Source organism: Tachyglossus aculeatus, chromosome 7 (genome assembly GCF_015852505.1).
Source record: "Tachyglossus aculeatus isolate mTacAcu1 chromosome 7, mTacAcu1.pri, whole genome shotgun sequence".
Classification (NCBI taxonomy): Eukaryota; Metazoa; Chordata; class Mammalia; order Monotremata; family Tachyglossidae; genus Tachyglossus; species Tachyglossus aculeatus.
In genome coordinates, this window is record NC_052072.1 from 12,110,397 (window position 1) to 12,180,483 (window position 70,087).

At 45.9% G+C, this 70,087-nt stretch overlaps 1 protein-coding gene and 1 non-coding gene across 2 annotated transcripts; both read left to right on the plus strand.

The window, feature by feature from the left end:
• The first annotated feature begins 15,024 nt into the window (after positions 1-15,024).
• FASTKD2 (FAST kinase domains 2) lies at positions 15,025-42,821 on the plus strand. Its single transcript, XM_038749093.1, has 11 exons — positions 15,025-15,818; positions 20,421-20,524; positions 24,605-24,713; positions 25,828-25,951; positions 27,490-27,629; positions 28,461-28,633; positions 29,585-29,748; positions 33,153-33,371; positions 36,800-36,887; positions 39,419-39,533; positions 42,427-42,821. Exons 1-11 carry the CDS (start codon positions 15,114-15,116, stop codon positions 42,532-42,534), a joined length of 2,049 nt encoding a protein of 682 aa, XP_038605021.1. The 5' UTR covers positions 15,025-15,113; the 3' UTR covers positions 42,535-42,821.
• A 3,563-nt stretch (positions 42,822-46,384) lies between these two features.
• Positions 46,385-46,522, plus strand: LOC119931130. Its single transcript, XR_005451989.1, has one exon. It is a non-coding gene; the product is annotated as a small nucleolar RNA SNORA7 (small nucleolar RNA).
• Positions 46,523-70,087: the final 23,565 nt, after the last annotated feature.

Below are 70,087 nucleotides of genomic sequence, written 5' to 3' on the forward strand. Positions count from 1 at the left end.
GTAAAATAAATAGAGTAATAAATATGTACAAACATATGTATATATAAATACAGGTGCTGTGGGGAAGGGAAGGAGGTAAGATGGTAAATTTGTACATATTTATTACTCTATTTATTTTACTTGTACATCTCTATTCTATTTATTTTATTTTGTTAGTATGTTTGGTTTTGTTCTCTGTCTCCCCCTATTAGACTGTGAGCCCACTGTTGGGTAGGGACTGTCTTTATATGTTGCCAACTTGTACTTCCCAAGTGCTTAGTCCAGTGCTCTGCACACAGTAAGCGCTCAATAAATATGATTGATTGATTGATTGATTGATGGGGGGGATGGAGAGGGGGGCGAGGGGGAGAGGAAGGGGCCTCAGCCAGGGAGCGCCAACTCCGCCTGGAAAGGCCAGGCGCCCCCTCGCTCACTCAATCCACCGGATTTACTGAGCGCTTACTGTGTGCAGAGCACTGGAGTAAGCCCTTCAAAGCCCTACTGAGAGCTCACCTCCTCCAGGAGGCCTTCCCAGACTGAGCCCCCTCCTTCCCCTCTCCATCCCCCCCCGCCTTACCTCCTTCCCTTCCCCACAGCACCTGTACATACGTATATATGTTTGTACGTATTTATTACTCTATTTTACTTGTACATATTTATTCTATTTATTTTATTTCGTTAATATGTTTTGTTTTCTCGTCTGTCTCCCCCTTCTAGACTGTGAGCCCGCTGTTGGGTAGGGATCGTCTCTATATGTTGCCAACTTGGACTTCCCAAACGCTTAGTACAGTGCTCTGCACACAGTAAGCGCTCAATAAATACGATTGAATGAATGAATGAATGGAGTAAGCGCTTGGGAGAGTACCGCACAGAAGCAGCATGGCCTAGTGGAAAGATCCCAGATTTGGGAGTCAGAGGTCATGGATTCTAATCCCGCCTCCTCCACTTGTCCGCTCCGTGACCTTGGGCAAGTCACTTGAGAAGCAGCGTGACTTAGTGGAAAGAGCCCGGGTTTGGGAGTCACAGGTGGTGGGTTCTAATACCGACTCCGCCACTTGGCAGCTGGGTGGGCGTCACTTAGCTTTTCTGTGCCTCTGTTACCTCATCTGTAAAATGGGGATTAAGATTGTGAGCCTCACGTGGGATAACCTGATGACTATGTATCTCCCCCAGCGCCTAGAACAGTGTTTGGAACATACTATTGCTCTATTTATTCATTTATTCATTTTACTTGTACATATGTATTCTATTTATTTTATTTTGTTAATATGTTTGGTTCTGTTCTCTGTCTCACCCTTCTAGACTGTGAGCCCACTGTTGGGTAGGGACTGTCTTTGTATGTTGCCAACTTGTACTTCCCAAGAGCTTAGTACAGTGCTCTGCACACAGTAAGTGCTCAATAAATATGATTGATTGATTGACTGATGAACAAATACCATCATCATCATTATTGTTATTACTTGGGTTCTCTGGGCCTCAGTGACCTCATCTGGAAAATGGGACCTCAGTGACCTCGTCTGTAAAATGGGGATAGAGACTGTGAGCCCCACGTGGGACAACCTGATGAGCTTGTATCTACCCCCAGCGCTTAGAGCAGTGCTTGGCACATTCATTCATTCATTCAGTCGTATTTATTGGGCGCTTACTGTGTGCAGACCTCTGTACTAAGCGCTTGGAAAGTACAATTCAGCAACGGATAGAGTCAATCCCTACCCAACAACGGGCTCACTGTCTAGAATGTGCATATTGAATGTCCTCCTCCCCTCCTCATCGCCCCCCCCCCGCCCTACCCCCTTCCCCTTCCAAACAGCAGTTTTATATATATATATATTTGCACATATTTATTACTCTATTTCATTTGTACATATTTATTACTCTATTTCGTTAATGATGTGTATATAGCTATAATTCTATTTATTATGATGGTATTGACGCCGGTTTTATTCTGTTGTCTGTCTCCCCATTCTAGACTGTGACCCCGTTGTTGGGTAGGGACTGTCTCTATATGTTGACGATTCATACTTCCCAAGCGCTTAGTACAGTGCTCTGCATACAGTGAGCTCTCAATAAATACGATTGAATGAATGAATGAATGAAAGTAGACAGGTGTCAATACCAGTATAGAAGTATCATCATCATCATCAATCGTATTTATTGAGCGCTTACTATGTGCAGAGCACTGTACTAAGCGCTTGGGAAGTACAAATTAGCAACCTATAGAGACAGTCCCTACCCAACAGTGGGCTCACAGTCTAAAAGGGGGAGACAGAGAACAAAACCAAACATACTAACAAAATAAAATAAATAGAATAGATATAGATAGAATAGATAGAAGTATAAATATATATCTGCATCATTAATAAAATAGAGTAGTAAATATGTATGAATATACACAAGTGCTGTGGGGGGAAGGGGATAGAGCAGAGGGAGGGAGTAGGGGTGATGGGGAGGGGAGGAGGAGCAGAGGAAAAGGGGGGGCTCAGTCTGGGAAAGCCTCCTGGAAGTGGTGAGCTCTCGGCAGGGCTTTGAATCAATGAATCAATCAATCGTTTGATTGATCAGTAAATCAATCGTTTGATTGATCAGTAAATCAATCTCCCACTTCGAAAAGGGGGAGAGAGCCAGTTTGGGGGATGTGAGGAAGTTAATCAGCACACTTGTCTGCTGTGTGACCTAGGGCAAGACACTTAGGTTCCCTGGGCCTCAGTGACCTCATCTGTAAAATGGGGATTAAGACTGTGAGCCCCATGTGGGGCTCTCTCGTTCACCCCTCACATCCAAGCCGTCACCAAAACCTGCCGGTCTCAGCTCTGCAACATTGCCAAGATCCGCCCTTTCCTCTCCATCCAAGCGTCTACCCTGCTCGTTCAAGCTCTCATCCTATCCCATCTGGACTACTGCATCAGCCTCCTCTCTGATCTCCCATCCTCGTGTCTCTCCCCACTTCAATCCATACTTTATGCTGCTGCCCGGATTGTTTTTGTCCAGAAACGCTCTGGGCCTGTTACTCCCCTCCTCAAAAATCTCCAGTGGCTACCAATCAATCTGCTCATCAGGCAAAAACTCCTCACCCTGGGCTTCAAGGCTGCCCATCCCCTCGCCCCCTCCTACCTCACCTCCCTTCTCTCCTTCTACAGCCCAGCCCATACCCTCCGCTCCTCTGCCTCTCAAGTAAAATAAGTAAATAAATAGAGTAATAAATACGTACAAACATATATACATATATACAGGCACTGTGGGGAAGGGAAGGAGGTAAGGCGGGGGAGACGGAGAGGGGGACGAGGGGGAGAGGAAGGAGGGGACCAACTTGTTGCCAACTTGTTCTTCCCAAGCGCTTAGTCCAGTGCTCTGCACACAGTAAGCGCTCAATAGTAAGCGCTTAACAATATATATGTGTATACCTGTGTATATGTTTGTAAGTATTTATTACTCTATTGTACTTGTACATATTTATTCTATTTACTTTATTTTGTTAATATGTTTTGTTTTGTTGTCTGTCTCCCCCTTCTAGACTGTGAGTCCACTGTTGGGTAAGGACCGTCTCTAGAGAAGCAGCGTGGCTCAGTGGAAAGAGCGGGGGCTTTGGAGTCAGAGGTCATGGGCACGAATCCAGACTCTGCCACATGTCTGCTGTGTGACCTGGGGCAAGTCACTTAACTTCTCTGAGCCCCAGTTACCTCATCTGTAAAATGGTAAAATGGGCATTAAGATTGTGAACCCCACGTGGGGCAACTTGATGACCTTGTATTCCCCCCCCCCCCAAGCACTTAGAACAGTGCTCTGCACATAGTAAGCGCTTAACAAATGATGATGATGGTATTTGTTAAGCGCTTACTATGTACAAAGCACTGTTCTAAGCACTGGGAACGTTACAAGGTGATCCGGTTGTCCCATGGGGGGCTCACAGTCTTAATCCCCATTTTACAGATGAGGTCACTGAGGCCCAGAGAATCAATCAATCATATTTAGACTGTGAGCCCACTGGTGGGTAGGGGCTGTCTCTATATGTTGCCAACTTGTACTTCCCAAGCGCTTAGTACAGTGCTCTGCACACAGAAAGCGCTCAATAAATACGATTGATTGATTGATTGATTGATTGATTAATTGATTGCCATGATGATGATGATGATGATGATTATATGGTGCCAACTTGGACTTCCCAAGCGCTTAGTCCAGTGCTCTGCACACAGTAAGCACTCAATAAATATGATTGATTGATTGATTGATTGCCATCATGATGATGATGATTATATGGTGCCAACTTGGACTTCCCAAACGCTTAGTCCAGTGCTCTGCACACAGTAAGTGCTCAATAAATACGATTGATTGATTGATTTATTGCCATCATGATGATAATTATATGGTGCCAACTTGTACTTCCCAAGCGCTTAGTCCAGTGCTCTGCACACAGTAAGCGCTCAATAAATATGATTGATTGATTGATTGATTGATTGCCATGATGATGATGATGATTATATGGTGCCAACTTGGACTTCCCAAGGGCTTGGTCCAGTGCTCTGCACACAGTAAGCGCTCAATAAATACGATTGATTGATTGATTGATTTATTGCCATCATGCTGCTGCTGATGATGATTATATGGTGCCAACTTGGACTTCCCAAGCGCTTAGTCCAGTGCTCTGCACACAGTAAGCGCTCAATAAATACGATTGATTGATTGATTGATTGCCATCATGCTGATGATGATGATGATTATATGGTGCCAACTTGGACTTCCCAAGCACTTAGTCCAGTGCTCTGCACACGGTAAGTGCTCAATAAATACGATTGATTGATTGCCATCATGATGGCCTCCTCCAGGAGGCCTTCCCAGACTGATCCCCTTCCTTCCTCTCCCCCTCGTCCCCCTCTCCATCCCCCCATCTTACCTCCTTCTCCTCCCCACAGCACCTGTATATATGCATATATGTTTGTACATATTTATTACTCTATTTATTTATTTATTTTACTTGTACATTTCTATTCTATTGATTTTATTTTGTTAGTATGTTTGGCTTTGTTCTCTGTCTCCCCCTTTTAGACTGTGAGCCCACTGTTGGGTAGGGACTGTCTCTATATGTTGCCAATTTGTACTTCCCAAGTGCTTAGTACAGTGCTCTGCACATAGCGCTCAATAAATATGATTGATTGATTGATTGATCATGATGATGATGATTATATGTTGCCAACTTGGACTTCCCAAGCACTTAGTCCAGTGCTCTGCACACAGTAAGCGCTCAATAAATACGATTGATTGATTGCCATCATGCTGCTGCTGCTGATGATTATATGTTGCCAACTTGGACTTCCCAAGCGCTTAGTCCAGTGCTCTGCACACAGTAAGCGCTCAATAAATACGATTGATTGATTGATTGCCATCATGATGATGATGATTATATGGTGCCAACTTGGACTTCCCAAGCGCTTAGTCCAGTGCTCTGCACACAGTAAGCGCTCAATAAATACGATTGATTGATTGATTGATTGCCATCATGCTGATGATGATTATATGGTGCCAACTTGGACTTCCCAAGCGCTTAGTCCAGTGCTCTGCACACAATAAGCGCTCAATAAATACGATTGATTGATTGATTGATTGATTGATTGCCATGATGATGATGATGATTATATGGTGCCAACTTGGACTTCCCAAGTGCTTAGTCCAGTGCTCTGCGCACAGTAAGTGCTCAATAAATACGATTGATTTGATTCATTTATTGCCATCATGACGATGATGATTATATGGTGCCAACTTGGACTTCCCAAGCGCTTAGTCCAGTGCTCTGCACACAGTAAGTGCTCAATAAATACGATTGATTGATTGATTGCCATGATGATGATGATGATTATATGGTGCCAACTTGGACTTCCCAAGTGCTTAGTCCAGTGCTCTGCGCACAGTAAGTGCTCAATAAATACGATTGATCGATTGATTGATTGATTGCCATCATGATGATGATGATTATACGGTGCCACCTTGGACTTCCCAAGCGCTTAGTCCAGTGCTCTGCACACAGTAAGCGCTCAATAAATACGACTGAATGAATGAATGAATGAATACGATTGAATGAATGAAATCCCCCCCGTTGTTACGATGATTACGGTAATAATGGGAAAAGGCCGCTGGACGGCGCGGCGCTCGGGCCGTCGATCGGGCGACTTTTGGGCCGCGCCGGCCGCCGTAGGGCGGGGGTCACGTGGTGGGGAGGGGGTCACGCGGTTGGAGGGGGCGGGTCACGTGGTCGTGGGGGGTGTCATGGCGGCCCCCGCCTGACTAGGCCGCGGAGCTGAGGTGAGAGGAGGCTGAGGGGACGGGACGGGACCGGGCACCCATCCATACAATTATCCATAGATGTTGCCAACTTGTACTTCCCAAGCGCTTAGTCCAGTGCTCTGCACGCAGTAAGCGCTCAATAAATACGATTGAATGAATGAATGAGTGAATGAATGAATGAGTGAATGAATGAATGAACCCCGTCGGTCGCCGCGTGGCTCAGTGGAAATGATCATCGTATCGGCATTTCTTAATAATAATAATAATGACGGCATTTATTAAGCGCTTACTATGTGCAAAGCACTGTTCTGAGCGCTGGGGAGGTTACAAGGTGATCAGGTGGTCCCACAGGGGGCTCCCAGTCTTCATCCCCATTTTCCAGACGAGGGGACTGAGGCCCAGAGAAGTGAAGTGACTTGACCAAAGTCACACAGCTGACCAGGCGGGATTTGAACTCAGCACCTCGGACTCCAAAGCCCGTTATCTTTCCACTGGGCCAGGCTGCTTCTCCATAGTAGGTGCAGTGCCATCAAACCAGAGTCAGGCCCTGTCCCAAACAGGGCTCACGATGGAAGGTGGAGAGAGGATTCAGTCATCATCATCATCATCATCAATCGTATTTATTGAGCGCTTACTGTGTGCGGAGCACTGGACTAAGCGCTTGGGAAGTACAAATTATGTGTTGTGTTGATTGTGTTGTGTTATGTGTTGTGTTGTGTGTGTATGATATGTGTATGATACCATAATACGGTATTAGGTGTTATTGTGTGTGTTGTGTTATTATGTGTTGTGTTGTGTGTGTATGATATGTGTTGCCAATTTGTACTTCCCAAGCGCTTAGTACAGTGCTCTGCACATAGGAAGCGCTCAATAAATACGACTGATTGATTGATTACAAATTGGCAACGTATAGAGACAGTCCCTACCCAACAGTGGGCTCACAGTCTAAAAGGGGGAGACAGAGAACGAAACCAAACATACTAACAAAATAAAAGAAATAGAATAGATGTGTACAAGTAGAAGAAATAGAGCAATAAATATGTACAAACATATAGCTGTCTTCCTCCCTTCAAGGCCCTGCTGAGAGCTCACCTCCTCCAGGAGGCCTTCCCACACTGAGCCCCTTCCTTCCTCTCCCCCTCGTCCCCCTCTCCATCCCCCCCATCTTACCTCCTTCCCTTCCCCACAGCACCTGTATATATGGTTGTACATATTTATTACTCTATTTATTTATTTTACTTGTACATATCTATCCTATTTATTTTATTTTGTTGGTATGTTTGGTTTTGTTCTCTGTCTCCCCCCTTTTAGACTGTGAGCCCACTGTTGGGTAGGGACCGTCTCTATATGTTGCCAATTTGTACTTCCCAAGCGCTTAGTACAGTGCTCTGCACATAGTAAGCGCTCAGTAAATACGATTGATGATGATGATGATGTACAGGTGCTGTGGGGAAGGGAAGGAGGTAAGATGGGGGGGATGGAGAGGGGGACGAGGGGGAGAGGAAGGAAGGGGCTCAGTCTGGGAAGGCCCAGTCCCCATTTTACAGAGAAGTGAAGAGGTTTGCCCAAGGTCAAATAGCAGGTAACTGGTGGAACTGACTCCCGGCTTCGGACTTTTTCAACAAAGTCATGCTGCTTCTCCAGTGACTTGCCCATAGTCCTCTGTAAGCTCGAAGGCACTGTGAAGGACTGCCAAGCGCTTACTATGTGCAAAGCACTGTTCTAAGCGCTGGGGAGCGTGCGATAATAATAATAATAATGGCATTTATTAAGCGCTTACTATGTGCAAAGCACTGTTCGAAGCGCTGGGGAGCATACGATAATAATAATAATGATAATGGCATTTATTAAGCGTTTACTATGTGCAAAGCACTGTTATGAGCGCTGAGGAGCATATAATAATAATAATGGCATTTCTTAAGCGCTTACTATGTGCAAAGCACTGTTCTAAGCGCTGGGGAGCGTACGGTAATAATAATAATGGCATTTCTTAAGCGCCTACTATGTGCAAAGCACCGTTCTAAGCGCTGGGGAGCGTACGATAATAATAATGGTATTTATTAAGCGCTTACTATGTGCAAAGCACTGTTGTAAGCGCTGGGGAGCATACGATAATAATGATAATGGCATTTATTAAGCGTTTACTATGTGCAAAGCACTGTTCTAAGCGCTGGGGAGCGTACGGTAATAATAATAATAATAATGATAATGGCATTTACTAAGCGCTTACTATGTGCAAAGCACTGTTCTAAGTGCTGGGGAGTGTACGATAATAATGGCATTTCTTAAGCGCTTACTACGTGCAAAGCACTGTTCTAAGCGCTGGGGAGCGTACGATGATAATAATAATAATGGCATTTCTTAAGCGCCTACTATGTGCAAAGCACCGTTCTAAGCGCTGGGGAGCGTACAATAATAATAATAATAATAATGGCATTTATTAAGCGCTTACTATGTGCAAAGCACTGTTCTAAGCGCTGGGGAGCGTGCGATAATAATAATAATGGCATTTATTAAGCGCTTACTATGTGCAGAGCACTGTTCTAAGCACTGGGGAGCGTACGATAATAATAATAATAATGGCATTTATTAAGCGCTTACTATGTGCAAAGCACTATTCTAAGCGCAGGGGAGTGTACGGTAATAATAATAATGGCATTTATTAAGCACTTACTATGTGCAAAGCACTGTTGTAAGCGCTGGGGAGCGTACGATAATAAGAATAATAATGGCATTTCTTAAGCGCTTACTATGTGCAAAGCACTGTTCTAAGCGCTGGGGAGCGTACGGTAATAATAATAATGGCATTTAGTAAGCACTTACTATGTGCAAAGCACTGTTGTAAGCGCTGGGGAGCGTACGATAATAAGAATAATAATGGCATTTCTTAAGCGCTTACTATGTGCAAAGCACTGTTCTAAGCGCTGGGGAGCGTACAATAATAATAATGGCATTTCTTAAGCGCTTACTATGTGCAAAGCACTGTTCTAAGCGCTGGGGAGGGTACGATAATAATAATAATAATGGCATTTATTAAGCGCTTACTATGTGCAGAGCACCGTTCTAAACGCTGGGGAATTTACAAGGTGATGAGGTTGTCCCTCGTGGGGCTCACAGTCTTCATCCCCATTTTACAGACGAGGTAACTGAGGCCCAGAGAAGTGAAGTGACTTGCCCAAAGTCACACAGCTGACGAGTGGTGGAGCCGGGATTTGAACCCATGACCTCTGATTCCAAAGCCCGGGCTCTTTCCACTGAGCCACGCTGCTTCATCCGTGGGGCTCCCAGTCTTCATCCCCATTTTACAGATGAGGGAACTGAGGCCCAGAGAAGTGAGCCCGCTGTTGGGTCGGGCCCGTCTCTAGATGTTGCCAACTTGGACTTCCCAAGCGCTTAGTACAGTGCTCTGCACACAATAAGCGCTCAATAAATACGACTGAATGAATCCCGTCGGTCGCCACATGGCTCAGTGGAAATAATAATAGTAACGGCATTTCTTAAGCCGTTACTATGTGCAAAGCACTGTTCTAAGCGCTGGGGAGCGTACAAGGTGATCAGAAGCAGCGTGGCTCAGTGGAAAGAGCCCGGACTTTGGAGTCAGAGGTCATGGGTTCAAATCCCGGCTCCGCCATTTGTCAGCTGTTGACTTTGGGCATGTCACTTCACTTCTCTGGGCCTCAGTTCCCTCATCTGGAAAATGGGGATGAAGACTGGGAGCCCCACGTGGGACAACCTGATTACCTTGTAAATTCCCCAGCGCTTAGAACAGTGCTCTGCACATAGTAAGCACTTAATAAATGTCATTATTATTATTATTATTATTGTATGCTCCCCAGCGCTTAGAACAGTGCTTTGCACATAGTAAGCGCTTAACAAATACCAACATTATTATTATTATTATTTTTATTATCAGGTTGTCCCACTGGGGGCTCACAGTCTTCATCCCCATTTTACAGGTGAGGTCACTGAGGCTCAGAGAAGTGAGCCCACTGTTCTCCCCCTTCTAGACTGTGAGCCCACTGTTGGGTAGGGACTGTCTCTATGTTGCCAACTTGGACTTCGCAAGCGCTTAGTACAGTGCTCTGCACACAGTAAGCGCTCAATAAATACGATTGATTGATTGACCCAGTCCCTGTCCCACGTGGGGCTCAGTCTCAGTCCCCGTTTTACAGATGAGGGAACTGAGGCACAGTGAAGTGACTTTCCCAAGGTCACACAGCAGACAAGTGGCAGAGCCGGGGTTATTAATAATAGTAATAATAATGATGATGATGATGGTAGCGCTTAGTCCAGTGCTCTGCACATAGTAAGCGCTCAATAAATACGATTGATGATGATGATGATGGTATTTGTTAAGGGTCTACTACGTGCCAAGCTCTGTTCTAAGCGCTGGGGGAGATACAGAAGCAGCGTGGCTTGGTGGAAAGAGCCTGGGCTTGGGAGTCAGGGGTCGTGAGTTCCAATCCCGGCTCTGCCACTGCTCAGCTGTGTGACTTTGGGCAAGTCACTTCACTTCTTTGTGCTTCAGTCACCTCATCTGTGAAATGGGGATTAAGACTGCGAGCCCCACATGGGACAACCTGATCACCTTGTATCTACCCCAGCGCTTAGAACGGTGCTTGGCACATGGTAAGCGCTTAACAAATACCATCATCACCATTATTATTTAAAAGAGTAATCAGGTAGTCCCACATGGGGCTCACACTTTAATCCCCATTTTACAGATGAGGTAACTGAGGCATAGAGAAGTGAAGTGACTTGCCCAAGGTCACACAGTAGACAAGTGGCGGAGCCAGGATTAGAGCCCATGACCTTCTGACTCGCAGACCCGTGCTCTGTCCACTGTCTGCTAGAGAAGCAGCGTGGCTCAGTGGAAAGAGCACGGGCTTTGGAGTCAGAGGTCATGGGTTCGAATCCCGACTCCACCACATGTCTGCTGTGTGATCTTGGGCAAGTCACTTAACTTCTCTGGGCCTCAGTTACCACAGGGACTGTTTCTATATGTTGCCAATTTGCACTTCCCAAGCGCTTAGTACAGTGCTCTGCACATAGTAAGTGCTCAATGAATACGATTGATGATGATGATTAAGACTGTGAGCCCCACATGGAACAACCTGATCACCCTGTATCCTCCCCAGCACTTAGAACAGTGCTTTGCACATAGCGCTTAACAAATGCCAATTATTATTACTATTATTATTATTATCTGCTGTGTGACCTTGGGCAAGCCACTTAACGTCTCTGTGCCTCAGTGACCTCATCTGTAAAATGGGGATTAAGACTGTGAGCCCCACGTGGGACAACCTGATTACCTTGTATTTACCCTAGTGCTTACAACAGTGCTTGGCACATAATAAGCACTTAACAAATACCATCATTGTTGTTATTCCCTTGCTTCCCATGGAAGGGGAGGATTATTTCTGGGGGGCTAGTGACAGTACCCAATGGGGCGCCCCGAGAATAATAATAATAATGATAATTACTATTATGGTATTTATTAAGCACTTACTATGTGCCAGGCACTGTACTAAGCAGCAGCAGGGCTTACTGGGAGGCAGGAGGACCTGGGTTCTAATTCCCATCCCGCCACATATAATAATAGCTATGGTATGTGCTAAGCACTTACTATGTGCCAAACACTGTTGTAAGCGCTTGGGTAGATAGAAGGTAATCAGGTTGTTCCACGCGGGGCTCACAGTCTTAGTCCCCATTTTCCAGATGAGGCAGCTGAGGCACAGAGAAGTGAAGTGACTTGCCCAAGGTCACACAGCAGACTCCCAGTCCTGTGCTCTATCCACTACGCCATGCTGCTGCTTTTCACCCTTGTCTCTACTCTTTCAATGGTCTGTCTGCCCCTTCCTTTTGGGTTACCTTCTCCTTTATTATTATTATTCTTGCTGTCCACTGCCTTTCCCCATTTTATATACTAGCTTTCTTCACTCACTGATCTTCAGCCGACCTTCTTGATCCTCCGAAACTTCTCTGTATATATGTATACCGTATATATGTATATATACATATATATATATGTATATACGTCATCCCCCGGGCCTGGAATGCCCTCCCTCTGCCCCTCCGCCAAGCTAGCTCTCTTCCTCCCTTCAAGGCCCTGCTGAGAGCTCACCTCCTCCAGGAGGCCTTCCCAGACTGAGCCCCTTCCTTCCTCTCCCCCTCGTCCCCCTCTCCATCCCCCCATCTTACCTCCTTCCCTTCCCCACAGCACCTGTATATATGTATATATGGTTGTACATATTTATTACTCTATTTATTTATTTATTTATTTATTTTACTTGTACATTTCTATCCTATTTATTTTATTTTGTTGGTATGTTTGGTTCTGTTCTCTGTCTCCCCCTTTTAGACTGTAAGCCCACTGTTGGGTAGGGACTGTCTCTATGTGTTGCCAATTTGTACTTCCCAAGCACTTAGTACAGTGCTCTGCACATAGTATGTGCTCAATAAATACGATTGATTGATTGATTGATATGTTTGTATGTATTTATTACTCTATTTTACTTGTACATATCTATTCTATTTATTTTATTTTGTTAGTATGTTTGGTTTTGTTCTCTGTCTCCCCCTTCTAGACTGTGAGCCCACTGTTGGGTAGGGACTGTCTCTAGATGTTGCCAACTTGTACTTCCCAAGCGCTTAGTACAGTGCTCTGCACACAGTAAGTGCTCAGTAAATACGATTGATTGATTCTCTTCCAGCTGTACCTCATTCTCAGCTCTCCCAACTTTAACCCTCTTAAATCGAACTTCCGCTAGTTTAGAATTCCATCGATCAATTGAATATTCCCCCGGGCCTGGAATGCCTTCTCTCTGCCCATCCGCCAAACTAGCTCTCTTCCTCCCTTCAAGGCCCTGCTGAGAGCTCACCTCCTCCAAGAGGCCTTCCCAGACTGAGCCCCTTCCTTCCTCTCCCCCTCGTCCCCCTCTCCATCCCCCCCTTCTTACCTCCTTCCCTTCCCCACAGCACCTGTATATATGTCTATATGTTTGTACATATTTATTACTCTATTTATTTATTTTATTTGTACATATCTATTCTATTTATCTTATTTTGTTAGTATGTTTGGTTTTGTTTTCTGTCTCCCCCTTTTAGACTGTGAGCCCACTGTTGGGTAGGGACTGTCTCTATATGTTGCCAATTTGTGCTTCCCAAGCGCTTAGTACAGTGCTCTGCACATAGTAAGCGCTCAATAAATACGATTGATTGATTGATATATAGCGAGCATCTGCCGTTATCAGAGCACAGTACTAAGTACTTAGGGGAGAACGATCGAGGGAGAAGATAAAATCCCCATCCACAACATCGTCTTCCCGCTCCTCGCTCCAAATCTGCCAGGACTTGGGCTTCTCAGGGTGGCTTAGTGGAAAGAGCCCGGGCTTGGGAGCCAAAGGACATGGGTTCTAATCCCGGCTCTGCCACTTGTCTGCCGGGTGACTTTGGACAAGCCCCTTAACTTCTCTGGGCCTCAGTGACCTCATCCGTAAAATGGGGATTAAGACTGTGAACCCCATGTGGGACAACCTGATTACCTTGTATCTACCCCAGTGCTTACAACAGTGCTTGGCACATAGTAAGCGCTTAACAAATACCATAATTATCAGCGCTCAGAACAGTGCCCGGCACATAGTAAGCGCTTAACAAATACCATCATTGTTATTATTTTCTCCAGTCACTCAGAGCCCTTGGAAAATCCTACCTCTAGGAAGACTTTTCCCGATTCATTCCCAACACCAAAGTCCCATCAGTGCAACAGCTACCCTTAGTATATTCCACCATTTCTGCTTGTTTCCTCCAGGAAAAGTCACACTTATGGTTTATCCATGTCTCTCCTCCTGCTCCCAGGATTTATAAATCACTTTTGTCTGTCTCCCCCATTAAATTGTGAACTCCTTATTCATTCAATCAAATTTATTGAGTGCTTACCCACAATTAAGCCCTTTGGCAACCCCTTTTATGTAGGGAACCTGAGTTTTGCTTCCCTGGTACTCTCCCAAGCACCAAGTAGAGCGCTCTGTATTCACTGGGTGCTCAGGAAATGCCCCTGATTGATTGATTCATTGATGGGATGTTTACGTTTCTTTGCTGCTTATTCTCCTGGTTAGGGAAGTAGGTCCGCATCCCTCTTGATCCACGGGCCTGGAAATTTAGCAATAGAGTCATTAAAAAAAAATGATTCCAGTAAATGCAAATCTTCCCCCAAATTATGCCGTAACCTAGCTGTGGCAGAAATTAAGTTCATTCAAAGCACTGTACTAAGCACTTGGGAGAGTACAGTGTAACGTTGAACAATCACATCCCTGCCCACGACAAGCTCACAGTTTAGAGGTCTGAAATTCTTTTGTCCCTGATCAAGAGTGTTGCGTGTCTCCCTGGCCCTAGGTATGCTTTTATTGCCCCTTCTGCGTGCGTGTTTTGTGTAGGTGTGTGTGTGGTGTCGTGTCTGTATTTCCACTTGGCAGTACCTGTCTTCCCTCACCGCCCCAGCAAGTAGTGTCTTTTTCCTCCTCATCGTGTGTTGTCACTTGTTTCCTTGGGAGTCCCTGCCCCAAGTTAGCCCCCAGGTTCAAAATGGAGACGGAGAGAGAAAGAAAATGAAAATGCGTGTCGTCACTCCTACCCACTCCCTAACCCCAAGCAGGTGGGACAGTTCCGTTAGGGTCCAATGAAAGTCTGAAAATAACCCAGGGTATTAATGACGATTCAGTAAAAGTTTTGGTAGCTTCACTCCTTTTTTTCTTCTACCTTTTCCAGGCAAATCCTCGAATCCTCCCATCCTCCCTGGCAGAGGCGTTGTCCGTCGCCACCGGTCGCTGGTCACTTGAAAGTTCCTGAGTCGCGACGGCAAAATGCACCACTCGACAGGATGTCTCTTGGGGATAATCAGAAGAGTGCACGCGGGGCTCTGCCCCTTGGCCTTCTCCACCCACAGACCCGCCTGCCGGCACTTGATCCACGGGGGACTGCTGCGGAACGAGCCCGGGAGGGCACCGACTTGGTTTCTCGGGCATCCGGGCCGGGCACCGTCCGTTTGGCCGAGAGGAGCCGAGACGCTGCAAAAACGGGGCCTGAGGATGGGATCGACCCGAACAAAGGACCAACTGGTGAGCCCGGGCTCTGCGTGCCCTCTTGAGTCAGATGAATCTGACGACGACGAGCCGCCTGAGAAAACAGATTCCCGAGGCCCGTCCTCTCCAGTCGGGGTTTCTCCCGGGAAGGAGAGGAAATTATCCCCGCCCGAGCCGAGCGTCTCTTTAATGGAATGCAGTTCCCTGGGTGCCGTGTTGGATAACTTTTCCGCGTGCCCTACGTATCCCAGTACCAAGTATCTCAGAGCCTTGTGGAGGCTTGCCAAGGTGATGCCGAAGGAGCAGAGCACCTCAGAGAGGCAGCAGATGTACCAAAATCCCGCTTTTAGCCAGCTGTGTCAGCACGTGATGAGAGAAGCCAGGAATTTGCGCTGCGATAACGTGATGTACAGTCTCCATGCCCTGGTGAAGCTCAAAATCCCCCAGGGTACTCGGCTGATTCAGACCTTGCTGAGAGCTGCTCAGGTAATAATAGTAATAACAATAATAATAATAATAATGCGTTTGTTAAGTGCTTACTATGTGCAAAGCACTGTTCGAAGCGCTGGGGAGGATACAAGGTGATCAGGTTGTCCCACTTGGGGCTCACAGTCTTAATCCCCATTTTACAGATGCGGTAACAGGCCCGGAGAAGTTAAGTGACTTGCCCAAAGTCACACAGCTGACAATTGGCGGAGCCGGGATTTGAACCCGTGACCTCTGACTCCAAAGCCTGTGCTCTTTCCAATGAGCCACACTGCTTCTCAGACCAAAGAACCAGATTCTTTCCGTTCTTTCTCCACACTGATTTCCTTCGTAGCCATGTGGCTTAGTGGAAAGAGCACAGTGGTTTTGATCCCATTTTGTCCACTGCGCAAAGACGCTTGGCTTCTCGGGCCTCAGTTCCCCCACCTGTAAGATGGGGATAAAAATCCCTGTTCTCCCTTCTACCTAGACTGGGGGCCCCATGTGGGACAGGGCCTGAGTCCCACCTCTCTCTCTCTCTCACTCAATCGTATTTATTGAGCACTTACTGTGTGCAGAGCACTGTACTAAGCTCTTGGGAAGTACAAGTTGGCAACATATAGAGACGGTCCCTACCCAACAGTGGGCTCACAGTCTAGAAGGGGGAGACAGACAACAAAACAAAACAAGCAGACAGGTGTCTGATGGTAATACCATCAGAAAAAAATAGAATTATAGCAATATACACATCATCTTGTATCTATCCCAGTGCTTTACTAGTGTTAGGCACAATCAATCAATCGTATTTATTGAGCGCTTACTGTGTGCAGAGCACTGTACTGAGCGCTTGGGAAGTACAAGTTGGCAACATATAGAGACAGCCCCTACCCAACAGTGGGCTCACAGTCTAGAAGGGGGAGACAGAGAACAAAACCAAGCATATTAACAAAATAAAATAAATAGAATAGATAGGTACAAGTAAAATAAATAAATAAATAGAGTAATAAATATGTACAAACATATATACATATATACACGTGCTGTGGGGAAGGGAAGGAGGTAAGGCGGGGGAGATGGAGAGGGGGGCGAGGGGGAGAGGAAGGAGGGGGCTCAGTCTGGGAAGGCCTCCTGGAGGAGGTGAGCTCTCAGTAGGGCCTTGAAGGGAGGAAGAGAGCTAGCTTGGCTGATGTGCAGAGGGAGGGCATTCCAGGCCAGGGGGAGGACGTAGGCCAGGGGGAGGACGTGGGCCGGGGGTCGACGGCGGGACAGGCGAGAACGAGGCACAGTGAGGAAATTAGTGGTAGAGGGTGCGGGCTGGGCTGGAGGAGGAAAGAAGGGAGGTGAGGTAGGAGGGGGTGAGGTGATGGACAGCCTTGAAGCCCAGGGTGAGGAGCTTTTGCCTGATGTGTAGGTTGATTGGTAGCCCCTGGAGATTTTTGAGGAGGGAGTGGAGGAGCTGGGAAGCAGCATGGTGGAGTGGAGAGAGTCAGAAGGTCCTGGGTTCTTATCCTGGTTCTGCCACTTGCCTGCTGTATGACCTTGGGCAAATCACTTCACTTCTCTCGGCCTCATTTACCTCATCAGTAAAATGGGGATTGAGACTGTGAGCCCTGTGTGGGACAGGGACTGTGACCAACCCCATTTGCTTGTATCCACCCCAGTGCTTAGTACATTGCCTGGCACACAGTAAGTGCTTAACAAATACCAGAATTATTATTAATATTAGAATGCTCCCTAGGCATCTTCTAGCCAAGACACACACTGAAGACAGATGGAACAGAGATGGATGATTCATTCATTCATTCAATCGTATCTATTGAGGGCTTACTGTGTGCAGAGCACTGTACTAAGCACTTAGGAAGTACAAGTTGGCAACGTATAGAGACGGTCCCTACCCAACAGCGGGCTCACAGTCTAGAAGGGGGAGACAGACAACAAAACAAAACATATTAACAAAATAAAATAAATGGAATAAATATGTACAAACATATATACATATATATAGGTGCTGTGGGGAGGGGAAGGAGGTAGGGCGGGGGGGATGGGGAGGGGAAGGAGGGAGAGAGGACGGAGGGGGCTCAGTGTGGGAAGGCCTCCTGGAGGAGGTGAGCTCCCAGTAGGGCCTTGAAGGGAGGAACAGAGCTAGCTTGGTGGATATGCGGAGGGAGGGCATTCCAGGTCAGGGGGAGGACATGGGCCGGGGGTCGATGGTGGGACAGGCGAGAACAAGGCACAGTGAGGAGGTTAGCGGCAGAGGAGCGGAGGGTGCGGGCTGGGCTGTAGAAGGAAAGAAGGGAGGTGAGGTAGGAAGGGTCGAGGTGATGGACAGCTGGACAGCCTTGAAGCCGAGAGTGAGGAGTTTCTGCCTGATGCGTAGGTTGATTGGTAGCCACTGGAGATTTTTGAGGAGGGGAGGAACATGTCCAGAGCATTTCTGCACAAAGATGATCCAGGCAGCAGCCTGAAGTATAGATTGAAGTAGGGGGAGACAGGAGGATGGGAGATCAGAGAGGAGGCTGATGCAGTAATCCAGTCGGGATAGGATGAGAGATTGAACCAGCAAGGTAACAGGTTGGATGGAGAGGAAAGGGCGGATCTTGGCAATGTTGTGGAGGTGAGACCGGCAGGTTTTGGTGACGGATTGGATGTGAGGGGTGAACAAGAGAGCGGAGTCAAGGATGACACCAAGGTTGAGGGCTTGTGAGATGGGAAGGATGGTAGTGCCATCAGCAGTGATGGGAAAGTCAGGGAGAGGGCAGGGTTTGGGAGGGAAGATAAGGAGTTCAGTCTTGGACATACTGAGTTTTAGAGGCAGGAGGAGACACGAGCTTGAAGGGAGGGAGAGAAAGCAGGGGCAGAGATGTAAATTTGGGTGTCACCAGTGTAGAGATGATAGTTGAAGCCGTGGGAGCGAATGGGTTCACCAAGGGAGTGAGTGTAGATCGAGAACAGAAGGGGACCAAGAACTGACCCTTGAGGAACCCCCACAGTAAGGGGATGGGAGGGGGAGGAGGAGCCCACAAAAGAGACTGAGAATGAACGGCCGGAGACCTTTGTGAGGGCAGTTTCCGTGGAATGTAGGGGACGGAAGCCAGATTGGAGGGGGTCGAGGAGAGAGCTGGCACTGAGGAATTTGATTAAAAATAATAGTAATAATAATTCATGTAAAATACCATTTAGAGAACATTTGGGTTGTAAAGGACAGGGTGAAAAGGCTTGCCAAGGCTTAGAATTTCGCTCCCACAGAGACTTTGCCAGCTGCCCGACCACACTGACTACCCAGCTCCATCTTCCCCGGCCCCTCGGTCAGGTGAGTGGACGTGAACAGCAGCAGCTGAGGCGAATGCAAGGGGCTGTGTGACGCAGGTTGCGCTGCCACACGCAGCCAACCGAGAGCAACCTGGGCCACCGGTCGAGCACAAATCTAAACTTGGAGATGCAACGTCTACCCCGTGGCTGAGCTACAGGACGACATCAATTACCGAACACGAACGGCAGGACTGATGTCGGTCACTCAGAAATGTCTGATTTGGGAGCAGGGATTTCAGATAGCCATTATTAATAATAATAATGATGATGGTATTTGTTAAGCGCGATGTGCGAAGCACTGTTCTAAGCGCTGGGGGGATGCAAGGTGATCGTCCCACATGGGGCTCACATTCTGAATCCCCATTTTACAGATAATAATAATAATAATAATGTTGGCATTTGTTAAGAGCTTACTATGTGCAAAGCACTGTTCTAAGCGCTTGGGGGGATACACAGTGATCAGGTTGTCCCACGTGGGGCTCACAGTCTTAATCCCCATTTTACAGATGAAGTAACTGAGGCTCAGAGAAGTTAAGTGACTTGCCCAAGGTCACACAGCAGACATGTGGCGGAGCCGGGATTCGAACCCATGACCTCTGACTCCAAAGCCCGTGCTCTTTCCACTGAGCCACGCTGTTTCTCAATAATAATGGCATTTATTAAGCGCTTACTATGTGCAAAGCACTGTTCTAAGCGCTGGGGAGGTTACAAGGTGATCAGGTTTTCCCACGTGGGGCTCACAGTCTCAATCCCCATTTTCCAGATGAGGGAACTGAGGCTCAGAGAAGTGAAGTGCCTTGCCCAAGGTCGCACAGCGGACATGTGGCGGAGCCGGGATTCGAACCCATGACCTCTGACTCCAAAGCCCGGGCTCTCTCCACTGAACCACGCTGCATTGAGCGCTTACTGTGTGCAGAGCACTGTACTAAGCACTTGGAAAGTCCAATTTAGGAACAAATAGAGACAATCCCTGCCCGTAACGGGCTGATAGTCTCCGCTTGAATGAATCCCTTCACTTGTTTGCACCTCAGTTCCTTCGTCTGTGAAGCGGGGATAAGATACCCATTCTCCCTGTGCCTTGGGCTGTGAGCTCTGTATGTCCCAGGGACTGTCTCTGTGCTGATTTAATTGTATCAGCCGCAGCACTTAGAACAGTAAGGGCTGAAACGGATGCACCGATCATTATTATTTTCGTTATTAGTATCGTTTGCAACGCAAGCCAGTTCAGGCTTCACGTGATGCTGTATCAACTGCTTATGCTCTTGTTTGTTGACAGAATACTGACTGTGAGCCATCATTTGGTGTCTTGAATAGGAACGCATCAATGAGTGTGATGAGAGGTCTCTCGCGGTCTTAGCGGCTACTCTAGAGGTCATGGAACCGAGCAAGAATGTGGATGCCCTTCGTTCAGGATTGCGGTGAGAGAACATCTTTCACGATTTCCTCAAGAATTCCTCTGTAGTAGCCTAGTAGCGCGGGCCTGGATTCTAATTCTGACTTCACCACGTGCCTGCCGTCTGACCTGGGGCAAGGCCCTGCACTTCTCTGGGCCTCAGTTTCCCCACCTGTAAAATTGGGGGTGAAATACCGGTTCTCCTTCCTTCTTAGATTGTGAGCCCCATGCGGGACACGGACTGGCTCCAACCTATAATAATAAATAATGATGGCATTTATTAAGCGCTTACTATGTGCAAAGCACTGTTCTAAGCGCTGGGGAGGTTACAAGGGGATCAGGTTGTCCCACGGGGGGCTCACGGTTTTTTAATCCCCATTTGACAGATGAGGTAACTGAGGCCCAGAGAAGTGAAGTGATTTGCCCAAAGTCACACAGCTGACGAGTGGCGGAGCAGGGATTTGAACCCATGACATCTGACTCCAAAGCCTGTGCTCTTTCCACTGAGCCACGCTGCTTCTCATCAGCAGCCTGATGCATCAGCCTCTAACCTGATTATCTTACATCTATCCCAGGGCTTAGTACAGTGCTTGGCACATAGTAAGCGCTGAACGACTACCACAATTATTATCATTATTGTTTTTATCGTTATTTTTACTCTCCTGTTAGATTATCGGCCCTATCTCATACTCTCCCAGGCAACTAGAATAGTGCTCTGCAAATAGTAAGTGTTCGATCCATACCATTAATAGATTGATATGGGGCAGGGAGTGTGTCCAAACTGATTACTTTGTACTTAAAAGAAGCAGCGTGGCTCAGTGGAAAGAGCCCGGGCTTTGGAGTCAGAGGTCATGGGTTCAAATCCCGGCTCCTCCAATTGCCAGCTGTGTGACTTTGGGCAAGTCGCTTAACTTTTCTGGGCCTCAGTTACCTCATCTGTAAAATGGGGATTAAGACTGTGAGCCCCCCGTGGGACAACCTGATCACCTTGTAACCTCCCCAGCACTTAGAACAGTGCTTTGCACATAGTAAGCGCTTAATAAATGCCATCATCATTATTATTATTATTACCCCCAGTGCTTAGCACAGGGCTTGGCACATAGTAAGTAAATAACAAATGCCACAGTTATTATCTTTAATTATTATTTTGTGGTGGAGATGGTAGAGCACAGCGAGGAACTCAGGATGTTCATTGTGCAGCGTGCATTAAGTACTGTTCATTCTTTTATTGCGTCGTATTTATTGAGTGCTTACTGTGCAGAGCACTGTAGTAAGCACTTGGAAGAATACAACAATAAACAGACACATTCCCTGCCCAGAATGAGCTTACAGTCTAGAGCAGAGGGGGGGAGGCAGACAACTATACAAATAAATAAATAAATTACAGATATGTACATAAATGCTGTGGGGCTGGGAGAGGGGAAGAACCAAGGGAGCAAGTCAGGGTGACGCAAAAAGGAGTAGGAGAAGAGGAAAGGAGGGGCTTAGTTTGGGAAGACTTCCTGGAGGAGATGTCAATAAGGCTTTGAAAGTGGGGAGAGTAATTGTCTGCTGGATTTATTACTCTATTTATTTATTTATTTATTTATTTATTTTACTTGTACATTTCTATCCTATTTATTTTATTTTGTTGGTATGTTTGGTTCTGTTCTCTGTCTCCCCCTTTTAGACTGTGAGCCCACTGTTGGGTAGGGACTGTCTCTATGTGTTGCCAATTTGTACTTCCCAAGCGCTTAGTACAGTGCTCTGCACATAGTAAGCGCTCAATAAATACGATTGATTGATTGAGGGAATTCTAGGCCAGAGACGGGTCGTGGGCTTGGGGTCGGCGCTGAGACAGGCGAGGTGGAGGCACAGTGAGAAGCGAAGTGTGCGGGCTGGGCTGTAGAAGAGAAGTGAGGTGTGTGAGAGGCCCCTTGGAAGCCAAACTAGATAGGAGTTGCTGTTGAGAAACAAAGGTGGGACTCTAGCAGTCGAATCATTAATAGAAGAGTGATTCTGAAGCTGAAATGGTAAAGGCGACTCTCCCCCAAACTATCCATAGCACAGCTATGGCATAAAGCGAATTTTCACATTTGGCTATGGGTCTGATCAAGGAAGGGTGATGCGCCTTCGTAAACCAAGTTGGGTTGGCGACTTTTCAAATAAATTTAAAACTCAGATGTGTTAAAAATGTGTAACCTGGAGTAGGAGAAAGATTTAATCTATTTGCTCCATCAATCAATTAGTTGTATTTATTGAGCTCTTACTCTTACTTAGTACACTGTACTAAGCACTTTGGACAGTACAATACAACAGAATTAGCAGACATTTTCCCTGCCCATAATGAGCGTACAGTCTACGGGGGGAGACAGGCATTAATATGCTCGTGGTGGGCAGGGCCTGTATCTATTGTTATATTTTACTCTCCCAAGCACCTAGTACAGTGCTTTGCAGTCATTCATTCAGTTATATTTATTGAGCGCTTACTGTGTGCAAAGCACTGTATTAAGCGCTTGGGAGAGTACAGCAACAGACACATTCCCTGCCCACAGTGAGCTCACAGTAGCGCTCAATAAATACGATTAAATGAATAATGAATAAATAAGTAATTGGTAGTTTTTAATTTAAAGATAAGTGCATAAGTGCTGTGGGGTAGGGGTGGGATGAATTTCAAACGTCCAAAGGTTTCATTCGTATTGAGGTGCATAGACAGAATGGAGAGAGAGCTGGGGAACAGAAGGGCTCAGTCGGGGAAGGCCTCTTGAAGGATATGTGACCTTAGTAATATTTTGAAGGTGGCGAGAGTGGAGGTCTGGCATATACGGAGGGGAGGGACAGTATTGAAACAGACGAGGTCAGGGCACAATGAGTAAATTGGTGCTAGAGGAGGGAAGTGTGTGGATTGGGCTGTAGTAGGAGATCACTGAAGTGAGATAAAATGGGATAAGCCGATTGAATGCTTAAAAACCTTTGGTAAGGAGGTTCTGTGTGATGCGGAGGTGGATGGGCAGCCTTTGGAGGCTCTGGAGGAATGGGGAGCCGTGACTTGAATGTTTTTGTTGATAAAATGAAAATTCTTCATGAAAATCCAGCTGTCTGCAAATTAACTCATATCCACTTTAGCGTTTAGCTGTCTTCTTCACTAGACTAATCTCACTGCTCTGAAACCGTAGCTACTAACTCTGTTGTATAGTACGCTCTCAAGAGCTCAGTATAGGGCTCGATATACAGTACGAGCTCTAAATGTCATTGGCTGATAGCTCGACACATTTTAAGCTCTTCACAAATATCGTAATTATTCATTGTTATTATTGAATAATCCCAGAGTAGCTTCAAAGGATTTTTTTCCTGTTGGGCCATAATTGACCCGGGAAGAGTTGTATGAAATCTGTGTGCTCAGTGCTTAGAACAGTGCTTTGCACATAGTAAGCACTTAATAAATGCTATTATTATTATTGTTAACATTATTATTCCCCCTGGGCCCCTATATACATAAATGGGGTGGCTGCCATCCTATAATGATAATAATAATAATGGTATTTGTTAAGCATTTACTATGTGTCCAGCTCTGGGGTACATACAAAGCTAATCAGGTCGGACACAGTCCTTGCCCCTCATGGAGCTCACAGTTTCAATCCCCATTTTATGGATGAGGTAACTGAGGCACAGAGAAGGGCTCACCTCCTTTAGGAGGCCTTCCAAGACTGAGCCCCCCCATTTCCCCTGCTTCTCCCTTCCACCCCCTCCCACCTCCACCCCCACTGCCCTCCCTCTGTGCTCCCTCCTTCCCCTCCCCACAGCACTTGTGTGTATTTTTACATATTTATTACTCTATTTAAAATAATGTGTATATAGCTATAATTCTATTTATTTTGATGGTATTGACACCTGTCAACTTGTTTTGTTTTGTTGCCTGTCTCCCCCTTCTAGACTGTGAGCCCGTTGTTGGGTACGTTGTTGGGTAGGGACCGTCTCTATATGTTGCCGATTTGTACTTCCCAAGTGCGTAGTACAGTGCTCCGCACACAGTAAGCGCTCAGTAAATACAATTGAATGAATGAATGAAGTTCTATTTAAGCTCTCAAGCTGTACCTTCATCAGATTTTGTTTGCTTTCCTGACAGGATTCTGGTTGATCAACAGATTTGGTCCCTAGAGCACGTCTTATCCCTGCAAACCATGATGAGGTGTATTGGGAAAAATGCTCCTTTGTCTCTTAAAAAAAAAATGGAGGTAAGATCGGCATTTTACTGGGAAAGACTTCTTCCTGGCTAAGGATGCCTGCTCTTTTCTGAAGTTGCTTACTTTTATAAAAGATGAACTATTTCTTCGAAGTCACCCCCGGCAGTCCTGTTTTCTGAAACTGGTTCACCAGATTTTTAGCTCGTTGAGGGTTAGGATCGTGCCTGCCATCCGAACTGTGCTCTCCCAAGCACTTAGTCCAGTGCTCTGCACTCAGTAAACACTCAGTGAACACTGTTGATGGATGGATGGATCGATTAATAAATAGGACCCAGCATCCCTATGACCCTTTCCACCCTTCTCCAGGTGAAGGGGTTCCGAGAAATACTCCTCTTCATTGTTGAACAAGGGATTAGGATAAGCATATCAGCGAGTGTAACCGAATAGGGGTTAACCGTCTATCTTTTAGTTTTCTGGAAGGAATGAAGCACAACTTGGGTCTTCCTTGCAATCAACCCATGTTTTTGATGCCATATCGGGAAAAGTGAAATAACAGTAATAGCGTTAATGGAGCGTTTACCATGTGTGAAGCACTGTCCTAAGTGCTGGGAAGGAATCCGTGGGTAGGAATGAGACAGGGTCCTTGGATGTCAAGGATGAAGAGGATAAAGGGCCTGGTGATGGACCCGTAAGGAAAAAAATAATAAGAATGGCGAAATCAATCCATCAGTGGTGTTTATTGAACACTTTGTGCAGAGCACTGTACTAAAACAGTTGGTATGCGCATTCCCTGCCCACAAGGAGCGTACAGACTAGAGGGGAAGGCAGATATTAAAATAAATTGCAGGTAGGTAGGGACTGAAAGTGGAGAGTATCAGGGGCTTAAAGGGTGCAAATCCAAGTGCAGAGGGGATGGCAGAAGGGAGAGGAGTAAGGGGAAAAGAAGGCTTAGTTGGGGAGGAAAGCCTTTTGGAGGAGATCTGATTTTCATAGGCTTCGAAGTGGAGGGAGAGTGGCGGTTTGCCTTTCGTGATTCCAGTCCGGCCTGGATTGTAGCGGCTTTCTCCAATGGTCCCGCGTTTCATTTGCCTGCATTGCGTCCTGTAGAATCACGCGTCTCTCTTTTCGATTGCAGTAGGAATTAAAGCCATTTACTTTTCTTTAGATGAAAATGCTGATGGAATTAGACAAGTTCACCATCCATAACAGCCAACACATGTTCGGGGCTCTAGCGGCAGTGGATCACCGTTCTCCTACCCTCTTGAATAAGTGCAGTGAAATGGTCATCGGTAAGGGAGGGTTGGTTTCCGCGGTGCGTGATGAAGCATCCGAGTGCCTCCACTGCCTCCCTCCCTAATCCCTGGTGACCTCGCCAACTAATTGGTGGGGAGAGTTGGAAATCCCCCAGCCAGACGCTTCCCCAAGTTTCTCCTCACACTCTACAGCCCCCCTCCAGTGGTCTGGGGTTTCCGTTCGATAAGGAGGTGGGTGGGCAGCCATTGGAGGCTCAATCACAGCAGCATGGTTCAATGGAGAGAGCCCGGGCTTGGGAATCAGAGGTCATGGGTTCAAATCCCGGCTCTGCCAATTGTCAGTTGTGTGACTTTGGGGAAATCACTTAACTTCTGTGGGCCTCAGTGACCTCATCTGTAAAATGGGGATTAAGACAGTGAGCCCCACGTGGGACAACCTGATCAACTTGTAACTTCCCCAGCGCTTAGAACAGTGCTTTGCACATAGTAAGCGCTTAACAAATGCCATCATTATTAATCCACTCCTCCCTTCCTATTCATTCATTCAGTTGTATTTATTGAGTGCTTCTTGTGTGCAAAGCGCTGTAATAAGCACTTGGGAGAGTACAATAGAACAAAAAATGCACACATTCATTTAGGCGTATTTATTGAGCCCTTACTGTGTGCAGGGCACTGTACTATCCACTTGGGAGAGAACAATGGAAAAATAGACACATTCCCTGACCACAGTGAGCTTACAGACTAAAGTAACTGACTTTGCCGATTTCCTACTTCAATTCCACTTGCGTATTTTGCTCCTAACGCCAACCTGTTCACTGAATCTTGATCTCGTCGCCAATCCTTGCCCACATCCTTCCTCCCTCTGGTCTGGAACTCCCTCCTGCTTCATATCTGACAGTCCACCACACTCCTCACCTTTAGTTCCCTTCTAAAAGGTCATCCTCTAGACTGTAAGCTCATCGTGGGCAGGGAATGTATCTGTTATATTGTTGTATTGTACTCTGCACACAGTAAGTGCTCAATAAATGCAATTGATTGATTGATTGATGTCTCCTAGAAGCCTTCCCCAACTAAGCCCTCATTTTCCCACCATATTCACCATCCCTCATTATGGGCAGGGACCGTGTCTACCAACTCTGTTATACTGTACTCTCCCAAGTGCTTAGTACAGTGCTCCGCACACAGTAAGCACTCAATAAATACCGTTGATGGATAGATTCCTTCTACATCATCTGTGCACTTGGGTCTGTCCCCCTTAAGCGTTTTAAGCATCAACCAGTCATTCTGCCAGCCTCCTCTCTGATATCTGCTCGCTAGCAGTTCTAACGAGAATTTGCCCCACCTTGCCTTAAAAATAAAAATAGAGGGGCAGTTAAGGAACCTGCATTGAACCTAGGACCCGTGGCAAAGGAAGTTGCCTTACAAGCGATTATTTGTAAAGAAAGCTATGTGTGACAGTGTGAGTGTGTGTGTTTGTGTGCGCATGTGTGTTTTTGTCGGGGACATAGTGTTAAAGAGAAACTGGGAGCCGGCCTTGAGGGCCCCCTGACCCTTTCCATGCCTCTCTTTTCAAGGTGATATCGAAAGCTGTTCTTTCCGGATGATGGTGGCCATCCTGCAGGCCTGCAGAGAGCTCCGTTACTGCAATTTGGACCTGTTCACGGGGATCGCAGCGCGTGTGGTTGCTACTTATGAAACCTGGAAAATCATCCAGGTGAGGTGACAGTAGAGCCCAGTCAGGGCTCATCACGCATCAAGCACAGTTTGAGGCGCTGGGGTGGATACACGATGATCGGATCAGACACGATCCCTTACAGCAGAAATGAGAGGGAGGACAGGGATCGGATCCCCATTCCATTGACCGACTGAGGGATTTTTTAAAAAATATACATATATAATATAACATACTTAATATGCATTTAAGTATATATGTATGTATACACTTATAAGTATATATAAATATATATATATATATAAAACAGCAGCAGATGGAGGTGGTGATTATTGGGGCTCCAATCAGCTGGGTTATTGTTGTATTGTACTCTCCCAAGCGCTTGGTACAGTGCTTTGAACATAGTAAGCACTCAATAAATGCAATTGAATGAATGAATTACTGTTCCAGTCTCCCAGTGGCTTTAGGGCTTGATACCGGAAATAAAGATGAAGTAGCAAGATGAGCATACCCCGGCCCCATCTCGATGCAATCTATTAACCTAGAGAAACTTCCACTTTCTCTTTCGGAGTTTACTCAGGGCAAAGCTAATGTAGGTGATAATCTAGCCTCCATGGAAAATAGACAGTGCAAATAGGGTGAATAGTTTGAGGGCCATATTTCATTATTATTAACTAGTATCATATTACTAATGATGAGTAATAATTGTAGTACTTATTAAGTGCCCGCCGTGTTCAGAGCACTGCCCTAAGTAGTGCGTTACAAGAAAATCAGATTTGAGGCGCAAGATTCCTAGCACCCCACCCAAGGAATACAGGCATCAGCACATTTACCTCAGGTAGCATTTCAGGACTTTCTCATTTTGCTTTTCAGTTTCTGCCATTTCTCTCAGTCTTTGAGTCCTTTGGCTTCCGACCTATCAGTCTGATGGACTTGATCGCTAAGAAAGTGACGGCCAAGTCTGAACCCCTGAGCTTGAAAACTATTCTTTTTCTTCTTCGCGTGTATTCTTCTTCCAACCACTTCGACGAACGCCCAAACCAAGAGTAAGTTTTAATGGTGTTGCTGGGTAGTGTGGATTTAGCCAGATTTTTTTTTTTTCTGGCCGCTGTTCTTTGTTTCTCCCGATTCAATCAGTCCATCAGTGGTATTTATTAAGAGTAATAATGATAATTGTGGTATTTGGTAAGTGATTACTATGTGTTAAGTACTGTTCAGGAACTGTGTTCAGTATAATGATAATAATAGTGCTGTTTGTTAAGTGATTACTGTGCGCCAGACACTCTACTAAGCGCTGGGGTGGATACACCAAATCGGGTTGGAAACCGTCCCCGTCTCACGTGGGGCTCCCAGTCTCAATCCCTGTTTTAACTGGCACAGAGCAGAAAAGTGACTTGCCCAGGGTCACACAGCAGAGGAGCGGCGGAGCTGGGATTAGAACCCGTGACCCTCTGACTCCCACGCCGATGCTCAGTCTACTGTGCCATGCAAAGATTCAACCTGATAACCTCATATCTCCCCCAGCGCTTAGAACTGTGGTTGGCACATAGCAAGCACTCAGCAAATACAATTGTTGTTATTACATCCATCAAGGCCCTACTGAGAGCTCACCTACTCCAGGAGGCCTTCCCAGACTGAGCCCCTTCCTTCCTCTCCTCCTCGTCCCCCCTCCATCCCCCCCATCTTACCTCCTTCCCTTCCCCACTGCACCTGTATGTATGTGTATATGTTTGTACATATTTGTTACTCTATTTATATATTTTACTTGTACATATCTACTCTATTTTATTTTGTTAGTGTGTTTGGTTTTGTTCTCTGTCTCCCCCTTTTAGACTGTGAGCCCACTGTTGGGTAGGGACTGTCTCTATATGTTGCCAACTTGTACTTCCCAAGAGCTTAGTACAGTGCTCTGCACGCAGTAAGCGCTCAATAAATACGATTGATGATGATGATGATGATGATGATGACGAGGGGCCATTTTCCTCTGATTTGCAAAGGTTCCTGGAAGCCCTCAGCGCCGCTCTGGAGCCTCACCTCCCCAGGATTTCTAACAGCGACCTGCTGAAGGCCGTGTCCGCGTTCTGCCTGTTGAGGTATTTTCCCCCGGCCCCGCTAAATCGACTTCTCCAAGAGGACGTCCTGACGGAGCTGAGATCATCAGGTCAGATGGGGTCCGAGGGCTCAGCCCCAGCACCGCAGGCGTGGTGGTGCCCTCGCCTGGCGCTTAGTACAGTGCTCTGCACACAGTAAGCGCTCAATAAATACGATTGGTGATGATGATGATGGAAATTGGGCCTGCCGCTGGAGGAAGCAACCCTGCCCTCTCGCAGGTTTACTGCTCACACGGGGTGGAGGGAGGGAGGGCCTGGGTGGTGAGTCAGTCAGTCGGTCCATCGTATTTATTGAGCGCTTACTGCGTGCAGAGCACTGTCCTAAGCACTTGGGAGAGTACAACAGTAAACACACATTCCCGTCCCCCAGCGGTTGGTGAGCGTGGGCTAGGCATCGTCTTTCTGTTAAGATAAATAGAACACATTCTTATTGATTGATTGATTGATTATTGCAAGTGACCAGAAGACCTTTGTCACTGGCCTTCAAATCCAGCCAAGTCCCAGTTCAAATTAGTCAGCTGGTGTCACCCCGACCAAATCAATCAATCAATCAATCGTATTTATTGAGCGCTTACTGTGTGCAGAGCACTGTACTAAGCACTTGGGAAGTACAAGTTGGCAACATATAGAGACAGTCCCTACCCAACAGTGGGCTCACAGTCTAAAAGGGGGAGACAGAGAACAAAGCCAAACATACTAACAAAATAAAATAAATAGAATAGATATGTACAAGTAACATAAATAAATAAATAGAGTAATAAATATGTACAAACATACATATATTCGGGTGCTGTGGGGAAGGGAAGGAGGTAAAATGGGGGGGATGGAGAGGGGGACGAGGGGGAGAGGAAGGAAGGGGCTCAGTCTGGGAAGGCCTCCTGGGAAGACCAAATGTTTCCATCGTATTCAGTGTTAAATGTCTTTTCTTTCCTTAATGGACTGCAGTGATTTCTCATGGCAGTAAATATTGTTGGTATTCCTTTCATTCAGTCGGATTTATTGAGCGCTTACTGTGTGCAGAGCACTGTACTAAGTGCTTGGGAGAGTACAGTACAATCATAAATAGAAACATTCCCAGTTCCTAGTGAGAGGAACTGCCTATTCGTCGGCAGTGTCACACCCTTCTTGCCTTTAGGGGTGTGAATGGTCTGTACCATTCAATTCCTCTTTATCAGAATTAAGACTTACCTGTACAGTATATGTAACAGCCATCAGTGGTATCGACTGGGCATCTACTGTATCCAGAGCATTTACAGAGCGTTCAGGAGAGTATAGCTGAAGCAAGGCACATGTTTTGTGCCCTCAAGGGATGCAGTTTATTTGTCTTCCCTGCTGGATTGTAAGATCATCCAGACCAGGGTACTCGAGCCCGAATTCTACCGTACGGCGCTCTTCACACGATAGGTGCTCAGGATCCGCTCTTTGACCGATGGATTGAAAAGAAGTTTACGCTGATAGGCAGGGAAGGGATTTCCTGGGATAGAATGGCCGGAGAGAAGGGAAGCCCAGCTGGGTAGGGGAAGGTCCTCTGAATCCCAGGCCCATTCTCTTTCCACTAGGCTGCTTCTCAGTTGTCACCAAATCCTGTCAGGTCTACCTTCACAACACTGCTTAAAATAGGCCCTTTCCTCTCCATCCAAACTATTTTTTGTAACTCATTAGTTTGTAGAATAACGATCCGGCCAGGAGAGTGGAGCGTGAATTACACACCGGAGTGGAGATGAGAAGCAGGGAGGTCAGCAAAAAGAGTGATACGGTAATCAAGGCGGGATAGGATAAGTGCTTGGATTAACATGTTAGCAGTTTGGATGGCGAGGAAAGGATGGATTTCAGCAACGTTGTGGGGGATGAACTGACAGGATTTAGTGATAGACTGAATATATGGGGTGAATGAGAGAGAGGAGTCAAAGATAATGACAGGGTTATGGGTTTGTGAGACGGGGGTATGGTGGTGCCGTCTACAATGATGGGAAAGTCAGGGAAAGGACAGAGTGTGGGTGGGAAAATGAGGAGTTCTGTTTTGGACATGTGAAGTTTGAGGTGACAGGAGGACATCCAAGTAGAGATGTCTAGAAGGCGGAGGAAAGGCAAGGTCTCAGAGGGAGAGAAACCAGGGCCAGAAGTGCAGATTTGGGAATCATCCGCATAGAGGTGGTAGCTGAAGGCCGGAGAGGGGTTGAGTTCTCCAAGGGAGTGCGTCTAGATGGGGAAGAGAAGGGGACCCAGAGCTGAACCTCGAGGGACCGCCACAGTTTTGGGGTGGGAGGCAGAGGAGGAGCCTATGAAAGAGACTGAGAATAAGCAGCCTGAGAGATAGGAGGAGAACCGGGAGAGGACTGTATCAGTGAAGCTGGGATTGGATAGTGTTTCCAGGAGAAGAGGATGGTCGACAGTGTCAAAAGCCAGCTGAGAGGTTGAGGAGGGTTAGGATGGAGTAGAAGTCATTGAGTTTGGCAAGAAGAAGGTCCTTTGTGACCTTTGAGAGGGCGGTTTCTGTAGAGCGAAGGGGACGGAAGCCGGATTGGAGGGGGTCAAGAAGAAAAATGCGGGAGAAGAACTGGAGACAGCGGGTATAGACAATTCGGTCAAAGAGTTTGGAGAGGAATAAGAAGATGAAGGACCAAACCTTTTATTTCTCCAATCTGCCCTTTCCTCTGTGTCAACTCTGCACTTGGCTGTGTACTCTTTGATGCCCCAGCCTTACAGCAGTTACGAGCACATCCTTATATTCTACTATTTCCCCTATCTGGAATTTATCTTAATGTCTGTCTCCCCCTCCGTAGACTTTTAGTTCCCTGTGGGGAGAGATCCTGTCTACCAACTCTATTGTATTACAGTGGGAATCGTATTTTTTAAGTGCCCACTGTGTGCAGAGCACTGTACTAAGCACTGGAAAAGAATATACAGTCCCCAACCCCCAGAGAGCTCACAGTCTCTTCTCAGCCTTTAATACAGTGCTGTGCCTTCAGTAAGTGCTCAATAAATACTATGATGGATTAATTCAACAAAGGTAGAAGGAAGGAGGAGAAAACCAGGAAGAAACTGAAAAACAAAAAGAAAGCAGGCGAGCAAAGCGGTTGGGGAGACAGGGGCAAACCCTTAGACTGTAAACTCATTGTGGGCAGGGAATGTGTCTACTGACTCTGTTATATCATACTCTTCCAAGCATTTATTACAATGCTCTGCACACATTTAAGTGCTCAATAAATATGATTGATCGATTGGTGGGAGGGAGAGAGGAAAGGAGCAGTGCAAGGAATGCGACCTGAGAAGGAATCGGATGAAATATCAGACTAGAAGGAAAATCCCGCCTTGTCTTCACTGGTCAAAGAATGTGGAATTCCGCTCATTAGAATAATTCATTTTGTCTGGTGACTATTGAAATTGGATCAAGTTTCGATCTATCAACAGAGTGAGAGGATTATTAATTGTTCTTTTCCGTTGCCCTTTTCAGGTGACGAAAGCATGAAGAATGAGCATAGGCTTCATATTGTAAACACCTGCCTAGAACTGGAAAAGGTGTCCTTCAGTAAACCCCCAGCCATCTCTGGAAAGAACCCCCCATCCCCACTCTTTGATAACACCAAAGTGGAAGAAGCCCTGCAGAAGATTTTGGTCGATGAGGGTTTGTTTCTTAAAAACGTGCTGCTGCCGACACATGATTACCACATAGGTATGGGACTCTTGCAGTTTTCTCCCAGTGTCTCATCTCATTGCTCCCAGCGCCCTAGTTTCTATGTTGAGCAATTTAGCCGGGAGTGTGTATCAGCTCTGTCAGACCCCACTAAGGAACCTCTTCCCCTTCAGGTGTTTTTTTGGTTTTATTTTGTTTTTTTAAGTATGGTATTAAGTGCTTACTATGTGGCAGGCACTGTAATAAGCGCCAGGGTAGGACCAAGGTAATCAGGTTGGACATAGTCCATGTCCCACATGGGACTCACAGTCATAATCCCCATTTTACAGATGAGGGACCTTAGGAGAAGAGAAGTTAAGTGAGTCGCCCAAGGTCACGCAGCTGACAGGCAGCAGAGCGTTGCTGCAGGGCTTGTTAAAATGTTGTTGTCGAGTATCTGACGTGATTCGGACCAGGTTGCAGGCGGGAGAACAGGGAACCTCCCTCCCACGCTGCGCGTCCTGGCTGGAACGTGACACGGGGACTGAAGAAGCGGTTCACGTAAAAGTGTGAGGCATCAGTCGGGTCTCGGGCTCCGTCACACGGTTTCTGCTTAAGACGAGGGTCTTGGGGAACACCACCCCCACATCACGGGACAATGGACTGTTCCCGGCTAAGCCAAGCCATCCTTCGTTGAGCGGAGAGCAGGCTGAGCCAGAGCGCAGGTGGCAGAAAAACTGTGGCTCAGAGTCAGAGCCTTAGGGTGCTCAGAATGGTAATAATAATAATAATAATCATGGCATTTATTAAGCGCTTACTATGTGCAAAGCACTGTTCTAAGCACTGGGGAGGTTACAAGGTGATCAGGTTGTCCCACGGCAGGCTCCCGGTCTTCATCCCCATTTTACAGATGAGGTAACTGAGGCCCAGAGAAGTTAAGTGACTTGCCCAAAGTCACACAGCTGACAGTTGACGGAGCTGGGATTTGAACCCATGACCTCTGACTCCAAAGCCCGGGCTCTTTCCACTGAGCCACGCTGCTTCTCCGTGATAATATTTTAGACTCTTTTAGACTGTGAGCCCACTGTTGGGTAGGGACTGTCTCTATGTGTTGCCAATTTGTACTTCCCAAGCGCTTAGTACAGTGCTCTGCACATAGTAAGCGCTCAATAAATACGATTGATGATGATGATATAATAATAATGATGATGATAGTGGTATTTGTTCGGAACTTACGTGTGCTTACAGTGGGCTCACAGTCAACTAATCACGTTAGGCCAACTTCTTTTCAGACATCTTGCAGTCTAACTCAAGTCCCGGCCTGAACTGTTGCCCCTGGGTGGTTGGAAGTCATCGGTGGATGGGAAATTAGAGAAGTGGTGTGGCTTACTGGAAAGAGCACAGGCTTGGGAGTCAGAGGTCGTGGGTTCTAATCCCAGCTCTGCCACTTGTCAGCTGTGTGACTTTGGGCAGGTCACTTAACTTCTCTGTGCCTCGGTTCCCTCATCTGTAAAATGGGGACTAAGACTGTGAGCCCTGTGTGGGACAATCTGATAACCTTGTATCTATCCTAGGGCTTAGAAAAGTGCTCAGGACGTAATAAACGTTCCACAAATACCATCGGGTAGAAGCAACAGAGGCTGGAGACTAGGGGGAACTGTGGTAGACTGTGAGCCCGCTGTTGGGTAGGGACCGTCTCTATATGTTGCCAACTTGTACTTCCCAAGCGCTTAGTACAGTGCTGTGCACACAATAAGCGCTCAATAATAATAATAATAATAATAATAATGGCATTTATTAAGCGCTTACTATGTGCAGAACACTGTTCTAAGCGCTGGGGAATTTACAATCAATCAATCGTATTTATTGAGCGCTTACTATGTGCAGAGCACTGTACTAAGCACTTGGGAAGTACAAATTGGCAACACATAGAGACAGTCCCTACCCAACAGTGGGCTCACAGTCTAAAAGACTGATACAAGGTGATCAGGTTGTCCCACGTGGGGCTCACAGTCTTCATCCCCATTTTACAGATGAGGGAACTGAGGCTCAGATAAGTTAAGTGACTTGCCCAAAGTCACACAGCTGACGAGTGGTAGAGCCTGGATTTGAACCCATGACCTCTGACTCCAAAGCCCGGGCTTTTTCCACTGAGCCACGCTGCTTCTCAATAAATACGATTGAATGAATGACTGCCTGGGATTTTCTCATGTCCAGGGGGCATGAGAACCTGACGAGATCACCGGAGATTTATAGAGGCAGCAAAGAGGGCTCTTGTCAATCAATCCTTCAGTGGAATGTATTGAGCACTTTCTTTGGGTAGAGCGCTGTACTAAGTGCAGAAAAAGCACAGTGTAACCTAGTTGGTAGACATGTTCCCTGCCCACAAGGGGCTTTCAGTCTTGAGTATAGTCTTGCGTGGGAGCTTTAATGTGTAATATGGGGGAAAGACACAGGGAATATAATAGCGACTAGGGCCAAACAAACTGCCGCTCAAGTAAAGCGTTCTTGTCTAGAGTCCCACTCCTGCCCAGTTGGCTCTGTTTATCTCCCCGGACGGAACCCATGAAAAGCACGGGAGGCCTTGCGGCCCAGTGGAAAGAGCGCTGTCCCAAGAGCCATCGTGTCTGCTCTGCCACCGTGAGCGAGTCACTTAACCTCCCCGTTCCTCGCTAACCTCATCTCTCAAATGGGGATTTTTGAGTCCTCCTCCCCCCCCCGACTTAAACTGTGAACCCCGTGTGGAACAGGGACTGTGTCCAACCTGATTATCTGGTATCTACCCCACTGCTTAGTGCAGTGCTTGGCACATAGCGCTTAACAAGTAGTATAAAAAATGCAAATCCTCGTCGAGCCTATTCTGTGTAGGCTGGCCAACCGTCTACTACCGTGCCAGCCTGTGGCAAAGTGCCATGAGAAACCCAAATGGAGTGTAACGCTCTTGTGTTTTTAATCCGCCGGCCCACATTTTTTTCCCGTAAGGACCTAATTTATTTTTGATTTGCTTAAATACTTAGGCCGTGGTGCTTTAGAATTCTTTTGAAAGAATGTGCTAATGGGCATTCCACCAAATGTGAAAAGTCCTTTTTACAGAGAATCTCCCCCACTTCCCTTGGATGGTGGTTCTTTTTGCCACTCCTGCATCTTCCCTGTTTTCTCCCCGCACTAGCTGTTCACAGGACTCTTTTTGGAAGTATGGTAAAGGACCACTCAGATTGGGAAAGTCTTTGGAGGCAGGGTGGTCTTGGGGGTAGAGCACAAGTCTGGGACAGATCACTGATCTGCTGTGTGACCTTAGCCTCTCTGGGCCTCAACTTTCTCATCTATAAAATGGGGAGAAAATGGATTTTGAGCCCCATGTGGCCCAGAGACTGGGGTCCAATCTCACAAACTCCATGACACTTAGCACACATTAAGCCCCACAATTATACTGAACCTTAGAATACATTTTTAATTTTTATTTAACGTTCTGAATGCTTTCCTTTCAGATTTTGCCATCAAAATGGATGCAGACCGAAGGCGTGTGCTTCCAGTGACCGAAGCAGATGTGCTTACAGATGATTCAAATGTTCAAAGGTTCCTTTTTGTCTACTTTGGGGATTTCTTTGCCAGGCTCTTTTGGGGATGAATTCCTCCTTTAGATCATTTAGCAGTTCCCTTTTCCCAGCATTTCCTAGGTTCTTGGTATTCTTAGTTGTCTTTTAATTCTTCAGATTCTGCCAGACTAGTTGTTGGCTCCTTTTTTGTGATTTGGGTGCTTTCGAAGGGGTGATGACTAATATGAAATATTGTTTTGTTGGGCTGAGTGCTAAGGTTGCCTAAATGAGAGAGATGTTAATTGCCAACAAGAAGCTAATTTAGTAGTGGCTCTATGTCCATGTATAATATATATGTATAGAAGTAGGAGGGAGAACAGGTGTGTATATGTATTCATTCAATCGTGTTTATTAAGCGCTTACTGTGTGCAGAGCACTGTAGTAAGCGCTTGGGAAAGTACAATACCACAATACACAGTGACATTCCTTGTCACAGTGAGCTCACAGTCTGTGTCCTTCCCCCTACTTTGATTGTGAGCCGCATGTGGGGCCTGATTATCTTGTATCTAGCCCAGCGCTTCGTACAGTGATTAGCACATAATAAGCAGGTAATCAATCAATCAATCGTATTTATTGAGCGCTTACTGTGTGCAAAGCACTGTACTAAGTGCTTGGGAAGTACAAGTTGGCAACATACAGAGACAGTCGCTACCCAACAGTGGGCTCACGGTCTAAAAGTCTAAAAGATAACAGACTATCAGTCAGTCACTGGTGTATATTGAGCACTTACAGTGTGTAGAGCAGTGTGTACCTGTTGCTTGGGAGAGTACACTGTCTAACACATACGGTTGTCTTGCATATTTGAAGATACCTCCGAAACATGGTTAGCGTCTGAGTGAGCGTGTACCTGAAAAGACTGCTTCAGGACTCCTATACTGCGCGCTCTTGTGTGCTCACATAGATGTGCATGCGTGCGCATTCACGCACACATATATTCGCCTGTCCCCCCGGCGGGCTCATTTGATTGCTGTTTGAAAGGCCAGGAACTCCTCACGTTATTGCCCCTGAGTCTTACTGGCTCCGTGAAGGTTTCGTTCCCCAAAAACCAGTCCTTTCTGGATCATGCGGGCTGAAAGTTGACACATTCGAAGGGTCGTCTGAGGCTGCATGAAAATGGTGAAGTGTCACCCACACCTCGTTGCCCCCCTTAAAGCATTTCCTCCGCCACCCCCTTGCTTCTGTTGGCTCGATTTCAGCTCACTGTCCCGCAGCCAGAGCGGGGTTTCCTTCTGTCCTCCATTCTCCTTTCAAGTCCCATTCATTCATTCAGTCGTATTTATTGAGCGCATACTGTATGCAGAGCACTGTACTAAGCGCTTGGGAAGTGCAAGTCGGCAACATATAGAGACGGTCACTACCCAACAGCGGGCTCACAGTCTAGACGGGGGAGACAGACAACAAAACAAAACATGTAGACAGGGGTCAAAATCGTCAGAACAAATAGAATTATGGCCATATGCACATCATTAACAAAATAAATAGAATAGTAAATATATACAAGTAAAATAAATAGAGTAATAAATCTGTACAAACATATACAGGTGCTGTGGGGAGGGGAAGGAGGTAGGGTGGGGGGATGGGGAGGGGGAGAGGAAAAGGGGGGCTCAGTCTGGGAAGGCCTTCTGGAGGAGGTGAGCTCTCAGTAGGGCTTTGAAGGGAAGAAGAGAGCTAGCTTGGCGGATATGTGGAGGGAGGGCATTCCAGGCCAAGGGAAGGACGTGGGCCGGGGGTCGACCGCGGGACAGGCGAGAATGAGGTCCAGTGAGGAGGTTAGCGGCAGAGGAGCGGAGGGTGCGGGCTGGGCTGGAAAAGGAGAGAAGGGAGGTGAGGTAGGAGGGGGCGAGGCGATGGACAGCCTTGAAGCCGAGAGTGAGGAGTTTTTGCGTGATTCGTAGGTTGACAGGCAACCATTGGAGATTTTTGAGGAGGGAGTGACAGGCCCAGAGCGCTTCTGCACAAAGATAATCCGGGCAGCAGAGTGAAGTATAGACTGAAGCAGGGAAACACATTAGGATGGGAGATCAGAGAGGAGGCTGATGCAGTAATCCAGTCGGGATAGGTTGAGAGATTGAACTTGCAAGGTAGCGGTTTGGATGGAGAGGAAAGGGCGGATCTTGGCGATGTTGTGTTTCCTGGATGTCCCACCCAGCAAAGCTGGGCTCAGGAGAACATAGCTTTAGAGCTAGCAGGCTGACTTCAGTCAATCAAAGCGGTCATATTTATCGAGTGCTTACTGTGTGCAGACCACCGAACTAAGCGCTTGGAAGAGTTACTGCAAAAGTAACTGAGTTTCGAATACTCACTTATGGAGAGGTCCCACAGGACAATTGTAACACGATTGTTATAATTATATGTAGTTATATAATATAATTATATATAATATAATTATATATAACAATATAACAATTATAAATACGATTGAATGAATGAATAACAGCGCGGCGAGCGTCCTTGAAGTGGTCACTGAGCTTTCCCGTTACGGGATTCCTGTGCTCATCTCTTTGGCTCCAGGGTTGCGCTGCTCTGTGTTCCGAGATCTTCTTTCTGTCTGGGCACAACACACCCCCGAGGCATCCTGGCCCTGAAGATGAGGTATATCCAGTCACTGGGCTATCATGTAATCGTGGTAAGTAGATACTGGCCCAACAAAGGTCCTCGCTTTCAGTCCTTCAATCGGTGGTATTTATTAAGCGCTTCCTACGTGCAAACTGCTACACTAAGCGCTTGGGAGAGGAAAGTAATAATAATAATCATGGTATTTGTTAAGCGCCTAGTACATGACATAATAATAATAGTGATGGCATTTATTAAGGGCTTACTATGTGCAAAGCACCGTTCTAAGCACTGGGAAGGTTACAAGGTGATGAGGTTGTCCCACATGGGGCTTACAGTCTTAATCCCCATTTTACAGATGAGGGAACTGAGGCACAGAGAAGTTAAGTGACTTGCTCCAAGTCACACAGCTGACAAGAGGTGGAGCTGGGATTTGAACCCATGACCTCTGACTCCAAAGCCCATGCTCTTTCCACCGAGCCACGCTGCTTTACTACGTGCTGATGTGGATCAATCATTTTTTTTTGCAGAGCACTGTACTAAGCGTTTAGGAGAGAACACGATAACAGTGCAACCGATGCATTCCCTGCCCATGGGTTGGACACAGTGCCTGTCCCACAAGGGGCTCCTAGTCTTAATCCCCAAATGACTTGCCCAGGGTCACACAGCAGACAAGCTGCAGAGCGGGGATTGGAACCCAGTTCCTCCTGACTCCTGCAGAATTAGCAGACATGTTCCCTGCCTATAACGAGCTTACAGCCTAGAGGGGGAGACAGATATTAATATAAATAAGTAATTTATATTATATAATTTAAGGATATGAACGTAAGTGCTGTGGGGTTGGGGGTGGGCCTTTATCAAATGCCCGAAGGTCAAAGATCCAAGCGCGTAAACGACGCGGAAGGATGAGCTAGCCGGGGGAAAGAGGGATTAATCGGAGAAGGCCTCCTGGAGGAGATGGGACCTTGTGTTTACCAATAGATTGATGACTACTAACAATGTTCAGCTTGCCATAATAACGGGGACCGTGGCTCGGTGGAAAGAGCCCGGGCTTTGGAGTCAGAGGTCAGGGGTTCAAATCCCGGCTCCACCACTCATCAGCTGTGTGACTTTGGGCAAGTCACTTAACTTCTCTGGGCCTTAGTTACCTCATCTGTAAAATGGGGATGAGGACTGTGAGCCCCACATGGGGCAACCTAATCACCTTGTAAATTCCCCAGCGCTTAGAACAGTGCTGTGCACATAGTAAGCGCTTAATAAATGCCATCATTATTATTATTATTATTAGCTCTACATCACTGAGTTACATCTTCCAATCTCCGAGAGATTCCTTATGAGATTTTTGGCTTCCAGGACTCTCCTCCCAATAGTTTCTGATTCTCTAATGAATAATAAAAACATGCGTTCCTTGCCAGGGGTTCCACAGAGGCTGCCCATGGCTTATCCTCTCGCAACTTTTTTGGGAGGAGCGGGAGCTAGCTCCTGGGTCCCTACAAACCTGAACCAGGAGCCAGAGAGCCCTGGTCTGTGTAGCCCAGAAGAGTCAGTGGTATTTATTGAGTAGGTTGTGCTAAGCACTTAGGAAAGTACGATATAATAGAGTTGGGAGATGAAATCCCTGCCCACAAGGTCTTTATAGGACGGGAGGAGACAGGCATTAAAATAAATGACACTCCCTTCTACCCCCAGGGCCAGGGTAGTAGCCAGCGGGATGGGTATCCTGGGCTTGCCCGAGGAATATTAACAGGTTGCCTGCGTGTTGTTTCGGCCTTATCGGTTGCCCCGCCGAGTAGGGGCGAGACATTAGAGGTGACTCCTTGTGCCCGGTCGGGATGGGGAGAAAAGAATGCCTCAGGGATGGCTCAATCAATCAATCAATCAATCAATCAATCGTATTTATTGAGCGCTTACTGTGTGCAGAGCACTGTACTAAGCGCTTGGGAAGTACAAATCGGCAACAGATAGAGACGGTCCCTACCAAACAACAGGCTCACAGTCTAGAAGGGGAAGACAGACAACAAAACAGACACATAGCGCTTAACAAATACCATCATCATTATTATGATTATTATTACTAATCAATCAGTCGTATTTATCAATTATATTTAATCAATCCTTTATTTAATCAATCCTACTATCCTGTACAAAAACAATCAGACCTCTCTCCGTCCCCACCCCCCTCCCCTAACACCACACACACAAACACACCGGCAATCATCTGATTTGGTTATCGTCATTAGGAAAGGCTTACAGGGAAGAAGATCGGGATCGGAGAATCAGGGCAACCACAGGGGTTCCGCTTCCCCTTGGAAGCCTTGTTTTCCCTCCCAGGCCACTGTCCTAATTCTGAATTTCACCATCTTCCCTGGAAGTGTCCCTCTGAGCCCCCAAGGCGCTAAGGAGCCTCTGGTCCTTCCAGTCCATGTCAGTGCCGACTCTCGGCCGGACACCCAGCTGGTCGGCGACTCACAAGGCCTTTGGAAGCCCCAAGCCCAGTCTTACGGAAGGCTAGCTGGCGGGAGTTTGGAGTGGCCCACTCTTCTTTCATTTCCAAATGGGCAATGCCGAAGTCCCACCCAAAAGGAGGTAGCCCTTGCCAATTGGGAGGGAGACCCAGCGAGAAATAATTCAGGTTATTTTAGTGGATTTCAAGGCCCCAGCAGCACCAGTTTCCATTTTTTATGTGTTTTAAATTGTCCGAAGGAAGATGGATTTCTCATTGTGCGTTGAAAGCCTCTAGAAGTCTTTTGAAGTTTCGAATTTGTCATCCCTGACCTTAGCCCCATGTGCCTGTGGACTCTTAAAGTACTATTTGACGATGATACTGATTCTGATCTCGGTTTTCGGAAAGCAGCCAACTCTGTTTTATCTTACTCTCCTGGAGATGCTCTAAACCAGATGCGAGTTAAGTCTTTTTGTTGCTTCTGGCAGAGGAACTGACGCTTTCCGTCCTTTCTGTTGGCCAGGTCAATAACCACGAGGTTGAAAACCTGAAGACCGAAGACGCAGTCACTCTTTTGAAGACCAAAATATACTCAGAAGAAACTTTCCCCGCCGCTGATGGGCAGGGGTAGAAAAAATGGTCAAATGAAAGGAGGTGCTTGAATGCGTGAAGAAAATCAATCCTCCATTTTATGAACATGACTGTGAGAAAATCACTAAGATGGCGGGTAATCTATAGCAAATCCAATTGTCAAGAAAATGAATAATGTAAGAACTCTCGTGGACTGCTAGCAGTAGCAGTGCGGCACCACTGAAAATGGGGGAAAATTTTTGAAGAGAATAATGTTGGTGTAAAGAAAAAAATATTGTGTTGACCCGAAGTGCTTAAGAAGTGAGAATACATTCATTTTTTTATTCATTCATTGTAATGTTTCTTTCTAAGATGCTTACCTGGAATGCCCTCCTTCCGCACACCCGCCAAGCTAGTTCTCTTCCTCCCTTCAAGGCCCTACTGAGAACTCACCTCCTCCAGGAAGCCTTCCCAGACTGAGCCCCTTCTTCCACTAAGCCACCCTTACTGGATCTCCCTGAATGTCCTCATTGAGATCAGAGTTGACCCATCAAATGAGGGATAATCTTTTCAGATTATTAGGATTGGAACGTGATCGTACAAAGTGGGTAAAATAGATTTGGGTAGTGTTTAAGTGTTAATCCCCATTTTCCAGATGAGGTAACTGAGGCACAGAGAAGTTAAATGACTTGCCCAAAGTCACACAACTGACAGTTGGCGGAGCCAGGATTTGAACCCATGATCTCTGACTCCAAAGCCTGGTTGATTGATTATTAGGGTACTTGTTAAGTGCTTACTATGTGCCAAGCGCTGTTCTAAGAGTTGGGTTAGATGTAAATTAATCAGATTGGACACAGTCCCTGTCCCACATGGGGCTTACACTATTATCCCCATTTTACAGATCAATCAATCAACCAATCATATTTTTTGAGCGCTTACTGTGTGCAGAGCACTGTACTAAGCGCTTGGGAAGTACAAGTTATAAATAAATAATAATGGCATTTATTAAGCGCTTACTATATGCAAAGCACTGTTCTAAGCACTGGGGGAGGTTACAAGGTGATCGGGCTGTCCCAAGGGGCTCACAGTCTTAATCCCCATTTTACAGATGTGGTCACCGAGGCCCAGAGAGGTTAAGTGACTTGCCCAAAGTCACACAGCTAACAAGTGGTGGAGCCGGGATTTGAACCCCTGACCTCCGACTCCAAAGCCCGTGCTCTTTCCATTGAGCCAGGCCCAGAGAATTGAAATGACTTGCCCGAGGTCTCACAGCAGACATAATAATAATAATAATGAGGGCATTTATTAAGCACTTACTGTGTGCAAAGCACTGTTCTAAGCCCTGGGGCGGTTACAAGGTGATGAGGTTGTCCCACAGGAGGCTCACAGGCTTCATCCCCATTTTACAGATGAGGTAACTGAGGCACAGAGAAGTTAAGACTTGCCCAAAGTCACACAGCTGACAATTGGCAGAGACGGGATTTGAACCCATGACCTCTGACTCCAGAGCCTGGGCTCTTTCCATTGAGCCATGCTTAGAACCCAAGTCCTTCTGACTCGCAGGCCCATGCTCTATCCACTAAGCCACACTGCTTCTATTATTTATTATTCTATTCTATTATTTTTTGGGGTCCTTACTGTGTGCAGAGCACTGTACTAAGCACTTGGGAGGGTATAATGCAACAGAGTTCCCTCCTTAAAAGTCCAGGATATAATAATAATATTTATTAAGTGCTTAATATGTGCGAAGCACTGTTCTAAGCGCTGATATGGCACGTCTGTCTAGGATACGGCCTGTCTTTTACTGATTCCCAGTTCCAAAGAAATCCTTGTTTAAACGGTTGCTGGGATGCTGCATGGGGAGGTGGTTAAGGATTAAAAAAAGACAGCAACCGTACCGACGGGAATTTACAATTCATAAAGTTAGTGCTGATTTAGTTGCTATGGTGACGGTACTATTGTCCCGCACAACTGTGGAATCGGGAGCCGTGAGCTCTTCAAGCGTAAAATGTTGGTGGGATTGGAAGCTGGCCTTTCTGTTCGCCTTTCAACGGTTCAGGCAGCACCCGTTTCTTACCTTTCAGGCTTCTTCTAGGCCGTGCTCAGAGATGCTGACTGCCAAAGACACCTAGAAACCAACTATAAAAATCAAGTAATGACAGTGAGATTTAAAAAAATCAATAATTTTTGTATTGTAACCATCTGGGTTACACTGAATTTAGCAGCACATCATCATCATCAATCGTATCGTCTACCCCAGCACTTAGAAGTACCATAATAATAATAATAGTTATTATTATTAAGGGCCTAATCTTAGCCAAACAGCAACCTAGCCTGTTCTAAGCACTGGGAAGGTTACAAGGTGATGAGGTTGTCCCACATGGGGCTTACAGTCTTAATCCCCATTTTACAGATGAGGGAACTGAGGCACAGAGAAGTTAAGTGACTTGCCACACCTTAGAATGCCACACCTAAGCCCACCACTCAGACTGCTCACTGTACTGAAGATGCCAAGAATTGAGGAAGCTCTTTCCTTCATCATCAAAATCATCAATCGTATTTATTGAGCGCTTACTGTGTGCAGAGCACTGTACTGAGCGCTTGGGAAGTACAAGTTGGCAACATATAGAGACGGTCCCTACCCAACAGTGGGCTCACAGTCTAAAAGGGGGAGACAGAGAACAAAACCAAACATACTAACAAAATAAAATAAATAGAATAGATATGTACAAGTTAAATAAATAAATAAATAAATAAATAGAGTCTTTTGCTTGGGCAAAATGGCTTTTATCAGTGTTATCAACAAGTTGCCCAGTTTTATAGGCCAACTGTTTTCTTCCATCCCATTTTGGGTATGATGGCTAGCACTACCAGTCAATTAATTATGTTTATTGAGCGCTTATTCAGAGCACTGTACTAAGCATTTGGGAGCTGACGACTTGACACCTGTCCACGTGTTTTGTTGTCTGTCTCCCCCTTCTAGACTGTGAGCCCGTTGTTGGGTAGGGACCATCTCTATATGTTGCCAACTTGTACTTTCCAAGCGCTTAGTCCAGTGCTCTGCACACAGTAAGTGCTCAATAAATACGACTGAATGAATGAATGAATGAACAGAGTTGGTACATACCAACAGAACAGCAGCATGGCTCAATGGAAAGAGCCCGGGCTTTGGAGTCAAAGGTCATGGGTTTAAACCCCGGCTCCGCCAACTGTCAGCTGTGTGACTTTGGGCAAGTCACTTAACTTCTCCGTGCCTCAGTTCCCTCATCTGTAAAATGGGGATTAAGACTGTGAGCCCCCCCAGGACAACCTGATCACCTTGTAACCACCCTAGCTCTTAGAACAGTGCTTTGCACATAGTATGTGCTTAATAAATGCCATCATTATTATTATAAAAAACTGTGCCTGGCACTTAGTAAGCACTTAACAAATACCATAATTAGAGGAGTGGCATTCATTCATTCATTCAGTCGTGTTTATTGAGCGCTTACTGTGTGCAGAGCACTGAACTGAGCACTTGGAAAGTACAAATTTAGCAATAAAGGGATAATCCCTGCCCACACTGGGTTTACAGGCATGGCCTAGTCAATCAATCAATCAATCGTATTTATTGAGCGCTTACTGTGTGCAGAGCACTGTACTAAGCGCTTGGGAAGTACAAGTTGGCAACGTAAAGAGACAGTCCCTATCCAAAAGTGGGCTCACAGTCTAAAAGGGGGAGATAGATAGTCGGTAGAACACAGGGTTCTAATCGTGGCTCTGCCCCTTGTCTGCTGTGTGACCTTGGGAAAGTCATTTCACTTCCTCTGTCTCTCAGTTACGCCATCTGTAAAATGGGGATTGAGACTGTGAGCCCCATATGGGACAGGGAATGTGTCCAACCCAATTTGCTAGTATCCAGCAAAGCACTTCGCCTCTCAGGGTCGCACCTGGGGAGTTTCCAGTACTCTACCAATCTCGACTATAGGAGGGAGAGTCAAACAGAGGCCCATCCATTCCATTCCTAGCTTGGCCAGTGGCTAGCGAATGGGGGGCAATCTGTTACAAACTCACCTGTGCTGGGCATCGGCCGCGTGGGCGTTGAGGGTGGAAACTCAAGAATACTGCACGGAAGGAGGCAATGGTAAACACCTTCCATATTTTTACCAAGAAAATTCTACGAATCCACTACCAGAACGATTGCAGATGGAGGTGGGGCATTTTGGGAGAGATGTGTGCTTGACGTCGCTTTGGGTCAGGCACGACTCGACAGCATAACAACAACAAGCAAAGTACTTAGTACAGTGCCTGGCGTATAGTAAGTGCTTAACAAACACCGCAGTTATTATTGTTACGTGCGGTATTGCCCTCAGGGAGTTTACAGTCTGGGTGGGGAAATAATAAAATAAATTATGGGGATGTTCATCAGTTCTACGGAGCTGACTATCAAGTGCTTAAAAGGTACAAATCTGAGTTCATAGATGATGCAGAAGGGAGAGGGAGTAGGGAAATGAGGGCTTAAGGAAGGTTTCTTGGAGGAGACGGGATTTTAATAAGATTTTGAAGGTGAGAGAGTGGTGGTCTGCATGATATGAATGAGGAGATGTTGTTGGTATCCATTCCTCCACATCCCACCCAACAAGTGTGAGATTCAAGGGTGAGATCTCCCATCCTCCTATCTCTCCCCACTTCAGTCTATACTTCACACTGCTGCCCAGATCATCTCTGTGCAGAAACGCTCTGGGCATGTTAATCCCCTCCTCAAAAGTCTCCAGTGGCTACCAACCTACGCATCTGGCAAAAACTCCTCACACTTGGCTTCAAGGCTGCTCATCACCTCGCCCCCTCCTACCTCACCTCCCTTCTCTCCTTCTCCAGCCCACCCCGCACCCTCCGCTCCTCTGCCGCTAATCTCCTCACCGTGCCTCGTTCTCGCCTGTCCCACCGTTGACCCCCGGCCCACGTCCTCCCCCTGGCCTGGAATGCCCTCCCTCCGCACATCCGCCAATCTAGCTCTCTTCCTCCCTTCAAAGCCCTACTGAGAGCTCACCTCCTCCAGGAGGCCTTCCCACACTGAGCCCCCTCCTTCCTCTCCCCCTCCCCATCCCTCCCACCCTACCTCCTTCCCCTCCCCACAGCACCTGTATATATGTTTGTACAGATTTATTACTCTATTCATTTTACTTGTACATATTTACTATTCTATTTATTTTGTCAATATGTTTTGTTTTGTTGTCTGTCTCCCCCTTCTAGACTGTGAGCCCGTTGTTGGGTAGGGACCCGTCTCTATATGTTGCCAACTTGTACTTCCCAAGCACTTAGTACAGTGCTCTGCACACAGTAAGCGCTCAGTAAATACGATTGAATGGATGAATGAATGAATGCAACAAACTCTGCTATGCTGGAAGACTTGACTTTTCCCTTCAAAGCCCTACTGAGAGCTCACCTTCTCCAGAAGGCCTTCCCAGACTGAGCCTCCTCCTTCCTCTCCCCCTCCTCCCCCTCCCCAACCCGCCCGCCTTACCTCCTTCCCCTCCCCGCAGCACCTGTACATATGTATATATGTTTGCACATATTTATTACTCTATTTTACTTGTGCATATTTACTATTCTATTTATTTTATTTTGTTAATATTCTTTGTTTTGTTGTCTATCTCCCCCTTCTAGACTGTGAGCCTGCTGTTGGGTAGGGACCGTCTCTATATGTTGCCAACTTGGACTTCCCAAGCGCTTAGTCCAGTGCTTTGCACACAGTAAGCGCTCAATAAATACGATTGAATGAATGAATGAATGACTGTTTGTGAGGGCCTCATTCTTTGCGACCCTGTCTTGCTCTTGGTTATTAACTCCGGCACTCCGATGGACCTGGAAACAACGACTCCAGCAGTCAGGTATGGCACATAGGGATAAATCCAGGGTTTGAGGCTTAAAAAACAATATAGTGATGGCATTTATTAAGCGCTTACTATGTGCAAAGCACTGTTGTAAGCGCTGGGGAGGTTACAAGGTGACCAGGTTGTCCCATGTGGGGCTCACAGTCTTCATCCCCGTTTTCCAGATGAGGTCACTGAAGCACAGAGAAGTGAAGTGACTTGCCCAAAGTCACACAGCTGACAGTTGGCGGAGCTGGGATTTGAACCCATGACCTCTGACTCCAAAGCCCGGGCTCTTTCCACTGAACCACGCTGCTTCTCTATACATATATACATACAATTGCTTTTAAACTTGTTTCCACCCGTCTCACTTCTCAATAACCCGGTAGCCATCTCAGTTTGGTGGCCGACCTCTTTTGCATTTCTTCGTTTCACCGAACAAAGTGCAGACCAGGAAGCAAAGCTGAGGGCTGATGAAAACCCAAGTTGGGTGGAGAGCTTGTCGGATACGGCCTGGTATTTAACCTCCTCTGGCTAATGGCCCAGAGCTCCGTACTTAATGGGAAGAGTGCTTTATAGCATCGGCATGTCATCTTGGGTGAGCGTTTCTACAGCGCAGAACAAATTACAGCCCTTGTGTGACTGACTTAAGGACTTTAGGAGATGTTCTTTGCCTGTTGATTCTGAAGCATTTAGTGAGCAGAAACGTGAGCCTCCAAGGACTTTCATGTAAATCCTTGAAGGATAAAATGCATTCAAGATAGAAGAAGGGCTGGTTGGAGTATATACAAAAGCGGCAAAGCCCGGGAATGCATTATGGCTTTTTGGATAGAACACAGTCCTGGAAGTCAGAAGGACCTAATCCCAGCCCTGCCACTTGTCTGCTGTGTGGCCTTAGGCAAGTCGTTTCACTTCCTCCGTGTCTCAGTTACCTCATCTGTAAAATGGGGATGAAGGTTGTGAGCTCCATTGAGGGCAGGGACTGTGTCCAACCTGATTAGCTTGTATCTACCCCAGCGCTTAGAACAGTGCTTATGCGTAGTAAGCACTTAAAAAGTGCCATCATTTTTGTTTTACAAAATATATATTCCAATCCTGGTGACTTTCCAAATGAGTGGATGTTAGAGACAGAACCTTATTGTTTTTTTTCTTTTATTTTTGGTTTTATACCTGGCTGTGCATTTAATGTTTGTTTTTCTTTATGGGTCTACCTGCAGTCTTCTGTCTGCCTTTATACTTAGATTGTGAGCCCATGGTGGGCCAGGGATCAGGGTGAATTCCGACCCTTTCAATCTTTCCTGTCTTAACTTGCTGATCCAAGCAGTGTGGCTTAGTGGATAGAGCAAAGAACTAGGAGTTAGGAAGGCCGTGGTTCTAATCCCGGCTCTGCCACATGTCTGATTGTGTGACCTTGGGCAAGTCACTTAACTTCTCTGGACCTCTTTTACTTCATGTATAATGGGGATTAAGAGTGTGAGCCCCATGTGGGACAGAGACTTGGTCCAACCTGAGTAACTTCTATAATAATAATAATAATGGCATTTATTAAGCGCTTACTATGTGCAAAGCACTGTTCTAAGCGCTGGGGTGGTTACAAGGTGATCAGGTGGTCCCTCGTGGAGCTCACACTCTTCATTCCCGTTTTACAGAGGAGGTAACTGAGGCACAGAGAAGTTAAGTGACTTGCCCATAGTCACACAGCTAATTGGCAGAGCTGGGATTTGAACCCATGACCTCTGACTCCAAAGCCCATACTCTTTCCAGTGAGCCACGCTGCTTCTATCTACCCCAGTGATTAGAACACTGCATGGCACGTAGTTAAGTGCTTAACAAGTACCATAATAATAATTATTATCGCTATCTACAATGTATTATAAGATCTGTATCTGTCTCTATGCTGTAAGCTTCTTGTAAGCCAGAATTGTATCTACCAATGCTATTGTATTGTACTCTCCCAAGTACTGAGAATACGCTCTGCATATAGGAAGCACTCAGTAAGTACCATTGTTTCAGTAAGCACCACAGAAAGCAGCGTGGCTCCGTGGAAAGAGCACGGGCTTTGGAGTCAGAGGTCATGGGTTCGAATCCCGGCTCCGCCACATGTCTGCTGTGTGACCTTGGGCAAGTCACTTAACTTCTCTGAGCCTCAGTTCCCTCATCTGTAAAATGGGGATTAAGACTGTGAGCCCCACGTGGGACAACCTGATCACTTTGTATCCCCCAAGCGCTTAGAACAGGGCTTTGCACATAGTAAGTGCTTAACAAATGCCAACATTATTATTATTGTTTGATTGATGGGTTGATAGCCTAACCTAAATCTAGTGGCTTCAGTTTCATTATCTCTAAAATGGGAATAAGGTAACTACATTCCTACTCTCTTAGATTAATTATGGCATTTATTAGAACACTTTCTAAGGTCTAAACAGTGGAATAAATACCAGGTTATGAGAGCCTGTCCCTTTCAAGTCGCTGTCTAACATAAAGAGCTCAAAATCTATCATCATAGCCCCATTTGCGGGAATGTGTCTACCAAAACTCTATCATATTTTACTTTCCCAAACAGAACACCCTCCCTTCTCATGTCCAACAAACAATTCCTCTCCCCCAGTTCAAAGCCTTCTTGAAGGCACATCTCTTCCAAAAGGTTTTCCCTGACCAGACCCTCCTTTCCTCTTCTCCCACTCCCTTCGGTGTCTCCCTGACTCGCACCCTTTATTCATCCCCCCTCCCAGCCCTGCAATACTTAGGCCCGTATCTGTAATTTATTTATTTCTATCAATGTCTCTCTCCCCTTCTAGACTGTAAGCTCACTGTGGGCAGGGAATGTGTCTGTTTATTGTTCTATTGTAGTCTCCCAGCACTTAGTGTGGTGCTCTGCGCACAGTAAGTGCTCAATAAATTCAATTGACTGACCAGACCAGAGTGTTCTGCGCACAATAAGAGTTTGATCAATGTGATGGATTGATAGATTGTTTGGCAGTGAGGAAACTGGGTCCCAGAAAGGGTAAGTGGCTTGCACAAGGTTGCAGACTAGGCCAGCCACAGAGCTGGACTCAGCTCTCCTGGGCTCCCAGTCTCACGAATTGTACTTTCCAAGCGCTTAGTACAGTGCTCTGCACACAGTAAGCGCTCAATAAATACGATTGGATGAATGAATGCTTTTTCTATGAGACCAGGTTGCGCCTTGACCATGAGCCTCAGGTGGATTATAGTCTGGGCCCGATCTGAATATCTTGTACTGTCCCCTGCACTAAGCATGGTGCTCAGCCCAGAGTAAGCGTATAATACATCCTATTATCAAGGGATAAGGGCCGAGAAGGATCCTTTGAAAAGATGCTTTAGCAATTCAGAGCCTGTTTAAGGGCTGGGGATTCAGGGAGCTGTGCAGTGGCACTGATCAGGGAAAAATCTGGGCTGAGACCCCCCAGAAGGAAGAGCCCCCAGACTCAGTATGAGGGGCTGGGTTAAGTAGCCAAACTTACAAAAAATGATTCAGGCAGCAGAGTGAACCGGAGTGGAAAGTGACAGGAGGCAGGAAAGACAGCAAGGAGGCTGACACAGTAAATTAGGCGGGATATAAATGGTTGGATAATCAATCAATCAGTGGTTTTTACTGAGCACTTACTATGTGTAGAGCACTGGACTTGGGAGAGTACAATACAATGGAGTTGACAGATTTGTTCCCTTCCCACAGCGAGATTACAGTCCAGAGGGGAAGACAAACATTAATAACAATAATAATAATAATGGCATTTATTAAGCGCTTACTCTGTGCAAAGCACTGTTCTAAGCACTGGGGAAGACAAACATTAATAACAATAATAATGGCATTTATTAAGCGCTTACTCTGTGCAAAGCGCTGTTCTAAGCGCTGGGGAGGTAACAAGGTGATCAGTTTTTCCCACGGGGGGCTCACAGTCTTCATCCCCATTTTACAGATAAGGTGACTGAGGCCCAGAGATGTGAAGTGTCTTGCCTGAAATCACACAGCTGACAAGTGGCGGAGCCGGGATTAGAACCCATGACCTCTGACTCCAAATTCCGTGCTCTTTCCACTGAGCCACGCTGCTTCTCAATATAAATAATTTATAGTAAGTGTAGTAGCAGTTTATAGGGAGAGAAAAGGATGGATTTTAGCAATGTTATGAAGGCAGATCGGACAGGATTTGGAGACAGATTAAATATGTGTAGTGAATGAGAGAGCAGAGTTGAAGTTATTGCCCAGGTTATGGGCTTGTGAGTCAGGGAGGATGGTAGTGCTGTCTACAGCGATGGGAACATCAGAGGGAGGATAGGGTTTGGATGGGAAGATGAGGAGCTCTGTATCTGGACATGTTAAGTTTGTGGCTTCAACAGGACATCCAAGTAGAGATGTTTGGAAAGCGAGAGGAAATGCGAGACTGAAGAGAAGGAGAGAGGTCAGCACTGGAGATGTAGATGATAACTGTATTTTGAAGTGATTACTGTGTGTCAAGCACTGTTTTAAATGCTGGGTAGATACCAGTTAATCAGGTTAGACACAGTCCCTGTCCCAAATGGGGATCGTCCATCCCACAGCAAGCAATTGCGGCAGTGCCAGGATTAGAACCCAGGTCCACCGACTCCCAGGCCCGAGATCTTTCCACCAAGCTACACTGCTGCCCATCGATTTCTGCCTGGATCATTTTTTTGAATTAAATTCAGTCCACGTTTCCCCATTCTTCCAGTGGCTGCTCATCCATCTCTGCATCAAGCGGAGGCTCCTTATCATCGGCTTTAAAGCACTCCATCACCTTGTCCCCTCCTATCTTACCTCGCTGATTTCTTACTATAGCCAGCATGTTCACTTCGCTCCTCTAATGCCAGCCTATTCACTGTACTTCCATCTCATCTAGCTCGTCGCCGACCCCTTGCCCATGTCCTGTCTCTGCCCTGGAAGCCTCTCTCCCTTCATATTCATTCATTCATTCATTCATTCAATCGTATTTATTGTTCACATCCACCAGACGATCACTCTCCCCATCTTCAAAGCCTTATTGAAGGCACATCTCCTCCAAAAGGCCTCCCTGAATATGTCCTCATTTCCCCTATTCCCTCTCCTCTGCATTACTTTAGCACGTAGATTTGTACTCTTTGTTCACCCCACCCTTGATGCCACAGAATTTATGTATATCTCCTTAATTTATTTATTCCCCACCCCCCGCAACAGTCTGAACTCCTTGTGGGCATGGAACTTTTTTTTTTGATGGTATTTGTTAAGCGCTTACTATGTTCCAAGCACTGTTCTAAGCACTGGGGTAGATACAAGCTAATCAGGTTGTCCCACGTGGGGCTCACAGTCTTAATCCCCATTTTACAGATGAGATAACTGAGGCACAGAGACGTTAAGCGACTTGCTCAAAGTCACACAGCTGACAAGTGGTGGAGCCAGGATTAGAACCCAGGACCTCTGATTCCCAAGCCCAGGCTCTTTCCATTAAGCTGCTTCCCAACTTAATGTCTGAATCATCTGGTGAGGGCAATGGCCGTGGGAATCAATAAGGATGGAGAAGTAATGTTCTTGGGTGGAGGAGAGGGCAGAGTTAATAATAAATAATTATTATTATGGTTTTTAAGTGCTTACTATGTGCCAGACACTGCACTAAGCACTGGGGTGGATACAAAAAAATCGGATTGGACACAATCCCTTGTCCCACGTAGAGCTCACAATCTCAATCCCCATTTTGAAGATGAGGCAACCAAGGCCCAGAGAAGTGAAGTGATTTGCCCAAAGTCACACAGCAGCCAAGTGGCGGAGCCGGAATTAGAACCCATGACCTTCTGACTGCCAGGCCTGGGCTCTAGCCACTAGGCCATGCTGCTTTTCTAAAGCAGGTGAGGACGAATTTGATATGGACGAGGTTGGCCCGGGGCCTGATTTCCGCCAGCAGTGCTCTGTGGCTCAGGTATAGGAGCAAAGAGCTCGGGCTTTGGAGTCAGAGGTCCTGGGTTCAAATCCCGGCTCCGCCACTTGTCAGCTGTGTGACTTTGGGCAAGTCACTTCACTTCTCTGGGCCTCAGTTCCCTCATCTGGAAAACGGGGATTAAGTCTGTAAGCCCCACGTGGGACAACTTGATTACCTTGTATCTACCCCAGCGCTTAGAACAGTGCTTTGCACATAGTAAGCGCTTAATAAATGCCATCATTATTATTATTATTATTAAAGGAGCCATCTCGCAGAGGTGATCTCGGTCTGCGGATTGGTGATAGGAGATCGGCGGAGGGACGGGGAGGGATTGAGTTGAGTTCAGAGGGGAGGGCAGCGTTGAGGGTGGTCATTTTTACATCAAGAGAGGGTGGTTTAGTTATGAGATTAAATGGGGCATGGTGACTCTCTGCAAATTAGCTCTTTGCTCTCCGGGTCTGAGGTGGTTACAGTTTGGGAGAACTCCCCAGCTGTTCCATCTGGAGGCATAAATGCGTTCTCGCTTAATGTCTTCTCCCCGAGCTAATAAAACTGTCTTGATGTTTCTTTGTTTTATTTACTCTTGTTATTTACATCCGTGCCGTGCTCCCCGGTTGAGCTTCAATTTCTTCCCCCTCCAACCCAACAGCCAATTAACCAGTCAGTGGTATTATTGAGCAGAACCCTGTGCAAAGCGCTTGGGAGACTACTTGGGAGGTGGTAGTCACGTTCCATGCCCACAGTACTCTGCACATAGTAAGCGCTCAATAAATACGATTGATGATAAATACGATTGATGATGCCCACGAGGAGTTTGCAGTCTAGAGGGGGAGATGGACGTTAATATGAATGAATGTTACGGATATCTCCATAAATGCTGTGGGACTGAGGGTAGGGGAAAAACACGGGCTACCAACTCTGTTATATTGCACTCTCCGAAACACTTAGGACAGTGCTCTGCACACAGGGAGTGCTCAATAAATACGATTGATTGGTTGATTGATTAAAGGATATAGATCGAAGTAGGTGACACAGAAAGGAGAGGGAGTAGAGGAAAAGAGGGCTTCAGGACCTCAGCTCAGGCTGTGCCTTCAATCAGCAGTATTTATCATCATCATCAATCGTATTTATTGAGCGCTTACTATGTGCAGAGCACTGTACTAAGCGCTTGGGAAGTACAAATTGGCAACATATAGAGACAGTCCCTACCCAACAGTGGGCTCACAGTCTAAAAGGGGGAGACAGAGAACAAAACCAAACATACTAACCAAATAAAATAAATAGAATAGATAGGTACAAGTAAAATAAATAAATAAATAAATGGAGTAATAAATATGTACAAGCATATATACATATATACAGGTGCTGTGGGGAACGGAAGGAGGTAAGATGGGGGGGATGGAGGGGGGATGAGGGGGAGAGGAAGGAAGGGGCTCAGTGTGGGAAGGCCTCCTGGAGGAGGTGAGCTCTCAGCAGGGCCTTGAAGGGAGGAAGAGAGTACTTATGAGAGTACTTGCTATGTGCAGAGCACTGTACTAAGCGCTTGGGGGTGTCCAGTATAGCAGAGTTGGTAGACATGGTCCCTGCCCACAAGGAGCTTATAGTCTAGAGCGTCACCGTTGCTCCCCTTGCTGACTTCTGAACCAGTTCCTAAATCACCCAGATCCTCCGCCTCCGAGACTGTGCTCTTTCCCATCCGCCGTGCTGCCCTAGAATGTAAGCTCGTTCTGGCAGGGAATGTGTCCGTTACATTATTATACTGTACCCTCCCAAGCATTTAGCACAGTGCTCTGCACACAGTAAGCACTCAATAAATACAATTGATTAACTGACTGACTGCTTACCACAATGCTTTATTCTTAGTATTTATTTAGAGAAGCAGCGTGGCTCATTGGAAAGAGCCTGGGCTTGGGTGTCAGAAGCCATGGGTTCTAATCCCAACTCCGCCACTGGTCTGCTGTGTGACTTTGGGCAAGTCACTTTACTTCTCTAGTTCCCTCATCTGTAAAATGGGGATGAAGACTGTGAGCCCCATGTGGGACAACCTGATTACTTTGCATTCCCCCAGCACTTAGAACAGTGCTTGGCACATAGTAAGCACTTAAAAAATGCCATTATTACCATTATTATTATTCTATTTCTGCTTTAAAATAATGCCAAGTAAAAGATGGGACTTGCTCAGCAATGTGCTCAGGGCTGGGGTAACTCTCTACCCTTTAGACTGTGAGCCCTGTACAAGACAGGGGCTGTGTTTGATCGGATCATCACTGTCATTATTACTATTATTGTTGTTATTTATGTTAGGTGTTTACTGTGTGTCAAGCACTATTCTAAGCATTGGTGAAGATACAAGTTAATCAGGTTCCCAAGCACTTAATGCAGTGCTCTGCATACAGTAAGCACTCAATAAATATGATTGATTGAATGAATGAATGGTGTATATTGATACTTGGCTTGTTTTGTTTTGTTGTCTGTCCCCTGCCCTTCTAGACTGTGAACCCGTTGTTGGGTAAGGACTATATCTGTTACTGAATTGTACTTTCCAAGCGCTTAGTACAGTGCTCTGCACACAGTAAGTGCTCAGTAAATACGATTGAATGAATGAATGAGCGCAGAACTGGGGAGTTAGGAGAACAGGGTTCTGATCTCGGTTCTGATACCTGTCCCACTTGTACTTGTCTGCTGTGCAATCTTGGCCAAGTCACTAGATTCCTCTGTGCCTCAGTCTCCTTATTGAGAAGCAGCATGGCTCGCTGGAAAGAGCACAGGCTTTGGAATCAGAGGTCATGGGTTCAAATCCGACTCTGCCACTTGTCAGCTGTGTGACCTCCATATTATTATTATTATTATTATTATTATTATTATTATTAGTAGTAGTAGTAGTAGTAGTAGTAGTAGTAGTATCTGTTAAACTGGGGATTCAACGCCCGATCTCCCTCCCCCTTAAACTGTGAGCCCCGTGTGGGAAGGGTAGGGACCGTCTCTATATGCCGCCAACTTGGACTTCCCAGGCGCTTGGTACAGTGCTCTGCACACAGTAAGCGCTCAATAAATACGATTGATTGATTGATTACTCTATTTTATTTGTACATATTTACTCTATTTTATTTTGTTAATACGTTTTGTTTTGTTCTCTGTTTCCCTCTTCCAGACTGTGAGCCTACTGTTGAGTAGGGACCGTCTCTATATGTCGCCAACTTGGACTTCCCAAGCGCTTAGTGCGGGGCTCTGCACACGGTAAGCACTCAATTTTACTTGTACATGTTTAATCTATTTATTTTATTTGGTGTATATGTTTTGTTTTGTTGTCTGTCTCCCCCTTCTAGACTGTGAGCCCGCTGTTGGGTAGGGACCGGCTCTGGATGTTGCCAAATTGTACTTCCCAAGCGCTTAGTACAGTGCTCAGCACACAGTAAGCGCTCAATAAATACGATTGAATGAATGAATGAATGAATGGTTGCCTTGTATCTGCCCCAGCAATGCGCAGTGCTTGGCCCAAAGTAAGCGCTTAACAAATATTATTTGTTAATAATAACCCCCCGGGCCTGGAATGCCCTCCCTCTGCCCATCCGCCAAGCTAGCTCTCTTCCTCCTTTCAAGGCCCTGCTGAGAGCTCACCTCCTTCAGGAGGCCTTCCCAGACTGAGCCCCTTCCTTCCTCTCCCCCTCGTCCCCCTCTCCATCCCCCCCATCTTACCTCCTTCCCGTCCCCACAGCACCTGTATATATGTATATATGTTTGTACATATTTATTACTCTATTTATTTATTTATTTTACTTGTACATAGCTATTCTATTTATTTTATTTTGTTAGTATGTTTGGTTTTGTTCTCTGTCTCCCCCTTTTATGCTGTGAGCCCACTGTTGGGTAGGGACTGTCTCTATATGTTGCCAATTTGTACTTCCCAAGCGCTTAGTACAGTGCTCTGCACATAGTAAGCGCTCAATAAATACGATTGATGATGATGATGATGATTTTTATTGTTAGTATTCAGGAGAAACACTAGCGCCTTGTTCTGGCGCCACCTGCTGGACACCCGCTGCTACTACATGGCTCGGTAGTCATTCATTCATTCGTATTTATTCATAATCATCAATCATCATCAATCGTCTTTATTGAGCGCTTACTATGTGCAGAGCACTGTACTAAGCGCTTGGGAAGTACAAATTGGCAACATATAGAGACAGTCCCTACCCAACAGTGGGCTCACAGTCTAAAAGGGGGAGACAGAGAACAAGACCAAACATACTAACAAAATAAAATAAATAGAATAGATATGTACAAGCAAAATAAATAAATAAATAAATAGAGTAATAAATATGTACTTCATATTTACATACATAATGTATGTATTCTACATACATGTATTTCTACAGCTGGGCTGTAGAAGGAGAGAAGGGAGGTGAGGTAGGAGGGGGCGAGGTGATGGAGAGCCTTGAAGCCCAGGGTGAGGAGTTTCTGCCTGATGCACAGATTGATTGGTAGCCACTGGAGATTTTTGAGGATTATTTATTCATAATCATCAATCATCATCAATCGTATTTATTGAGCGCTTACTATGTGCAGAGCACTGTACTAAGCGCTTGGGAAGTACAAATTGGGAAGTACATAATAATAATGATGGTATTTGTTAAGTGCTTACTATGTGCTAAGCACTGTTCGAAGCGCTGGGGGAGATACAGGGTAATCAGGTTGTCCCATGTGGGGCTCACAGTCTTCATCCCCACTTTACAAATGAGGGAACTGAAGCACAGAGACTAATAACAATAATCATGGCATTTGTTAAGCGCTTCCTTTTTTTTATAATGGCATTTATTAAGCGCTTACTATGCGCAAGGCACTGTTCTAAGCGCTGGGGAGGTTACAAGGTGATCAGGTTGTCCCACGGGGGGCTCACAGTTTAAATCCCTATTTTACAGATGAAGTAACTGAGGCACAGAGAATCAATCAATCAATCAATCAATCGTATTTATTGAGCACTTACTGTGTGCAGAGCACTGTATTAAGTGCTTGGGAAGTAAAAGTTGGCAACATATAGAGACGGTCCCTACCCAACAGTGGGCTCACAGTCTAGAAGGGGGAGACAGAGAACAAAACCAAACATATTAACAAAATAAAATAAATAAAATAGATATGTACAAGTAAAATAAATAGAGTAATAAATACGTACAAACATATATACATATGTACAGGTGCAGTGGGGAAGGGAAGGAGGTAAGACGGGGGGGATGGAGAGGAAGAAAATGCCTGCAGAACAGAACCACATTTACGCAATATTGAAAGACGAAATGGCAACCGCTGCAAACTCGCAAACACCGCAGAGTATTAGAAGGGAACAGACCACGGATTGTTAGATGGAAATCGGTGTGGCCTAGCGATTACAGTGCAGGCCTGGAACTCAGAAGGTCCTGGGTTCTAATCCCTGCTCCACCTCTTGTCTGCTACATATCCTTGGGCAAGTCACTTTTGATTGATTGATTTATTCATTCAATCGTATTTATTGTGCGCTTACTGTGTGTAGAGCACTGGACTAAGTGCTTGGGAAGTCCAAGTTGGCAACATAAAGAGATGGTCCCTACCCGACAGTGGGCTCACAGAAGTGACTTGCCCAAAGTCACACAGCTGACAGTTGGCGGGGCTGGGATTAGAACCCATGACATCTGACTCCCAAACCACTGCTTAGTGCAGTGCTCGGCACACAGTAAGCGCTCAATAAATACAATTGAATGAATGAAGGAATGAACCCACATATTCAGTCTATCACTAAATCCCGTCGGTTCAAATCTTCACAACATCACTAAAATCCGCCCTCTCCTCTCCATCCAAACAGTTACCACGTCAGTGCTTAGAACAGTGCTCAGCACTTAGAACAGTGCTTGGCACTTAGTAAGTGCTTAACATATATGTATATATGTTTGTACATATTTATTACTCTATTTATTTTACTTGTACATATCTATTCTATTTATTTTATTTTGTTAGTATGTTTGGTTTTGTTCTCTGTCTCCCCCTTTTAGACTGTGAGCCCACTGTTGGGTAGGGACTGTCTCTATATGTTGCCAACTTGTACTTCCCAAGCGCTTAGTACAGGGCTCTGCACACAGTAAGCGCTCAATAAATACGATTGATTGATTGATTAACAAATACCACCATTATTATTAATACAAGCATTTATTCTATCCTTTCTTGATTACTTTATCAACCACCTTGCTGACCCCCTTGCCTGCTGGCTGTCTCTACTCCAGTCCATTCTTCATTCAGCAGCCTGAGTCATTTTTCCACAAAATGTTCAACCCACGTTGCTTCACTTCTCAAGAACCTCCAGTGGTTATCCATCCACCTTCACATCATCAATCATATTTATTGAGCGCTTACTGTGTGCAGAGCACTGTACTAAGCACTTCACATCGAACAGAAACTCCTCACTATTGGTTTTAAAGCACTCATTCATTCATTCATCCATTCATTCAGTCATATTTATGACCACTCAATCACCTTGCCCTCTCCTGCCTCACCTTCCTGCTCTCCTACAACATCCCACCCCACAAACTTTTCTCTTTTAATGCCACCCTAATCTCTGTACCTCGATCTTTTCTAATCTCACCACCAACCTCACACCCATGTCTTGCCTCTGTCCTGAATCACTCTCCCTCCTCATATCCAACAGACAACTGCTCTCCCCGCCTACAATATAATATGTTGCCAACTTGTACTTCCCAAGCGCTTAGTACAGTGCTCCACACACAGTAAGCGCTCAATGAATATGATTGAATGAATGAATACAACAGAGTTGGTTAGATGCATTCCTTGCCCTCCTCGAGCTGACAGTCTAGAGGGGGTAACAAACATTAATATAAATTAATTGTGGGTATATACATAAGTGCTGTGGGGCTGAATGAGGGGAGAATAAAGGGAACAAGTCAAGGTGATGCAGAAGGGAGTGGAAGAAAAGGAAAAGAGGGCTTAGTCAGGGAGGGCCTCTTGGAGGAGGTGTGCTTTCAATAAGGCTTTGAGAGAGGCGGAGAGTAGAACCGCCCAGCACCTCAAAAAAACAAAAAAAAAACAGTGGCCAGTTAGACTCCATCAATCAATGACATTTATTGAGTGCTCACTGGGTGCAGAGCAGCCAATCAATTAATCAATCAGTCATATTTATTGAGTACTCACTGTGTGCAGAGCACTGCACAAAACGCTTGGGAGAGTACAATATAACAATATAACAGAGTTGGTAGGCACATTCCCTGCCCACAATGAGTTTACAGTCAAGAGGTGGAGACAGACATCAATATAAATGAATAAATTACGGGTACGTACATAAGTGCTGTGGGGCTGGGGGCTGGGGGTAAATAAAGGGAGCAAATCCAAGTGTAAGAGTGATGCAGAAGGGAGTGGGAAGAGAATGGGAGAGTTCAGAAAAATTGAGTTGGTGAACACGATCCTCCTCCTCAGTTTAAGAGCAGCCCCAGTAGGACTTGGGTTCCAGGTGTGGACTTGAGCCTTTGACTTTGGTTTGGCGCCCACAGTCTGCTCCTTAGTAGCGTAAGCAGACAGTCTGGCTCCCTCGGCCGCCCCAAGAGCCTCCGTCTCCTCTCCCGCTCCCCCAGGGATCAACCCCTCATCCGCTGTTGGGTAGGGACTGTCTCTATATGTTGCCAACTTGTACTTCCCAAGCGCTTAGTACAGTGCTCTGCACACAGTAAGCGCTCAATAAATACCATTGAATGACTGAATGAATAGTAAGCACTTAACAAATACCATCATTATTATTATTATTTCCACTAAGCCACGTACAGTGCCCGGCACATAGTAAGCACTTAACAAATACTACTACTACTACTACTACTACTACTGATGGCATTTATTGAGCGCTTACTACGTGCAAAGCACTGTTCTAAGCGCTGGGGAGGTGACAAGGTGATCAGGTTGTCCCACGGTGGGGGGGCTCCCAGTCTTCAGCCCCATTTGGTAGATGAGGTAACCGAGGCCCAGAGAAGTGAAGCGACTCGCCCAAAGTCACACAGCTGACAGGTGGCGGAGCCGGGATTTAATACTACAATTAAATACTAGAATTATTATTATTACTTTTTATCATCATGTCATACATCTCAGCTGGAATTTTTTTTTCTGCAGCAGGATGCCAGGAGAGGGAGGGATGGGGGGGCGGATTCAGAGGTGATTTCCCAGCAGATGGAGCTGCGCCCTAAGGCCCAGGGCTTCACGGGGGACCTCCGTGAGAAGGATGGATCATCACTGTAGTAGAGACCTAATCATATCATGCATTCAAGTCGGCACAGCTAACTGGGTGTCACCTCAGAGCACTTCCAACTTCCTTCAAAGTCACCGTCCCCGGGATGGGGAGATGGAAGGGACTTGGAAGGGGAGGCGGGGACCAGGTTAGAGGCGGCCAGACGACCCGCGCTAGCATCGCCAGCGGAGTTTTAATACCTCAGGCACACGCGATACCCTGATACATATTTACAAGTGTTCCTTTATTCACCTCCGAAGACCAATAAAAGGAAATTGAAGGGCGTGCGCTGTCTGCATTTTAATGGCCAGCTTTGCAAGGCGGATTTCATTATCTTAATTCAGGGGCAAAAAATCATCCAGCTCTACTCTCACTACTTGAGGATGTGTCTCTGGCTGGGCTGGGGGTGGTAGGGGAGGGGTGTGAAGGAGAGCAAAATCAAGGTGGTTCCCTTATCACCCCCCCCCCCCAAAAACACACACACACACACACACGCACACACACACGCACCCCATGAAGGGCATACTCTCCCAAATGCTTAGTACAGTGCTTGAAACACAATGAACTCAATAAATACCATTGATTGACTAATTGATTGATGCCGCAGTTATCATTGTTACTGCTAGAGCTGAGGGAAGTGGGCATCTGGCAGGGGATGGTGAGCCCACTGTTGGGTAGGGACTGTCTCTATATGTTGCCAATTTGTACTTCCCAAGCACTTAGTACAGTGCTCTGCACACCGTAAGTGCTCAATAAATATGATTGATGATGATGATGATGATGATAAGGAGAAACAATAATCAAGAAGAAAGAAAAGCCACCCTCACCCACCCTCCATCTTCACTTCCCTGTGGGTTACTGGATCCGTGCTGACCATCTTTCTGAAATTAAAGTTCCCTGGTTCTGGCAATTTCACTACTTTGGGCAGGAAATGGAAGCAGGTTATGAGTCTGTGTCCAAATTCATTCATTCAATCGTATTTATTGAGTGCTTACTGTGTGCAGAGCACTGTACTAAGCGCTTGGGAAGTACAAGTTGGCAACATATAGAGACGGTCCTTACCTATCAGTGAGCTCACAGTCTAGAAGATCCCCACTCTGCTACTCCACTGCTAGGTGACCTCAGGCAAGACACTTAGCCTCAGCTGTTTCATCTGTAAAACAGTAGGCCCTGCCTACCTCACAAGTCTGCTGTGCAGATAAAATGAGATAAGCAGTGTGAAAGCATTTTATAAATTCAATGTATGAAACAGGGTGAAAGGGGATTAGCCAGTGTCTGCCCCCTGAAGCTCAGTAGCAGAGGGGCTGCTTTACTTCAGCGTCCTTGAGGGTCTCCTTTTTCAGGCATGAATGAGATGAGGTCCAGGGTTTGTGGGGGTGGGAAGGCTGCTATTAAACAATGGCACATTATTCTCTAGGTTTTCTTTGATTGGAATTAGAGAAGCAGTGTGGTCTGAGCAGGGGCCCGGGAATCAGAGGACCTGGGTTTTAATCCAGCTTGTCTAACATATGACCTTGAGCAAATCTCTTCACTCTCTCCTACATCCTTTTTACCATCTGCAAAATGGGGGCTCAATACTTGTTCTCCCTCCCAACTGTGAGCCCCATCAATCAATCAATCAATGGCATTTGTTGAGCACTTACTATGTGCAGAGCACTGTACTAAGTGCTTGGGAGAGTACAATACAATAGAGTTACCAGGCTGCCCATAATGACCTTACAGTCTAGAGGGATAGAAATAATTGGACTGGACACAGTCCCTGTCCCACCTGGGGCTCGCAGTCTCAAGAGGAATCAAGAATGAATATTTCACCCCCATTTTACAGATGAAAAAGTTGAGACACAGAAATGCCCCAAAAGTAGGTGCCTGGAGGAGCCTGGACTAGAACAGGAACTGTGTCCAACCTGATTATTTTGTAAATACCCACATTGCTTAATACTGGACTCAGCACAAAGTAAGTGCTTAACAAATAACACCTTATTATTTCTTTCTACCTATTTTTCTGGTGTGTCCCTGGACCTTCTCAGAGACCTCCATGTAGACAAGGCTAGAGAATGATGCTAACCAAGAGGGATGCAGAGAAATAATCTTCCTCTAGAGTGTAAACTCATCACGGGGCAGGGAACGTATCTACCAATTCTGCTATACTGTACTCGCCCAAGTGCTTAGTGCACTGCCCTACCCACAATAAATGCCTAGAAGCAACATGTGCTAGTGGCGAGAGCATTGATTTGGGAGTCAGAGTCCGTGGGTTCCAATCCCGGCTCCCCACTTGTCTGCTGGGTGACCTTGGGCAAGTCACTTAATCAATCAATCAATCAATCGTATTTATTAAGCGCTTACTGTGTGCAGAGCACTGTACTAAGCCCTTGGGAAGTACAAGTTGGCAACATATAGAGACAGTCCCTACCCAACAGTGGGCTCACAGTCTAAAAGACTAAAACTTAACTTCTCTGTGTCTCGGTTACCTCGTCTGTAAAATGGGGATTAAGACTGCGAGCCCCACGTGGGACAACGTGATTACTTTGTATCTATCTCAGTACTTAGAACAGCGCTTGGCACATAGTAAGCACTTAACAAGTACCATAATACATATGATGATGGATTGATAATTCCTTTGAGGGTTCTAGATTTGGTTAGTGGCTTGACCCCTATTACTTATTGAATGTTCGTTATCTTCTGGGTCTTTCCTCTGTGAAAAGACCCCACCAACCTCTTTCCTTTCCTTCTTTCCTTCCCCTACCCCAGTTCTAAGCCCCATCTGGATTCTGTTCAATCAATCGACCGGTGGTGTGTTTTGTGCAGCTACTGACTGTGAAGCCCTGTCTTAGACACCCGGGAGAGCAAAATAGAAGCAAGGTACATGCTCTCAAGAAGTTTACAACTTAATGGTAGAGACGACAGAAATGATTTAGAAATAGTGAGGGCAAGATGGAGAAACAGTTTATGACAGAAAATAGTACCAAGGTATCTTGTAGAAATAGCTGAATCAGTAATGGAATCTACAGCAACTACCCAATCAATCAATCAATCAATCAATCAATCGTATTTATTGAGCTCTTACTGTGTGCAGAGCTCTGTACTAAGTGCTTGGGAAGTCCAAGTTGGCAACATATAGAGACAGTCCCTACCCAACAGTGGGCTCACAGTCTAAAAGGGGGAGACAGAGAACAAAACCAAACATACTAACAAAATAAAATAAATAGAATAGATATGTACAAGTAAAATAAATAAATAGTAATAAATATGTACAAACATATATACATATATATATACATGTACATACATACATGTACATATATATACATATATGTATATACATATACCACATTGGGTATATATGTATATATATATATATATATATATATATATATATATATACATACATACATATATATACATATATACCCAATGTGGTCTAGTGGCTAGAGCAAGGACCTGGGAATCAGAAGGACGTGGGTTCTAATTCTGGCTCCGCCACTTGTCATGAGAAATCACTTGTCATTTCTTATGAGAAGCAGCATGGCTCAATGGAAAGAGCACGGGCTTGGGAGTCAGAGGTCATGAGTTCAAATCCCGGCTCTGCCAAATGTCAGCTGTGTGACTTTGGGCAAGTCACTTAACTTCTCTGGGCCTCAGTTCCCTCATTTGTAAAATGGGGATTAAGACTGTGAGCCCCATGTGGGACAACCTGATCACCTTGTATCCTCCCCAGCACTTAGAACAGTGCTTTGCACATAGTAAGTGCTTAACAAATGCCATCATTATTATTATTGTCTGTTGTGTGACTTTAGACTTTGTGTGTGCCTCATCTGTAAAATGAGGATGAAGACTTGAGCCCCAGGTGGGACATGGACTGTGTCCAACCTGATTACCTAGTACCTACCCCAGCGCTTAGTACGGTGCTTGACACATAATAAGCGTTTAACAAATACTGCAATTATTTTTATCACTCATACGCGCAAAAGTGCTGAAGAGAGGATTGAAAGCCACAAGATCTAGGAGGGGTTGTTGGGGTGAGGCTCCTGGGGAAGCGTCATTTAAGGAGGGCAATTCCTGGAGAAAATGGGATTCTTAGAGGGCTTAGGGAGAGCTGTGGCTTAGTGAGTTTGGTGGGGAGGGGGTTTCCAGGCTGGGGGGAACAATGTGTGGCCAGGGAACATGTTGCTCTGCACACAGTAAGCGCTCAATAAATATGATTGATTGATTGATTCATTCATTCATTCATTTATTCAATCATATTTATTGAGTGCTTACTGTGTGCAGAGCAGTGTTACACTAGCACTTGGGAGAGTACAATATAACAATAAACAGACACACCCCCTGCCCACAACAAGCTCGCAGTCTAGAGGGAGCTTACTGTAGTGCTCTGTACACAGTAAGCACACAATAAATATGATTGATTAGAGTGGGGTTTATTTAGAAGGTGAGCTAAGGATGAATGTGTGTAAAAAGCCAATACATACAGAGAGACTTCCCTGCTATGTAACCTTGGGCAAACCATTTAACTAGAGAAGCATCGTCACCTGGTGGATAGAACACAGATCTGAGAGTCGGAAGGACCTGGATTCTAATCCTGGCTCTGCCACTTTTCTGCTGTGTGACCTTGGATGAGCCGCTTAATTTCTCTGTGCCTCAGTTACCTCATCTGTAAGAGGAGGAATAAAGACTCCTTTACGGGATAGGGACTGTGTCCAACCTGATAAGCTTGTATCTACCCCAGCATTTACTACAAAAAAAAAAAATTGTGGTATTTGTCAAATGCTTACTATGTGCCAGGCACTGTACTAAGCGCTGTGTGGATACATGCAAATTCGGTCGGACGCAGTCCCTGTCCCTCATGAGGCTCTGTATACCACATAGTAAGCGCTTAACAAATACCATTTAAAAAAACAAACACCAAAAGAACCCCAGCCTCTTTGTGCCTTCTTCCTGATCTGTAAAGTGGGAGTCCAATACCTGTTCTTCCTACTATGCCTCGTATGGGGTAGGGATCGTGTGTTGTATGATTTTTTTTTTATCCCAGCACTTATTACAGTGTTTGGCATATAGTAAGTGCTTAACAAATACCACAATTGTTGTTATCTTTCATTGTATTTTGTTCCCTCTCTTAAGAGAGTTCCTCCTGAAAATGGGTGTGCTTCACTGGTGGCAAAACCCCACGTAAGCATTCCTTTCTCTGTTTTCACAGAATCTTTGAAGCACAACGCTGAGAACACTCAGACCATGTTTCCCTGCTCCTCAAGAAACTCCGGTGGTTGCCCATCCATCTCCGCATCAAACAAAAACTCATCACCCTTGGCTTTAAAGCACTTAATCGCTTTGCTCCCCCGTACCTCACCTCGCTATTCTCCTACTACAACCCAGCCGGCACACTTTATTCCTCTAATGCTCACCTTCTCACTGAACCTCCATCTCATCTGTCTCGCCACTGACCTTTCGCCCACATCCTACCTCTGGTCTAGAACGCCCTCCCTCCTCATAATCAATCAATCAATCAATCAATCGTATTTATTGAGCGCTTACTGTGTGCAGAGCATTGTACTAAGCGCTTGGGAAGTCCAAGGTGGCAACATATAGAGACGGTCCCTACCCAACAGTGGGCTCACAGTGTAAAAGGGGGAGACAGAGAACCAAACCAAACATACTAACGAAATAAAATAAATAGAATAGATATGTACAAGTAAAATAAACAAAACTGCTCTCTCCCACTTCAAAATCTTTCTGAAGGCACATCTCCTTCAAGATGCCTTCCCTGACTAAGTCTTCCTCTCCTCTTCTCCCACTTGCTGTTCATTCATCCTCCCTCCCATCCCCACAGAACATATGTCTATATCTGTATATATCTGTAATTTATTTATTTATTTATATTAATGTCTGTCTCCCTCTCTGAACGGTGAGCTCACTGTGGGCAGGAATATGTCTATTTGTAAATGTGTCTAGTTGTTGTTATATTGTACTCTCCCAAGCGCTTAGTACTGTTTTGCACGCAGTTCGTGTTCAATAAATATGACAATGAATGAACAGGAAATACCTCCCGGCTCTGCTAGCCAGCCATTGCCCCATGGAGGATGCCATTCAAACCAAACGACCCAGAAAGATGGGCAAATATCTCTGTTTTTATCCTCCCTGTCCAACCCCAACTGCATTGGGTTACTCTCTCGATAGGGCCAAGGATAATAATTGGAGTATTTGTTAAGCTCTTAAAGAGGTCATGGGTTCAAATCCCAGCTCCGTCACTTGTCAGCTGTGTGATTTTGGGCAAGTCACTTAACTTCTCTGTGCCTCAGTTAAATGGGGATTAAGAATGTGAGCCCCATGTGGGACAACCTGATCACCTTGTATCCTCCCCAGCGCTTAGAACAGTGCTTTGCACATAGTAAGTGCTTAACAAATGCGATTATTATTATTATTATTATATGCTAGGTACTGTACTAAATGCTAGGGTGAATACAAGTAAATCCATTTGGACACAGTCCCTGTCCCACATAGGGCTCACAGTCTTAATCCCCATTTTGTAGATGGGGGAACTGAGGCCCAGAGAAATTAAATGAAGCAGCACGGCTCAGTGGAAAGATCCCGGGCTTTGGAGTCAAAGGTCATGGGTTCGAATTCCGGCTCTGCCAGTTGTCAGCTGTGTGACTTTGGGCAAGTCACTTCACTTCTCTGGGCCTCAGTTCCCTCAACTGTAAAATGGGGATTAAGATTGTGAGCCCCCTGTGGGACAACGTGATCACCTTGTAACCTCTCCAGTGCTTAGAACAGTGCTTTGCACATAGTAAGTGCTTAATAAATCCCATTAAAAATAAAAAAAGGTCACCCAGCAGGCAAGTGGCAGAGCCAGAATTGGAAACCAGGTCCTTCTAACTGCCAGGCCTGTGCTCTATCCACTAGGCCATACTGGATAACTCCTATTACGGAACATGTGCCTTAACCAGTGCTGGTGTCCGACAGACAGTCGCTTTCTGGGTTTCAAAGCCTTACTGAAGGCACATCTCCTCCAAGAGGTCTTCCCTGACTAAGCCGTTCTCTCCTCTCCTTCCTCTCCCTTCTGGGTCACCCTGGCTTGCTCCCTTCATTCATCCCCCCTCTCAGCCCCACAGCACTAAAGTACATATCTGTCATTTATTTATTTATATTAATGTCTCCCTCCCTCCTCTAGACTGAAAACTCATGGTGGGCAGGGAATGTGTCTGTCATATTGTTATAACGTACTCTCTCATGCGCTTTGTACAGTGCTCTGCACACAGTAAGTGCTCAATAAATACGAATGACTGACTGACTGACTGACTGGTGGTCTGTACCCACCTGCCTCTCCCGACATCACATCTCCATCCATCCACCCACCCATCCATCCATCCATCCATCCATCCATCCATCCATCCAGGTGTTGTCGGAAGAAGAATCGTTAAATCTCTAAATGGGTTCCAGTGAGAATCCTTATTATGGGGGAACCATTGGAGTCTTGTTCCAGTGTCCCACAAGCTCTCGGACTCTAGTTAGATTGCCTCTCCAATACTTTGAAAGCTTGGCATCTCAGAAGAATGGAGTTGCATAGGGATAAAGGACTGTAAACTCACTTGTAGGAATGTT

What these genes read in the sequence shown, in the direction of transcription:
- FASTKD2 (XM_038749093.1), top strand. Translation starts at nt 15,114, where the DNA reads ATGCACCACTCGACAGGATGTCTCTTGGGGATAATCAGAAGAGTGCAC. An exon ending in CTCTTAAAAAAAAAATGGAG is followed by an intron (nt 24,714 to 25,827) that starts GTAAGATCGGCA and finishes ACTTTTCTTTAG; the next exon opens with ATGAAAATGCTGATGGAATT. An exon ending in GACGAACGCCCAAACCAAGA is followed by an intron (nt 28,634 to 29,584) that starts GTAAGTTTTAAT and finishes TGATTTGCAAAG; the next exon opens with GTTCCTGGAAGCCCTCAGCG.